The 60948-nt window shown below is 46.7% G+C and overlaps 2 protein-coding genes across 3 annotated transcripts; both read right to left on the reverse strand.

Moving 5' to 3' along the window:
• Positions 1-4790: 4790 nt before the first annotated feature.
• CDX2 (caudal type homeobox 2) lies at positions 4791-8039 on the reverse strand. The gene is made up of 3 exons (XM_063339987.1): positions 7532-8039; positions 5208-5353; positions 4791-4958 (listed from the first exon to the last, which is right to left on the reverse strand). The coding sequence occupies exons 1-3, from the start codon at positions 8037-8039 to the stop codon at positions 4791-4793; spliced, it is 822 nt and encodes a 273-aa protein (XP_063196057.1).
• Positions 8040-17185: 9146 nt separating this feature from the next.
• On the reverse strand, positions 17186-60476 carry FLT3 (fms related receptor tyrosine kinase 3). 2 transcript variants are annotated; one of them, XM_063340206.1, is made up of 24 exons: positions 60394-60476; positions 48053-48177; positions 46216-46418; positions 45286-45401; positions 42872-42989; positions 41949-42085; positions 41199-41338; positions 40964-41117; positions 36594-36759; positions 31884-31990; positions 30605-30716; positions 28838-29016; positions 27001-27107; positions 26769-26901; positions 26576-26680; positions 25146-25256; positions 22953-23106; positions 22485-22612; positions 22004-22128; positions 21517-21639; positions 20792-20903; positions 20609-20708; positions 19540-19645; positions 17186-18579 (listed from the first exon to the last, which is right to left on the reverse strand). In XM_063340206.1, the coding sequence occupies exons 1-24, from the start codon at positions 60446-60448 to the stop codon at positions 18445-18447; spliced, it is 3051 nt and encodes a 1016-aa protein (XP_063196276.1). In that variant the 5' UTR covers positions 60449-60476; the 3' UTR covers positions 17186-18444. The 2 variants fall into 2 exon arrangements, with proteins under 2 accessions (XP_063196276.1, XP_063196187.1); XM_063340117.1 differs by having other exon boundaries at positions 27001-27113.
• Positions 60477-60948: the final 472 nt, after the last annotated feature.

Genomic DNA, 60948 nt, shown 5'->3' on the forward strand with positions numbered 1-60948 from the left:
AAATAGATGATACTTCAATTTAGAAATACAGGGCTAGAAAGGGATTCCTGGGTCCCTGACTCCAGTTTCCTGGCAACAAAGTATTTATTTTAGTGAATAGCTCAAATTTTTCCTGTCCCTTTGCAAGCGAGTGTCTGTCCTCCTCTTTCAAGGGAGGTAAGTTTGGCTTCTGAAGATACCAAAACCTGAGAACGGAACTGGGGGCACTGCAGGAGTTAAGACATTAATTAGAAGAAACTGCCTGTGTTCACCTGAGTCACAGCGTGGCAGAACATGCAGGTGAGAAGGAAGCAGCCCCTCCTTGTCAACGAGGAGAGGGACAACATCCAGCTCCTCCGAGGAGCTCAGCTGGGCCAAAGCCCAAAGGGCTACTAAGGCTTCCAAGAGAGTTTGCCCCATCTGTCCCCAGAGGTTCGTGACACTTCTCTGCCACGGCTTTCCCCCAGTAACCGGAGCTGGTTTGCTAAGGACCTTCTTAACATGCACTTCCCTGGCACTTGTCCTCTGCTGCGTCAGGCCACCCATCCCATGCCATCTCACACCAAGGTGGCCTTGTTTTCTTGACAAGCTACCTGTGCACCTGGACATGCCTTCAGCAAACCCATGTCCTGCTGACTTTCCTTACCATTTACGAGCTGTTTGCTCCTGGAAGGCCTCCAACGCTGCTTCCCTGGCATCGACTCAACTTTTGCTTTCAGCTGTAACTGCTCTAAGCTTCGGCACATAGCTCCATTACCCGTGCGGGACCCAGGGAAAGTATTTGGTCATTAATTTTGGCTGTGAAGCATTGCATCCAGCAAAGCTGTGTCAACAGAATTGTAAACTCCGTGATTTCCTCTTCCACTCCAGACACTGACGGAGGGGCAAAGAGAAACCTATGGCCTCACACAGCCCTCTGGAGCCAGGATTTAAGTCAGCCATAGCAAAACCCCCCTTGGTTTCTGAAGGATGAGCTCTGCCCTCTGTTACGTGGCTGGGATGTGTGCTTCTAGCCACTGCTTCACCCACAGATGGAAACAGCCTGCCTCACCAGAGCCACTCATGTGGGCAAAAAGCCGGGGTGGGGTGGGATCTCTGCATTTGTTGCTTATTGCTGATATAAGGTATTGGGTTTTTTTACTTTTTAAAAAGCTAACTGTCTTCCTCCTGCAGACCCAGAGTGCTCAGCTATTAGGCTGAGGACACATAACGTGCCCCTAGAAGATACTCAAGAGCAGACAAAGCAGACATTTGCTTTAGATGACATCCAAGTCCTCTGTCTAAGGACCTTACTGTCCTCCCCATGGTAGGCTATGACATGTATGGACATTTCTTGCACAACACTCAGAGTATTCTTAAGAAACTCTTCTATTTGGCTAAGAGCTAAGCCAAAAGAAAGGATCCTAAGTGCTTTGTTATTGTACAGTGATAGGAGCAGGAAAATCCGGCAGGAGGGGGAGCACAGGGGACTGCCATCCTGCAATTTTAGGGCCAAACCTTCTGATTTCCTGGATTTTACCTAGCCTGGGCAGAGGCTCTCCAAGGACACCCACTCCAGCCCCTGCCAGGCAGGCAAGGTGCAGCATCTCTGACCCATTGTGCCCCATCGGTCTGGCTCAGCTCGCTGCTGCAGGACAGTGGGGAGCTCTGTGAGGGGCAAAAACACCCATGGGTTGGGCAGGGGTTCACCACAACCAGCTCACCTTTCCCAAACGGTGCTTCAGGTTCAACATGACAGTCTAGCCACCGGACTGGTTCAGGTACTTGCAAATATCCTCCCAAATAAACAAGATATCCAGTTTGTGCCTTTTTTACACTCCTTTATGGTGCACGGGGAATATAAAGGAAGCCGGAAGGCTGATGGTTTATTTGTTTGGGGATGGGAGGGGGAAATGTTTGAAATTGGGTGTGGATATAATTTGCTTGGTCGGTTCCTTTTCACACTGAGAAATTCAAGTTCTGGATTGCCATCATCAAGAGTTTGAGGAGACCTCAGAAAATGAATGTTCGCTAGCAAAGAGGGGAAGAGATCTGTAATGGGGCTGTTTAAAATGTGTCAGTCTTGTTCATCTCTCTCTAATGAAGTTTTTGGAAACCTTTGTGGACATCAAGCAGTTCACTTCAAGGGGGGTGACTCTCTTTCTTGAAAGTCCTACAGGCAAGAGATGGAAATCTTGATACTTTCAGCATTAAAGACAAGCAGGAGCACACTGCCGAAGGGTTACAGGAACTGTCCCAAAACTTGCCGTGCCCAGACTGGTGGCGAGGGCAGCTGCGTACCAGCATTGTGGTGGGGAGCCCTGGGCTCGGCCAGCCCCGTGCTACCCCAGCCACACGGGCATGGAGAAACGCCAGCAAAACCAACCCAAGCAGCACCTCTTACACCCCCAGATCCTTTGTGATTAATTTACTTATTGATGGCCTTTCATAACTGCGTGGTCATCTTTTTTCATGCTGCCATTAATTATTCCTAGAAGCAAATAGAAGGGCCCACCGATATCTCTCCCTCCCTCTTGCCACAGCCAGCTTTTCCTTAGGGAGAAAAAACTTGTGCTCGTTTGCAGTGGGACAATGCCGACTTTTGAACCTCTAACCACTAAACAAACAAACCTTGCGCTCTGCTCCACAATCCAAACAGGGTTTATTGACAGGCGTATCGCAGCAACGCGTAGCAACTCGGGCAGCAGCCGGGACGGGGATCAATGCTGCGGGGATGGCCCCGGGCGCCAGAGGGCATCCTCGAAGGGACAGCACCGCCCGGGGCTGCCTGCTGCTGGCATGGCCACTGCCCCTCGAGAGTCCTCGTGCCCCCTTGGTGAGAGCGCAGAGGAGAGAGTAGGTCATGGTGCCTGCAAAGCCCTTCTAGTCTGGCCATCCTTGGTGCGACTGCTCTCCTCTCTCTGGTGTAAGGCTGGTGCTGCACAGCCAAGCCTGGGTACTGCTCAGCTCTAGGTGTCCCCAGGGAAAGAGCTCCTCCAGAAGGAGCCAAGGACCATTTAGAGGCAAAGAAGGATGGCTCCTGCCTCCTTCTGGTCCAGAGCGAACCATGGACATTGGACCCAGCAGGATGTGGTGTGCGTCAAGCCCATAACCTCCTGGGTGCTGCACCCATGTCTCCTGGCCAGACGTGCTTCTGAGACTACATATGAGGCAGAAAATCAAGTAGGTTCCCTGTATTGGAGGTGCTGCCATGGTCTTCCCCCAGGTGCAGGAGCCCTGGAGCAGGTTTGCATGGCCATACATTCACTGTCAGCCTGCCAGCCAGCACCCAGCCCCTGGCCCAGAAAGCCATGAGCTACACATGGGCAAAACCCAGCATGGAGGCTTTGGGGCTGGTGCTCACCATTTCCCCAAGATCTCCCAGGCAGAGAGAGCTATGTTGTCTGTGGGGCCAGGCCCTGGCAAACCAATCTTCCCTGTGCAGTCCTGCAGATCCTGCTGGCACGTGGCTTTGGTTTCAGCAAAAAGACGAGAACAGGGTCAACAAGGAGAAAACTAAAGTGCCCCAAAGAAGGCAACTGGAATATCTTAAATAAATATGCTGAGAAAAATGTAAAAACGTGGGGCCAAATGCTGGAGAAGTCAGAAACCCACATAACGTATTTGGGGCTGGACAGTGCTCCCATCTCTGCTGGGGCCCAGCCCCACATGAGCTGGTCCCACACTCAGCCCAAGCCACAGGCTGTAATGTGGCCACCCCAGCCCAGCTGCATAGCCTTATTTCTCGGTGGGGTTTCTCCCGACACATGTCAATGTACACATGTCAAACAGTCGGGGTGATTTGGCCAAATCAGCTGGACTTTCCTTGTTTTCATCTCTGGCTAGGTGAGTCGTTCGGCATCTCTATCCTGGTCCCCGAGATCTAGCCACCATGTGGAAATGGGCCACAGCCTGGGTAAGGTGGGTTCTGGCACAGCAGTGCTCTTTCGAGGATTTCTGCTCCTGCTGGGGCTGCAATGAAACCTGCGTGAAGCTGGTAAAACCCAGGAGGCTTTGGAAAACTAACTGGAAAAAAACTCCAGAGAGGCCAAAATTTATAAGGAGGTGATAAGTAGCACATAATTGAAATGACGATGCCATTCCAAAATGGTGCCATTCCAAAATGGCACCAGACACTTTGCAGTTGTACTGTGCAGACACAAGCAAGGCTCCTCACTCCAGCATGACAGGACACCTTTTTCAGAGGAGACTTCAATCTTCTAATTTCTCTGCGCTGCGGCTAATAAATCTGGCTGGATGACTATCAGCACAGGATTTATGGGCTCTTTTACAAGTGTCTAACATTAAGCAATTCACTTCTGAACGTTTAAACAGTGCCTTATCTTGTCTGCTGTGGCCCTTAGGGCAGGATGAACGTTTTGCGTATTTACGATTACGAGAAAAAAAAAAATAAAATATAAAATAAAAAAAAAATGTGCTTTAATTATTTTTTTTTTCTGTTAAAATTCATCGTTAGCCCAACAACATTTCTAAGGTCTTTTGGACCAATCCCTGAGATTCACCGGGGGTTGACTGGCAGGCAGTGCCCCCCCTTTTTTCTAACAAGCTCCAGGGTAAAAAAAAAACAAAACCCACCCAAACATAATAATAATAATATTAATAAAGCGATGGCCACGCTTCCCCCGGACGACGAGACACATACACTGTACATCTGTACACACGGCCGGCCCCGCGGGGCGGTGTAGTGCATAGGCGGGGAGGGGGGGACCGCTCCCACCGTGTCCCCCCGGCCCCGGCCTGGCCCGGCCCGGCCCGGCCCCGCCGCGGCCGTCCCCTCCAGCAGTCCCTGCGCCGCGGTCCCCCGGCCGCTGTCACTGGGGGGCGGCGGGACCCAGCCCGGCGGCGGCCGCCCCCGCCGCGGGAGCCTGCAGCGGGGCGCCGGGGCTGAGCTGCTCCGCGCCGCCGGGCTGCGCCTGCTGCAGCTTCTTCTTGTTGATCTTCCTCTCCTTCGCCCGCCTGTTCTGGAACCAGATTTTCACCTGCCGGGGAGGAAAGAGGGGGGTGAGGAGGGTGGTTCCCCGCGGCCGTCTCCCTCCGGGAGGGGCCTCACCGGGAGCTCATCCTGGCCCCGAGCATCCTTACCCTGCGCAGCATTACCCTGCGCATCCCGGCCCCGCGCACCCCGGCTCCGTTCATCCCTGCCCCGCGCATCCCTGCCCCGCGCATCCCGGGCCCGCGCATCCCGGCCACAGGTGGCGGGCGTGGGGAGCGCTACGCGTGGGACAGACCTGCCTCTCCGACAGCCCCAGGTTGGAGGCCAGCTCCGCTTTCCTCCTGATGGTGATGTAGCGGCTGTAGTGAAACTCCTTCTCCAGCTCCAGCCGCTGGTGGTCGGTGTACACGACCCGGTACTTGTCTTTCGTCCTGGTTTTAACTGCGGAGAACAAAGCCGGGGTTGGGGAAGCCGAAAGGCCCGGGTGGAGCTTGGTTCTCCTCCCTGCCGGTGCAGGGCGAGCAGGATCAGGCCTCCCCGGCTTCCTGCTCGCCTCTCCCTGCGCGGGACACAGCGAACAGAGGGGAGAGGAGCAGTTCCACAGTTCCACTTGGGGACAAGGTGGAGAACCCCACGGCGTGCCGGCTGTAAGGGCAAGCCGAGCGCGGGCTCCCAGCCCCGGTTGCCAGCCCTACGCCCTCCTCACGGATTGCTCTTGGGACACCTTGATTGTGCACTTGTTGTTGGCTTTCGGTTTTGTTTTGCCTTCCCCACCGAGAACAAACTTTTTACAAAGAGAAGGGAAAAGGGGAAAGAAAGGAAAGCCCCGTTCAGGGCACGGCGGCTTCGTTTCCTAACGAGGAAACGGGGAGCGGCCGTCGGGGGTCCCTCAGGGCCCGGCCGGGCTCTGGCCTGGCTCTCCCCGCTGGCGTCGGGGCAGAGGCTAAAGCGACTTCTCGGTGACACTGGAAGCGCGACGTGAGACTTTAGCTCTCAAAAAAAAAAAAACCTCTTAAAAAACCGAAAACCAAAACCCAACGAAAACCGAAGGCGAATGCCAGCGAGCGGCCGGCGAGTGTGCATCGCCGCAGCCGCTCACCTCCTTTCTCCCGGGGGTTTCTTGTTTAACTGGTTGTGTCCCCGTCCCGCCCGTTCCCCAGGGAGCCGAGGCGGGGAGTCTCTGCCCCCAAGGTGCTTAATGGCTAGCAGGCTGACTTTGTTCAGGTAAACTCTCCGCAAACCACAACAAAAGCACCCTGTAAAGATACAAGCCTGATCAGAGAAAACTCCCCAGAGCCAGTGAATAGGGAACACAATCCCAAACAATGCAGGACAAGGAGATCTTATCAAAGAAAGCCCCTTCTCAAAGCCTTAATGACAGCCACATTCTGTTTGAATTACCACTACTGAACAAATGGCGGCAGGCGCTTTCATCCCCCCAGCCCTGCACATTAACATAAACACTGGCTCCAAAGGCAGAATTTGAATGGAGACAAGGGACCGGCCACCACCGCACAAGCCCAAACTGTGGGAACACCACGGGCTGCTGTGGGAAGCGCGACGGGCCTCGGAGAGCTCCGCGGCCATCGACACCCCGGGGCGTAGCTGGTGCCAGCGGCCGGTACCGGGGCACCGGGGCTTCCCCCGAGGCGCGGTGGCCGCGGGCGTGGCCGGGACCCGTAGCCCACGCCGCCCGGGGACCCCCGCCGGCCCTGCCGTCCGTCGCGCAAGGCAGAGGATGAGAGAGGAATGCCAGAAGTCGCTATTTGCTGCGAAAGTCGCCACCCTTTTCTTTTTTTTTTTTTTTTCGGCCACTATATATATATATATATATTAAAAAAAGACCAAAAATAAAAGAATAAAGGAAAAAGAGGAGGCAACGGTCGTGGAAGGGATGTATCAAAGCGGGGGGACACGCATCTCCCCTGGCAGAGGAAGGGAGGGGAATAAAATAGAGGGTCTGCGAGGGTATTAACATCACAAGGGAGCACGGCGCCGGCTACGGCCCGACCCGTCTTGCCCGCCGCAGCCGCGGCCGGCCTCCCGCCGCCGGGGCACCGGGGGAGTTGGGGGGGGCACGCCCTCGCACCTCCCGGCCCCACCGGGGGCACAGCCCGCAGGGGTCGGCGGGCAGCGGCAGACGCCGCTCGGGAGGCCCGGCCGCAGGGAGACCTTAATAAAGGGTAGGCGTCCAGTGACTCAGAAACAAATGCGGAGCGACACCGGCCGATGATTTATATGACTATAATTGGTTATAAAAATCTTCTAAGTGGCTATAAGCGGACGAGCAGAGCCGCGGGAGGAAGAGCGAGCGTTTCCTCGGGATCCCGGGCCATTCCGTCCTGCTCCCGCCGGAGCCCGCCCCGAGGCACCGACCCTCCGGGGCCGGCAGCGGCTGCTCCCCGGCGCAGAGCCGCTCCCTGCGGGCCCGCGGTCGAACGGCAGCCCCCGTTCTTCCGAGGACCGGCCCTCCGGCCGGTTTGTTTCGGGGTGTTTCCCCCCCCTCCCCGACGGCGCACGGTGACCCGGGGGCTGGGGGCCAGCCGGCGGCGCCCCGGGGGAGCGGTCGTCGGGGCAGCCCCCCGCCCTCCCGCCCGCCTCCCCCCGGTCGGCCCTTACCCTGGCTGCTGAGCGGGGGCTGCGCCGGTTTCCTCATCCACTCGCAGAGGCCGCGGCGCTGCCCGCCGGGGGAGAGCGGCTCGGGGGCGGCGGCGGCGGCGGCGGCGGCGTTGGCGGCGTTGAGGGGCTGCATGACCCCGGCGGAGCAGTGGGGCGCGGGGCCGGCGTGGTGGTGGGCGTGCGGGTGGTGGTGGTGGTGGTGGTAGTCGGCGGGGCTGTAGGCCATGGCGGCGGCGGGGGAGCCGCCGTTGAGGCCATGGACGGCGCCGGCGGCCGGCGGGGCCCCTTGTCCGTAGGCGCCCCAGTCGTCGCGGAGCGGGGCGGCGTAGGGCGAGGGCCAGGCCGGGCCGGGCGACTGGGCGCTGTCGAGGTTCACATGGTAGCCGCCGTAGTCCGCGTACTGCGGGGCGCCCACGAAGTTCTGCGCCGCCAGGTTGAGCCCCCCCGAGTGTCGCACCGGGCCGGGGTACATGGGCCCGTCCTTCTCCAAGAGGTAGCTCACGTACATGCTGGCGGGGCCCCGGCGGCGGCTCTCCGCATGCTGCTCGGGGCTCTGGCCGCGGCCCGCCTGCTGCCTGGGGACGGGCTGCCCGGGGCGGGGAGGGGGCAGGCGGAGGGGCCGCGGCCCCGCGCTGCGCTCCGCGCTCCGCGCTGCCGGCTCCCGGTCCGAATCCAATGGCCGGCAGCACTTACATGATTAACGATTGTTTACAAGGCTCTATTAGTAATGGCCCAGACACACCAAAGGCAGGTGACGTGGAGAGGCGCTGGGTATATAGCTACTACCCCTAAAAGACGATTTGCATTTAAAAAGATAAGGAGAGGGCAGCGACCTGATCACAGCTAAATATTCAAGCCTTTATTGTTTAAGAGCTTCCTCCTTCCATTGCAACCTGGTGCACTTTAACCTCCAATCACAGGTTCAAAGGATGAAATCAAGAGACTTGCAAAAGACAGAGAGGGAGATCTAAGGGCGAGGGTGGGAATATGGGAACCGTGTATCGCGCCCGATCTGTAGGCAGCACTTTAACCAGCTCTTCTCCGTGCTTGGGGCTGGGGGTGTGGGGGGGAAGGGGCGGAGGAGGAGGGAGTTTTGATTAAAAATCCACAAAGCCATTTTGTCGTGGTTGTTTTAAGCAACAAACCCCACCGCGACGGCCTACTGCTTTTCCTAACGCGCTTCCCACCCGCTCGCTTCTGCTCCCACTCGGTCACGGGCGATGAAGGAGAGGTAAGAGGAGAAATCCCCCCCTCCGAGGGCGCTGCCTCCTCCCCCCCGCGTGTGCCTGCAGAGCTTCGAGGCCAGGCGCTGCCCACCTTCCCCGTTCCAGCCCGGGCCCCGAGGGCTGGGGGTGCCTTCGCCTAAAACGCCCCCTGCCCTCGTAGTCTCCGCTGGAGAGAGGCCGAAGCATCCTTCCGACCGCAGGGACCTGGACGCGGGGGAACCCACGGGGGGACCCACCCTCCTCTGCCCGGAGGCCGCCACCCCGGGGGGCGATTCCCTCGCTGTAGCGCGGCCACGGGGAAACTGGCCACTTGCCCCTCGACGCACATAGGCTTTTCCCCACCCCGACGCCTTGGAAACCCGCTGGAAATGCCGGCCCGGGAAGGGTGGCTCCCGGGCGAGAGGCAGCCGGCTCCCGCGGGCCAGCCAGCCCCCTTTGAAGAGGCGACCCCCTCTCAGCTTCCCCCCGCCGCTTTTATGCTTTAACTTTTCACCCTGAGCGGGGACAATGCCCGACAACGTTTGCATATTCGCATCTTTTCCCATGACACAGCCAGGAAACCTTTCACCAGCGCAGAAAAAAAAAAAAAAAAAGGAGAAAAAACGGGAGCGTCCCCCCGTTTTCCCAGCACGGTTCGCCGGAGCAGCGCAGCACCAGCCGTCCCCGCTTGCTCTCCCGGGAGTTTGGGGCGGCTGCGGTTGGGTCCTGCCGGGGCTCCCCCACGGGCCGCGCGCTTTCCCCGCTCCGCGTGTCCCGGGTCTTTCGTGGGGGGATCCCGGTGGGCAGGTCCCAGGGGTATTTTTCCTTCCCCGGGAGTGGCTGTTCTGCAGACCGAGGAGGGTCCCTCCCCAGGTCACTGAGACGGGGCGTTTTGTGGCTGAGGGGGAATTTCAGCTCTGCAGGGGCAGATCTTCCTCTCCGCACTCCTGAAAATCTCGCTCCTTCCACCGGGCCCTTTGGTGCAGAGCGTGGGGCTGCCGCGGGCTATGCTTTAACACGAGTGGGACTAATTCAGCGACGACTCCCAAAGTATCCGTCAAGGTCCCGTGGCCTTGGGGGATCGGGGCGCTCAAGGGGAGGAGGACGGAGCATAGCTCCCGGGGAAAAGACCACGGGCAGTCCCCTCGGAACAGCCGTGGCGACCCCGGCTGCGAGGAACGGGTTACCCCCACCCTGCACACAGCCGGTAAAGCAGTGCCTGCGCCCACACTGTCACTTGTCGTTCGCAGACTGTCGCTGACGGCCGCCGTTGCGACCCTGTGATAACAGCAGCACAACAGCAGGGATGCGGGGATGCCTGTCAGCCGCCTTCTCCGGAGGGGATTTCTCTCCCTGTTGCCCGTTCCCACCATGGCACGCCTTTCCGCCGCCCCACTGGTGGGGGAACGGGGAAAGGGAGTGGGGCTTGCAGCCCCCCGTGCTCTCTGCCGCAGGAGACTGAAATGTGACTCTGGAAAAGAAATGCCGCGTCCCTTCGGTGTAATCGCTTCTCCCGATAAGCACCGACACAGCCGATCTATGCGGATGTGAATTTGATGATGCCATAAACGGAGGAAGGGGCCATTAAAATGACAAAACTCTGAACGTATTGTATGAAACCGCACCAAAACCCTAACAAACCCCGAACCAGCCCAGTTCGGTGTCTAAGGCTTCAATTCGTGAATCCCCGGCAGGCAGGTGGCAGCGCTTTGGGGGGAGACCCGACACCAGACCGAACTGGCGAGACTGGGGGCCTCCGGGACCGATGAGAGCCCCGGGGCTGCTGCGGAGGAGCTGGGCCAGGCTGCGAGGCGGCACCGCGCCCGCCCGGCCTCGCATGGAGCGCACCGCTCCGCTGTCCCCCTGCCCGGCTCTCCCTCTGCCCGTCGGACAGTGATCCCGGCTGCCCCCGAGCACGGGGCGGACTGGGGAGGCCGGATCCTGCTGGCTGTCCCCCACCCGGGGCGGACGGCGAGGTGGGGGACGAGACCCGATTCCCCCACGGCGGGATGCTGCGGAACATCCCCCGCCGCGCAGCCGCCCCCCGCTCCCGGCCCGCCGCAGCGACTGCCCGGCTGCTGGGGCGGGGGACGCTCTGCTCCCGGGACCCTCTTGTCTTAAAATACGAGGGACCCCGCGCCGCGCACACCCCGAGCCTGCGTCAGGGGCTGGCTGGGCTTCCTTTCCTTGCGACTGGGGCAGGATTTGTCCCCCCTTCTCGCCCTCCAGCGATCGGGGCTTCCAGAGGGGATTGGGGAGAGGGGGTGCCTCTCTCAGCTGGGTTTCCCCCCTTTTCTCCCTACGGGCCTGGAAGCGGCGACCAAGGCGGGAGGTTTCCCAAGCCGGCCCTGGCAGCTGCCATCTCCTTCCCAGCCTCCGCCTCGGGGCTTCCTGCCGACCCCCGCCCGGAGCCGCAGCACCGGGAGAGGAGCGGGAACTCCAGAACCGGACGCCGAGGCTGGAGTGCGGGCGAGTCCCTTATCTCTCCCTCTTTCTTTCCTTCGTTTTTGTTGTTGTTGTTGTTGTTGTTAGGTTTTGGTTTTTTTTTTTTTTCCTATTTCGTTAGATCCTGAGCGGGAAAAATGCGATCCAAAGCTTCTCAAGCTGACAAGTGCCTGATCGGGACTACCCTTTGCAGGGAAATATATTTTTTTTTTCATTTCTCCCCTCCATCCTGATTACTGTATTCTCACCGACGGCTGTTTTACCCTAGGTTCCGGCGCGGGCAGACGCCGGGCTCCCCACCTACAGCTCCAGCCTTACTTCTTGAGCTGAAATAATTATTTCCGAGGGAATCTGCCTGCCCCGGGGGGAGTCAAGTCAGCGGCACGATTGCGTGAGGAACGCCGGGGCAGAACGCCCCTTCCCACTGCCCGCTGCCGGCTCTGGAGCGGGCACCTCGCCTCGGAGCCGGCGCTCATCGTGGCCTCGGGTCCCGGGGCTGGGGAGGGATGCACAGCCAGGGGACCCCCGTCCCGGGCCAGAGAACTCCCCGTAAGCGCCGGGAAAGGCCGAGTGCCGCCCAGCCCCCGCGATCCTTCCTCCACCGACCGCTCCCCCCTGCCGGGACGCTTTCCGGAATGAGGATTCACCTTCTTCTTTATTTCTAATAGTTTTCGGTTTTAAAGAATTTATTTTTGTGTCACTTAGAAGAAGCTCTGGGTAGGGCGAAGGGGGGGGAATTTGTGGGATCCTCCCCTCTCCCCCCACCTTAACGACACGGAACCGGGAGCTTTGTTTGCAAGGTTAAAAAAAAAAAAAGAAAAGAAAAAAAAAGAAAGAAAAGCCTGCTTGAAAGCCCTTTGGTGGCCGAGGAGAGAGAAGGGAAGGAGGAATCGTGTGTTAGTTAGTCCGACCTGTGGAATTTATGACTCCCCCTAAGCACAGACATGATAAGGACTTAGAAAACATCTTGGATCTTTTCAAGCCGGCAGCCCCCGAGGCTTTGATGTAGATTACGTTGCAGAATACTTTTATCGTGGGGTTGATACTCGGCTTGTTTAAGCACATGCCTCTAGGAGCGGGTTGGATGCTAAACGCTCGCTCCCGAGCGGATTCGCGTTGCTGGGAAGGAAGCACAGACGGGGGAGGAGGGGGGGGGTTGGGGGGGGGTGGCACCTTGTGCCAGGCTGGAGCTCCGCCGCCCCCGCTGAGCCTCTTCGCACAGGTGCTGTCGGGCATGAGCTCGCATCGCCCCGGCCCCCCTCCGGGAAACAGGAACGTAAGGAGAGAAGGGGGGAGGGAAAAAAGCCAAATTATGCACCAGAGGCTTCGCGCAGCCAACAGGCCGGTGTCCGCAGCCGCTCGGGCCCGGTGGCCAGACCCTCCCGGGGAGACGCTCGGTGTGTCCGGCGGGGGACCAAAGGCTGATCCCCGTCGCGCTCCCTGCCCCTGTTTACACAGGCTGGGCGTTGCTTTGCTCCCTTAAGAAGTCGCTGGTGGATCGCCACCGGACCCCCCCCCCCGGGACACCTTCTGCTGGCCGGGGAAATCCCGCCATGGCCGGATTGTTCTTTTTTTTATTTAAATACCATTTTTAAATGGCAAGGGGAAGGAAAGCCGCACCAGCGCCCCAGGCCTCGGTGCACGCCCCGGCCGCCTTTCCCGCCTGTGCCCGGACCCTGCTGGCACGTCCCGCCTGGGAAGGCCGGGGCCTGATCCGGTGACGGGAGCCGTGAGTCAGCCGGCAGCGCGCACCCGCGGCGCGGCCCCGACGGCGCGGCCCTGGCGGACGGCGTGCGGTGGTTGCGGCGGCCCCGCTCCTGGGGAGGGAGCCCAGGGCTCGGCTGTTATCACCCCCTGCCCCCCGAGGACACCCCCCTCCCTCCCCGTACGGACGCTCCCCGGCGCACGCAGGGCCGCTGTTATCTTCCCCAGCTTGCAGCCCGGCCCCGGCGGCGCCCGGTGCGGGGTGGGGGAACGTGGTGGGAGCGCGGTGCTCTCCAGCCGCATGCTTTCGGCTTTGCAGCCGGGATGGGGGGAGCCCGCCCTCCGGTCCCCCAACCCTTGCCCAGAGCCATGCCACTCCCGGGGAAACTGTACGCCTCGGCCCAGGTGGTGGGACGGTGCCGGTGACACGCGTGTTGACTCCCCAAACATCAAATGCCAGCTGCAAAATGGTTTGCACGTGTTTGCCACCAGCAAATGTAACCTTGAAATGTAACCTTCAAGGGGAGGCGATGCACACCCCGTGCCCGTGTCCTCCCACGCGTCTCAGCAGCGCTACTGCTGCTGCTGTATCCCCCACCCCCATGGGCCTTCCATGGCAAGATGCTGAGGGGTGGCTGCCCCGCACCACCGTCTCCCTCAGCCTGTGTTGCACGGCAGGCCCAATCCGGCAAGCCTGTTCCGTCAGCAAAGGCAGCACGGGGTGGCCCAGGCCCACGTAGACGGTTTGTTGTTTGCGAGGTCGAAGGTTTCAAAGGCCATAACTGTACACATCCCGTGTGTGCAGGGCCACGGTGTTTGGTGGATAATATTTCGTGCTAGGCAATGTGGGACTCCAAGGCAGGGAGGTGCCAAGCGCTTCCTTGGCCTGGCAGGGAGCAGGCTGAGGCTCCCACATGGGACCTTTCTTTATTCTGAGTCTGTAAGGCAGCTGGAGAAGACTCTTCTTCCTCCATGGGCAAACCTGTTCCCTCCAAAACAAACCAACAAACCTCAGCCCTCTTAGCTCCAAGGAGAAACTGGTGGCTGACTGCTCTCCACCACCTCCCATTAGCTCCCAGCCGTCTTCTAGTTTTTTTGGGGGGAAGAGGAGTCTTACCTCAATTTTTTCTGGTCTGAAAAGAGGCCCCAAAAGAAGTGAAAGGTGGGGCCAGGCCCAGATCTCAAGGCCAGGCTCCTGGCTGTGGCCCACACTGCCATCCTCAGGCCACTTGCTTCGCGGCTTAGCTCCTGGGAACCAGCACCATCTCTGCCCGTGTTTAGCTCCACAGCTCTTCTGCACCCAGGACACCCCCATCCCGCTTCCCCTGCCACAGGAGGCTTTTCCAAAGGACTTCCCAGTCCACACCAGGCAGATAGTCACTTCTCCAGGAGAAATATGGTGGAAACTAGAGATGGGTGCTGCATTTTTTTAGGATCTGAAGGGATGGCGCTGGTGGGACTGCAGGGCTGTGATTAGAAGTGATGCCCAGGCTTTCTTCAGCTGGAAGACAGTGATGTCCCCATGATAGAGAGCATGGAGGGAGAGGAACCTTAGTGCATCTCTGGGCACATATGGGCAGCCACAGCTAAGTGCCAAAGCTTAGGTGCAGTGCAATGGATCATGAGTGGGTGTAGGTAGGACTTGGCAGGAGGAGTGGGTCACTGTCAGGATCTCCCATGGGTTTTTATCCTGACTAAGCAGTATCTAAACAAACTGAATCCCACTCCAGTCTGCATGTGCCTGTGTGGATGTGGCCACAGAAGCAACACCGCTTTTCCATGGTGACTACCTCTTACCAAAACACAGCTCTTCAAAAAACGTCCTCTGCTGAGATCTGATCCGTATCATACCCAAGGGCCCCTCACACTTCTGCCAGGAGTGTTGCTCTATCAATTTTCCAGCACAGCCATAAACCCCTACCTTTTAATGTGGCAGTAACCTGTAAGACAGGATCCCTGAACTGAGCAGCGCCGCCTGCTTTTTCTCATCCACGGAAAGCATGTTGGGAAGCGTGAATCCGGCTCAGGTCTTACACAACCCGGCTGGAAGGCACTGCTGCCCCACCTCACCACAGGCCAGCACTGGGCTGCTCACCAAGGGTGAGAAGGAGCTGGGCTCAGGTCCTGCATCTTTCTGAAGTGATTTGTAGCCTCCTCAACCAGAGGTCTGGGTTGGGCTTCTTTTTAAAGCTGTTTTACTTTGCGTGGCCTAATTAATTAGCTGTTGATGGGAAAGGGAAGGAGGCAGTGACTCACTAGTGCAGCGATGCATTTATCTGGGAAGAAGGAGCCCCGTGCCACTGGGTACTTCATCTAGTTCAGTGTCTGGGAGAAGAAGGCTGAGATAATAGAGTGCCCAGCTGCGTGGCAAATGTCTGTATCTTCAGCCTGCTTTGATTTCTGCACCCCCAAAATATTTCCCAGAGGAAGTGTGGACTCTTAAAAATGACATATCTGCAAAAGGCTCTGTAGCAAATACGACCTTGGATTTCTCCATCACCTTTCACATATCTCTGTGAACATGTGGACTGAAAGCCACTGCTAGCCTGCATGGCACTTCTACTCTCCTCTTCTGGTTCAACACACAATTAGTCCCATCTTCTCCCAGAGAGACATCAGAAAGCCCATTCCAGATATCCCAAACCTGACAGTGAGACTTGTGTTAGAGAAGCACATCCAGTTTCTCTTGAGCTGGACAGAGAAAGGCCCCCTCTTTTTTTAGTGTGTGCTGCCTGTAAGACACAGCCACTGTTGTTTGGGCAAATGCACAGAGGGGGGGACTGACTGGTTCGCACTGGTACGTGGCTCAACCCGTCAGTGCTACGAGGTTTTGGCTGTGGATTCCCTGTGAAGCTCGGCACCATCACCCCGGCCCTGCTCCCCCGGCTCTGGTCCAGACACCGCGGCTGGCCCAGGCCCTTCTGCTGAGCACCGGCCCAGCCCCTTGTCCCCTTCCCTCCACCCGCTCCCGCATTAGGCTGCCGCGGTCGCGGAGCTCCACCTAGTGCCGGCTCCGGCAGCTGGACGGGGACCGGAGCATCCCCCGGAGAGGTCTCGGGACCGGGCTGCAGGCTCCGCCGTGTGCTTTGGCAAGGAAAAGGGAAAGAAAATTACTGCCGATTCCTCAATTCGTCTTGTCTTGTCAAATATTTCTTTCTTGTTCTTTCTGTTGTTGCTAACAAGGAGAGCGCGGTGTCCTTTGCCATTCAGCACTTTTAACTGACCTCAACCCCTTCTGTTCCTCTTCTTCCCGATTTAATGATTCCTGAATCTTTGTCAGTCTCTTCCCGACTTAATGCATCTAACTTAGACTAATGGCATCTCTGCTGGAGGTCTTCAAACAAGCTTAACTCTCCCCATTCACTACAGGGGGAATTTAGCACTTTCTCCAGAGAACCTGCTCCTGGAGGCAGGATTAGGGATCTGGATCCTAACAAGAGAAAAGTGGGAATTTTCCTTCAATAATCATGAAACTGCTTCTTAAACAGTACTGGCTATGGCTTTGCACAAACCTCAGGAATGGACCAGCACTTTGCTAAGTTGTGTTGGAAGCATCCTGGAAAGGAAATGTGCTCCTGAAAGATATTATTTTTTTTCAATGAATCCCTCCTGTAGCTTTGTTGCATCTGTCTCTGCTCTGTGGAGAAGCAAATACACAACCCTCCACATGCCCAGCCCTTACAGGATGGTGTTTCTCCTCATTGTACTTCCTCCCAGGGTGCAGTGTTGCCTGAGCTGCTTTTCACGTGTGCATCACGAGGAGTTTGCTCCAAGGTTTTCTACTTGCCTTTAGATTCCTGAGTCTCAGCTCAGTGGCTATGATGGGGCCAGATGATTTCTGCCCACTCCATTTATAATCTTGGGGAAAAACATTTGACGCAACTCTGTGGCATGTTTTAAAGCACATGGGATTCCCATTTGCTTCTCTATGAGCCAAGTTCACATCTGCTTAGCTTCCAGGGCCAGCTAGACTTGGATGCAACCAGTTCAGAGTTAAGCTCCCCTAGCTCTGAAGGCTCTGAAAACTCCTGTCTGCACAAGACGCTCAAGTCTTGCTTTCCGTCTGGTGCAGGCTGTGCGTTAGCAGGGCTGAACAGTGACATCTTGTTGCTGAACACTTTGAAATTGTATATATGAGTATGTTAAAAGACATAAATATTTTCCAGAAAATGCAATGTTAAGGCTTTATTTCTATCTTTATATTTCCAAATTATTCTTCATCGGTTTATATCCGATTAAAAAAAACAATCAGTGATTCATTGATAAGTCACCAATGTTACCAAAAGTACACAATCCATAATTACTGTATTACAACACCATTATTTATTTTCAGACAACGTTAGTAAAGAGCACCTCAGTTTATGTGATAGCATATTCTATCCAAACAGTTATTCATTTATAACACTTGCCACTGGAAATCCTACCTGCAGTTAGCATTTCGTAAAATGTAAAAGAGAAGAAAACTATTAACCAATATATTCTTATCTTGATTCACTAGGATGTAGACAAATGTATGCTTATAAAAGCTGTATTTACAAATCCGCAAACGTAATCACAAAAATAAGTCTTTTTATGTATATTAAAAAACCATCAAGCCTCTGGTTATTGTCCTGGGAGTCTGGGAGAAGGCTGAAGAGATGTACTCTCATTTTATTGCAGTAAGCAATACACCCAGGCTGACTTCTTGGAATTGGGAGTGATGATATTACACTCCTAAATTGCTACAGAAGATAATTCCTTTAAAATCAGACATTTTTATTTGATATTAAAACATACAAAGCCCAAAGAGTGGAACTACTTATAACTCAGTGGAAGCAAGACTTCCAGTTGGAGAGGCCACCTGGATTTTCTAGACCAGGGAGGCAGAAGGTCATCTCTAAATATCACTCCCCCTGCTTGTTTTAATGCTTATTTTAGGTGGAAGAATTCACTCGCTGTAAATGCTTAGCTCTCATCAGTGGGTGCAGAATGTAGCCTGGATGACTAGAGACCACCCGAGCACCTAGGGCTTGATGAAATGAACTCACCTGAACTGGACAGCTATTGGGAACTTCACAGCAATTGAGATGCTCAGGACAAGACAGTCGTACATGCTCAGATTCCTTGTAAAAACAAGGCTGATTTTCCAACACTTGCTGATGTCTGGAGATGAAGATGTGAGTAGCACTTCTGGAAATCACACCTGTTAGCTTTAGATGCATAGTCCGTGCTTGTAAACATAGACTAAAAAACCATGGATTTTCTTGTATTTGCTTGCAATACGTCAAGAACAGTCTGAACTCAATGCATTGATTAGACACTGTCTAAAAAAAACAGGAAAAGAGATTATCCAGTTGTAGAGAGACCGCGAAAAGACGGTTTTTCTCCTGTGATAGATGTGGTTGCTGAATTCAAAGGAATGAATTGTGTCTTCTCCTCAAAGTAAGATAAATACAGACTATCCCATAAGAAATGTGAATAGAGCACCAGTAGGTAAAATTTTCTTTTCTTCATGGTGATATAAAGCATATATGCTACAAGGAGTTTATGAAAATACTGAGATCAAATCCAGAACCCAGATTATCTTTCAACCTGAGAGTCTTCATGCTGGAGCACAGTCGGGGACAGCAGAGATCCCTCATCCCTGCTTACACGTGGCCTAGTTTTGATGCTGGAATTGTGCGTAGAAACATTTTTCTTCATATTTTGGTAAACCTGGAATTGGGAAGAGGAAATAAAAGATATCTTCTGTTACTCTTTATTCTACTTGGTATAATCTGCTTTTCTCCCTGTGAAGCAGGCACTTGTAAGGTACAGCCCACCTCCTCTTGAGGGAGAATCACACTCATATCCACTCACTGACTCCAAAGGGAATCCAGACAACTGCCTAAATGAGATAGATCTTATCCAGCCAAAAAGAGCTGGGTTGAGGAAGGGCACTGGACCACAAAGGAGGATTTTTTTGTCTAGGTACAGTACTTTGAATTCTCTCATCAGTTCGCCTCTACATTCGGCAGCTTCTGCCAGGATAACAGCTTGCAGAGAGGCTCAAGGCTGCAAAGGCAAGAATCATTCTTAGCTCCCCACATCCCAAAAGGTTCGCGAGGACACTGTCCTGGGAAATAGTGTCTAGCCCAGAGTGGATACCCAGGTAGGAATCGGTAGTTTTGAAAGGAGTTGCTTATCCTCCCTGAGGAAGAGATCACAGTCCAGTAAGGATGGAAAATGACTTCCTCAGGTCCTGTTTATGATTTTGACCTTTGAGAATGATGTACGGCCCTACGTCTGTAAGGACTTGGCAGCACACACCTATTGTGGTCCCCTGTGAGATCCCTGGAAGGTGGCCTGGGCTCAGCTCCCCTCCCATGGCAGTTAATCAGCATCACCAAAGCCAACTGCACTGACTCCTGCACAAGGGAATCACGTTCCCGTAGCACAGGCTGAGAGATTTCAGCCTTCCAGAGTCCCAGTGGAGGCAGTGCGAGGAAAGAAATCCTCATCAGGAAGGTCAGGATTCCTTCTGATGGCAAAAAAATGTTCCCCAAACTCTTACATTGATCCCTGGGGAATAGCTCCATGACACAATGGCACACTTGAATAGAAACCAGAAGACTATTTCTCAGCTACAAAAAGAAATCCAAAACCCCCATTTTTCTTCTTTCTATGTTTACTTACTGCTCCTTCTGCCTCAGCCAGCTGACAGGCAAGAGAGGAAACCAGCCAAGAAAAAGAGGGTCTTTTTCTGGAGTCAAGGGCCCAACAGGACTGCATCACGCGATAGCTGCAAGAGCAAAGAGGTGACACAGAAAACATGTTGGCTGTCTGAGTCGCTGTAAGTGACCACATGGAAGTGCAAAATTTAGGTGGGAATCACTGGGCACCAGAATGATTATATAGGAAGAGTCCAGATTCAGCATGTTGCATCAGAGGTAACGATACAGAAATATGAGGAAAAGGGTGAAATGAAGAATATGGCTTTGCTGGAGCCCTTAGCAAAATCCTCTTCATAGGATTTGGGCCAGGATTTCACCCTTGCTGGCACATACTGGCATGCTAACCTTGTTTTCCAGCTGCCATAAAGAAAATGGTTGGAAGACAATTCCTGTCTGATTCTGGGGCTGAACCTGCTCCTTGTGGACTCTGTGCTCTTGAGGACAATTTTCCCAGTGAGTCTTTTTGTGGAATTTGACATCACAAAAATCTTTCTGAAGTTTGAACACCACCTTAGAGATTTTACAGTTTCATCAGTGACCAGTGCAGTGCCTAGCTGCTAAAATCCCTTGCAAACTTACCAGGTCAATATATTCCTTGGTATTTATAAGCCCCACAGCAATCTTTCTTGGGTGAATCTGTCAGATTCACCTGTACCATCAATGCCATCACAGTCTCTACAATGAGAGGATGAGAATGGTACGGCGCCATAGCAAGGCACTGAGTTCTTAGGTCATCTATGAAATTGTCTGCCAGAAGAGCTCAGACAACCTAAAGTCATTACCTTTCCTCCATGCTCCAGGTCTCATAGCTCCCCACCTGTCATGATCATTTCTGCTTTAGGACAAAACCTGCATGATCAAGCAGCCTGTTTCAGAGTTAGAGGAAGATCTCACCTTTTGCAACCTTTCTTTTTTCTTTTTTTTTTTTTTTTTTGAGCAAGGTACAGAGTACAATATCTAAAACATCATACAAACAGTGACCTAGTAAATAGAAATTCCCATACTGTGCATGACTCAGGAAATACACTTACACATCTTTTGTAGCATAATACGGTCGGTCCATTTTAAATCCACTTTGTATTAATTTGTAGAAGTTTGTGTCAACCTGAATACCAGGGTAGGGATTTACACCTGTGGAAAATATTGGAGAATACATGTTAATTCAGAAGCTGCCAAAACCAAGCAGTGCTCTGTTGTTGCATTACAGAACATACCCAGAGAAAATATTTCCCATAGTAATATTCCATAAGACCAGACGTCACTCTTTATTGTGTATGTCCTCTCAAATAAGCTTTCAGGAGCCATCCATTTAACTGGTAAACGAGCCTATACAGACAGGGGAAAAGGAGACCAAGTCATGCTGTGACACAGGCTTTCTACATGACTCACTGTAGTTCTCACTGCTTGAGTTAGGGTCAATTCATGTTTGTGATGTGAAAAGCTGGGCCTCTCTTAGCAGCCCCTTGAAATTTCTCTTATAGAGAGAAATAGGAACCTCTAAAGGAGCCAATTAATCTCATCCGTTTTAGATGACTATTTAAGGAGGAGATGAGCTCAGCCTTAGAAGAGCCTTCTTCCCTCCTCTGACTTCCAGAGCGAGTAGCTCAGATGGAGGTGTCCACCCTGTGCTTCTTCAGATAGCCGGGGGATCTGGTGTACCCCACACATACGTTATTGCCCCTGTTATTGTCCATAACAGTAAACAATTCCCAGCACTTCCGGCAATGGATTTCAGTGTGCGCTGTAGAATGTATCATCTCATTTACAGTGCTATCACTAGGTTGATTTGGTTAATTATAAGGGCAGGAAAAAGTGAGATTTATGCACTGTACAGATCTCTATAAAGCTAGTGATGAATTTGAAAACGCAAAGCTGCACTTTCTTGGTTGCTTATAATTCTTACAGTGGTATGAAACATAGAGAGCATTCAGGAACTTACATTGCCCCTGACGATGTAGTTGGAGTCATTCACTACATCTCTGGCAAGGCCAAAGTCACATATTTTCACCACTTTTCCATGGGTCACTAGTATATTCCGGGCAGCGAGGTCTCTGTGAATGCACTTAGAAGGAAAGGATGGGTTAACGCTCTGCAGCATTTGGGATCAGAAGGAGTTGATTCCCTTGTCTCACACAGAGCTCTCTGAATTGGTGCCTCCTTCCACTCAAACAGTTTGGAGAATGAGCAAACTGGGCAGTCCCTGGGTGCTCGTGGCAAAGGGACAGGGACAGAGCAGGCAGAAGTGTGCAGCCACTTCTTACTCAGGGTCATGCCTAACACTGCAATCCAGTCTTTGCTGTAAAGCCGGGGAAGGAGGTATAGTTCAAGCCTGCCACTGTGTGGCTCTGTTCATCTGTCTGCCTTTGGTAAATCGACCTATTTTTACTGTCTTTTCTACTGAAACGATTTGCTATCCTTTACCATACCGATTTGGACTCAAGAAACTCCATTCCTTTGGCAACTTGATAAGAGAAACAAAGAAGGTCTTCAAAAGTGAGGACATTAAAATCCTCTTCTTCATCCATCTGTCTGCTTGCACACATAATTTTATCTGTAAAAAAGAACCAAAAGTACAAGTTTTCCATGGGCTTCCTCACTCTATGATTAATTCTACTGACTGCTGTAAGGATTTTCATGTGCTCCTACCAAGAAAAAGACATCTTTTGCTTCCTTTGCTCAGACACAAAATAAAGAGTATATTAAGTATACTCATACTATGCATAGCATGACCAGGAACATAAACCTGAGGTCTTAAATGTTGTTGAATCCTTCTCCAGCAAAATTTCTGCCAGAGAAACAGAAAGGGGTTTCCCGTGTCACTGAGTCTAGTCTAGTTGCATCAATAATAGAAATAAATACAATAATAACAGTTAGAATTACTAGAGATAACAGCAATTAAGTTCTTACCTTCCTCAGAATGCAGAACAATCCCATTTGATCCAGATGCCACATTCGTGTTCTGACTTTGTGCGATTTCAAATTCATCCTCTCTGCATCGAGTTGTATTCACACCGTACTTCAGGTGAGTTCCCTTCCTGGAGTGGGTGACACATTTTCAAAGGTTACTCACTACACGTGAACTGTTTTGCAGTGGAAAAACACGATCAGTTATTGCTATTAAAAATCTGGGCACAGACATGTGTCTTTTCAAAACTGGAAAGAGAAACAAGAGATTGGTTGTCTTTTGCAGTCCAGTGCAAAGAACATCATAAGGAAAATCAAATCTCTGTTCCTCTCAAGGCATTGTTTATTAAAGTATGTGAAGGTACCTTTTCAAGAATTCAATAATTTCACCAGTGTACAGCGCAGCTGAGAATGCAGCTTAAAAAGAGACAGTATCTTTATAAAGTATTAAACTGTTGCTGAATGCCTTACCTGGAATTTTGGTCCAAATGGATATTGTGGTAAAAGCTGAAGTTGTGCTGTTTAAAAATATCCGTCAGTGTCCAGTGAAACTTTTCTCTCTTGCTCCTTAAGTAGTTCAGAAGGTCACCATAGCAACAGTATTCAAATATCAAGTAGATTGGTCCTGAAATAGTTGGAAATGTAAATGCCTTCTGCTATCTATAGCGCTCTCCCCATTAAAGCCCTAATGATGCCTCATCTTCTCCCGGGACTGATCTGTATTAAGCATCCCTTCCCAGGTACATAACCTGTACTGATGGGCACGTAATGTCTATTGACTCTAATTACTGACTGTAATATCCCTTCGGAAAATCTGTGTAGATGATTTTTCCCTGTAGTGCATCTCCTGGGGTGGACTGCAAATCCCTATGAAGGCACAAACATCCTTCCCCATACCATGGCACTGGGGAGGACAGTACAGGCTATAAAGATGCAACATATTGTCTGAACCATACGTGGTTCAAGCAAAAGATGACTGCTGCTAATGATTTTGATGGTGTGAATTGATGGCCTTTGACCTATACCCCTTCATTTATCTGTACTACTTTTGTGATCTAGAAATATCCTTTTTTTGTTTTTTCCATGAATGCCACCTGAACCCAAATGTGCTTTGCTGAGAGGATCTGTAGGAGGGAAAGACCTTGCAAGGGGATGTGTCTGAGTGGAGCACTGGTGAGGCCACTTTTTCAAGAGAGGAAAAATACCTCCAATTCCCAACCAGGCAGGCTCAGAGGAAAGCCACAACAAGCCAGCAGGAGCAGAGCAAATGGCCCAGGGAGAGCTCGGAGTGATCACACGTCAGCCCTGCAAAGTCTTACACTGGCATCATCACTTCTGGCTCCCAAAGACCAAATACGAATTTGTGGATGTTTCTGCCAGAGGCCCCCTGTCAAGCAAGGTGGGTCAGACCGCCAAAAGCCCGTAAAGTCTCTCAGAGGATGGATGTGAAGTCTTGAGAGCCATGTAAATGCTTCTGAACGCGGGACTTGGGTAAGGCTGGAACTATCCCTGCCCTACCCTGCCAGACTGAGCAGGTCTCCGTGCGGCTCTCCTGCCTGCACCATCACTTGCTGAGTTTTCCAGAAGGCAGCGGCAGCCTGTATAGTTTCAAATCAGCTAAAGCCACCAACAGCAATCTATTTCTCTGCTTTCCTCTTGCGCCTCAAATGTCTTTGTATGACAGTATTGCTGCTGATGCAAACTGGGGAAACAAGAGTTAACTGTTATCTTTGGTCTTTCTGACGGCATAAATCTCATTGGCAGAAAATCTGTCAAGTTTTTCATGCTATGGGCAAACACTGGGTAAACCCTGCCCTTTTCCGGAGGTGATCTGTTCTTCAGCCTCTCTCCATCCGCTTCTGTTCTCTGCTGGACTGGCTGGAGAGGGAGTTCTTGGGACAGGAACATCCACATATGTTGCCTCAACGATATCACAAGTCACACAATAATTAATTGGTGATAGTACCTTGTCACTTTCATCTTAGCCCATCTTTCCTCAGTTCTTTCTATCTTCAGTTTATTTTTACATTCAGTCCTGTAAAAAGTTCTCTTTTTTCGTTGTTCACTTCTATCCTCTTCTTTCTTTGTGTGTCCCCCCCACCCCTGCTCTTTTTTTAGTTTCTTTTATTTCCTGTCTAGCCTTTAGCCATCCTTGCCTTTCTTTCTACAACCTCACTGTTTGGTGAGCCACATGATTAAAATAAAGTAAAATAAAGAAAAATAAAATAAAATAAAATTTCTTACATGAACAGAATCACGTGGATACAAAGTACCTTACACCAGATAAGCTTTTCCTTTTCGCTTAATAAACTGGCTAGTATCAGTGCCATCACCACTGTAACAGGAAAAGCTCTTCTATAGAAGGGCTATTGTGTCACTTCATGCAAGTTTGATTAGAAGGGACCCATTTCGGTACACATGCATGGCCTTAACTTTGATTTCATTTCACCTTCATCTTATTTTGGGCTGGCGCAGAGCAGCAAAATTGGTTGGGCAAAGAAAGGATTGAGGGTGAAGAGGGGAACAGCAGCCTGAGGAACAGGTGATTAATTATGGCTTGGATGTTTTTAATACTGCTTTCAGTAATCAGTTTTTGATAATTCTTTTCTGTTCAGGAGTCCCTGCTAGTCTGAACATTTTAATGGAAACCTTTCCACAAGTTACCTGACACAGTACAAGCTCCTAGTAGGTTCACGATATTTTCATGGCTCCCAATGTGAGTCATCATTTTCAGCTCAGACATTAGAGCATCTTTTTCTGAAGCATCAGGTTTTTCTGTAAAAGTAACACAGACTTGGAAATCTCCAGCAAAGAATTAAAAATGTAAATGATTGTCATGCTTTGTCACATAGAAGTCTTAATTTCAAATTAATTGGACTGACAGTACCTTTGGGAACATCCTAAAATTTTTTGTACAGTATAAAAGGATTTATCTAAAGGTGGAAAATAAATGTGTGTGTGAGAGTGTATCATTTGAATGCTTGGGAAAGCAGTTATAAAACATTAATATTTGTCATTCTTAGGTCGGCAAAGAATGACAGCAGCATATTAAAGTGTTTCACAAGCACAGAAAAAATGGCACTCAACCTTGTTGGAGAAAAATTGTAAGAGAAAAAAACGTCTCAAGAGCCATATGGCACACAAAGAGTTATGATCCAATAGCCAAGAAGCCCACTCTGTGTTTCAATAATAGCTTTAAGCTTGTTTTTCAGCAAGCATTTGGTCCTCACAATCTCAGTGAGCTGGGGACATGAACAAAAATGATCAAGATGAACTTCCACAAAGACAACCGCAAAGGAGTGGACCAAGGGAGCGTAAAGCTGATGCACACGTGCGGGTGGGGGATGAAGAGCTGGACGGCAGAGCTGGCAGGGGGGGACTGTGTGGGCACGCAGGTGAGCAGGGTGCTGGTCCTGTTGCCAATGTGAAGCTCATTCCGTTATGTACCTGCAGGGTTGTGGTGCTTGGGAGCCCATGAGGCAGCTCTTCTCCTCTGCTTACTGCTGGGAAGGCTCACTTCTGGACACCGCTGGACACAGGGGCCAAGACAGTTTGGAGAGAGGCCAGAACGAAGCAGCAAGGAGGATCAGAGGTTTAAGAAGCCTGACCCATAAGTGGGGATGGAAAGAAATTGCTTGGTGTCACCCAGAAGACTACAGGAAGATGTGCTGGAAGTTTTGCAAACAAGCTAGCTCAGTGGCAGGAGCTGAAGGGAGTGCAACAGCTAGACAGCACTACAAGGAAAAGGGATTTCACTCCAAAGTCCACTGAGTCACCAATGTGACCAGCAGGCTAATCTGCATTATGAATTTGCATTTGTCCTTTTTAGAGCGAAGCAGCTCCACCCTTCCCCACACAACAGAGATTTGTGGTGCGTAGGACAAAAAGCCACATGCTGCAGGCAGAAGAGATTTCAGCAATACCTTTCCAAACTGAAACAGGATTTTGAAAACAATTTGAAGGGATTTTGAAACCAGCATTTGTGAGGTGTAACTGCTACAAGTCTCTATATAAAGGGATTTCCAACACAGCTTCTACTTTGGAGACGCTAGAATACATCACTGCTTGCGAAAGGCACCCAGAGTTTACCGTACCTTTTAGCATTTTGACTGCGACCTGGACTGAATCTCCTGCATTGCTAATTCCATAAGCTGTTGCATTCACCACTTTCCCAAAAGCCCCAGAACCGAGGACCTGTCCTACGAGAGACAATACGCCAATATTATTTGCAGCTGCTACACCACTCCTACTACCCCAGCATTGTGGGTTGGTCTGTGGACTGCTCACCAAATTCCAGGTTTTCCCTGGGAAATTCCCATTTGAGATCATATTCAATTTCTCGGAAGTCGATGTAGATGTACTCATTATCCGATGGGCCTATCATCTGAATCATTTGCAACTGGCTTTCATATCTAAATTGCTTTGGAAGACAAAAAAAACGTGGAATAAGTCTTAGAGAAGAAGAAACAGCCTGGTAGGAACAAAAGAAGTAGAGGCAGATATTTATGTTTGTTTTTACCTTTTTGTATTTATGAAAAATGAATACAAACAAAAAAGCGACGATTAGGAGGAAAAATCCAAGACAGACATAGAATGCAGCATTGTCCGGGGGGGAAGAAACAGCTCCTGCAACTTTAAGAGATACATATTACTACCACTGAATCGGAGCTCGTGTGTACAGCTAAAGGTGCAAGGAGAACCCACAGCGGCTTGGTCAGTTCTGCCAGTTCGAAGGCCTCTCACACCTGAGCCTCCTCTGCGTGGGGAATGAGATGGACCCTGGAGCAAAGCAAGGAGCTGGGCAGGAGGATTTAAGTGCTAGGTAATTCTGACATCTGTTTTCATTCCAAAAAAATCACAGAATCACAGAATGGTCGGGGTTGGAAGGGACCTCTGGAGATCATCTAGTCCAACCCCCCTGCCAGAGCAGGGTCACCCAGAGCAGGTTGCACAGGAACGCGTCCAGGTGGGTTTTGAATGTCTCCAGAGACGGAGACTCCACCACCTCTCTGGGCAGCCTGTTCCAGTGCTCTGCCACCCTCAGGGTAAAGAAGTTCCTCCTCATGTTTAGGTGGAACTTCCTATGATGGAGTTTGTGCCCGCTACCTCTTGTCCTGTCACTGGGCACCACTGAAAAGAGCCTGGCCCCATCACTAATTAATAAATCTAAGTGCATGGAGTTGTTGGTATGATCCATGGATTGTACATATTGAACATAAGCAGGAATAAACAATTCCTCTTCTCATCATGTCGCCCTTCTCTCCCTGTGCCTTCCCCGAAGGAATGTACGTCAGATACTGAACTACCAGTTATCAATGGATGGACTGTACATAACCTGATCGAAGCATGGCTTCGCTGCTCAGCCAGGAACTCTCTTAATGAGTCAAGACCATACCATAAGGCGCTGGTGGGTGTTACGTGAAGCCTGCCCTCATATTCTGGCAGTTTCTAAGAACATAAACGTTATGCTTGCTTTCCATTGTAATTTCAACATAAATGCTCAAACTCTTATCATTGGTCACAGCTTCTGCCAGCTGTAGCCAAAAGCAGCAAACGGCTTGTTCATCCATCCAGAGGAAATCTCTGTATTGCAAATATCTGGGTGCTTCAAAACACTCCTCAGGTGCCACAGCATGGTCCCTGTAACTGAAATATTTTGCCCCATGGAATGTATATGGTGTTACAAGTATAAAGTGCATGGGCAAATAATCATATTAACTTTCTCGTTCAACAAGGACAGAATCCCTCATACCCTCAACAAGAAGAGAGACTGCACAGCAGCTCCCAGACCAGGGCTTAGCCTTCTGCCACCTGCCTACAGCAGTTTAAGAAGGTCTCTCCCCTGGTACTTGCTCCTGTTTCCCAGACAGGGACTGTCCCTTGAGTGGGTCTGCTGGCTCAGTCATGCTCTTGCTCGGACATGCAATGACCTCCATGGGGTGAGAAGAGCTCCCATGGGCTTTTCTGGCAGCACCACAGAGACCTCCAGGAGAGGAACAGGAGCCAACACCTACCACCAGCTACCAAAGGGGCTTCAGCTCTTCCCAAAGCTGATGTCTTGAGGTTTCAGGTAGGGATTACTAAGATGAAATAAAAAAGCAGACCACAGCATTGCCATGGCTCCATCCTGCACTCCCTATTTGCGTGAAATTTCTGCTCATTTTAACGAGGGAAGCCCCTGCTTTGGGACCAGAGAAGAGTGGCGCGTCATTTCCCACGCTGTATACACACAGAGCTTGTGTTTTACCTGCAATGCCATTGCATGGTCAGTCATTTAGCCAGATAAAAAATACTGTAAGTTCTACTGCACCAGCTTTAATTGAGAAAACCTGTGCTAAAGCACTGGCTTATGGTACCTGACAGGTTAATGAAACTCTTTTCGCAGGCTGAACCAACGGAATTGTTTGCACAGCACTCAACAGAGAAGGTTGTTGCTGTCTCCTTTACATCTAAAGTACTGCTTGAAATCCATGACCCCAGGGATCTCCTCTCTGGCAAGAAGCTGTGAATCCCCTCAGTGATTTCTTCTGTACAGCTGAAAAAGCAAGCAGACCAGTTTTGATTTTTGGCTCACAGTAGCATTTTCCAAGGGAGGAGGTGGTATATTTCAAAACATATCTTACCTCTGTGTTGGAAGGGTGGGATGAAGGGGAGATGGGCTTGTTTTTTATTTGTCAGTGTTAGAGTGAGGCTTCAGAGCAGTTGCAAGTCTCATTTTTTGGTGATGGATGTGGCAGGTCCAGCAGAGGTAAGGAACTGGGCTCCTTACCTCCTACACTGGGCTCCTTACTTCCTACACTGGGCTCACTCTCCACCACTGTCCTGGCAGGGCATCTGCATCCCCTGACCTCTGGGACCTCCACCAATTTCACAGCTGACACAATCTCCCCTACTACGTTTATTCCCACTGGCTTCACCTTTACTTCAAACACTCAAACCACTGAGCAGCTCCAAATGAGCCGCTACTAAAACAATAAATACAAAATGAACCCAGAGTAAAAGTTCTAACTCACATACCCTGAAGGTGTGTGATTTCAACCACGAGGTTTCTCTCACTCAAGGTGGAGAGCATCCACCCTGTATTAATGATGTGTTTAAGACCTGATATGTAGAAAGAGGGAACATTATACTTGGGTGAAAGGAAGTCCACACAGACATAATTTTGACTTTTAGCTTTTCTATCATTCATCAACTTAGTGCCTAATTTACTGTCCACATAAATAAATGAGGAGGTAAGTAAATAAATAAAATTTATTCAGCTCTAACTGTGTGGCTTCTACATGTGGAAGTTCCCAAGAAAAGAAACGTCACAGCATTGTCTTTCCAGAAAGATGTTTTAAGGAGTATTTTAAACTCACTAGCTGGGTGTTTTCTTTCCTCTGGCATTCCTGCACGTATAGATTGATGTTAGGAAGCCTTTTCAGAGGTATGGATGAGAAAACGGTCTAGATATTTTTTTTATATGTAGCTAAAATACTTGGAGCTTTGTCCACAATCTTCCAAAAGATAATTTGACCCAGTACTCTTCTGCAGTGTGGGATTATTATTTTCTTGGCACATCTAAAATAAAAACTGCAGAGTTCATAAAACAGCTTAAAGCTGTTTCAGCATCTCTTGAAATTTTAGGGCCTGACTCATTGTCCTAAATAAATAGAGGAAATGGAAACACTCTTACTAACTTTACTGGAAACACTCTCACTGACTTTACTGGCTTTGGCTATGGGTCACCATAACAGCTGTATTAACCAAAGCTTAACCAATTAATGAAGCCCTTATTAACCAATGCATTCCCTGAATGCCCGCTAAGTTTGACAGGTCAAGAGAAAAACTTAGACTGGACTTTGTAACTACTGAACTGTTGATGTAAAGCCGGTGGGGTTCATTTCAGTGTAAAGAGCCTGAGAAACAGATATTTATAGACTTCATTTGATGCAAAAAAAAAAATTTGAAAACTTTGCCTAGGTTTGGTGATCTGTTTCCCCTGGAGTGGGCTACCACGTCCCCTTGTACAAATGGTCGAGGGTGCATTTTACTCTTAGTTTCTTACAGGCCCACCTTCATTTAATCAAGGACAGCTCAGATATGGTCTTTGCAATTAATCAAAAAGAGGGAAAGTGATTTACTTGGATGAGTTCAGTTCGGGACAGTTCCTCCAAACCCAGGATGAGGCAGGGTAACTGTCAGCGACGCACAAGATCTGCTTGAACAACAACCGCATCGTTATTTCAGGCTTTCCTGCGACAAGATAACACAAGACAATTTCTGTCACCACCTCCGTGACCAAAACCTTTATGTTTATGTGGCAATGCTACATCTGCCGAGACCAAGATTTGCTTCTGTGTTTTCAAAATAGCCCACCCGCATGCCACTGCAGGAGCTGGGTGCAGTCCTCAGTCCTCCTCCTTCCTCCAGCCCCATGCCTCGGTTCTGTGGGGTGGCAACACGGGCAAGGCAGGGGAGTAGCCACTTCTCTCTACGGGCACAGCCAAACCAAAGCAGTGTCAAGAGCTGAAATTAGAAGTCTTGACTTCCGCTTTTCTGTCTTGGAGCAAGCAGCTGGCCCTAGGACTCCCCCGACACCTCAGTTATGGGTGTCCAGCTTGTACAAAATGCGCGTAGAGAACTCCTGTATAAATAATATGTAATAAGTAATGATCCCTAACCTAGAGCAAGGGTAAGATGCTGCAGTCATGTGGCAGAACTGAGATAACTGAGCACCAGGCAAGACTCTGTGTGTGTGTGAGAACTGTGGGCAATTAACGCACAGTCCTGCCTGGTGCTCGGAGGCAATGAAGCCCCGACATATGTGACACACACCAAAGGGTCTTCATACAAACTACAGTAACTCACAAATGCTATTAGGAAAAAAATGACATAAACACGCCATAGAAAACTAACACCTAATGAGGATAAGTGTTTCCTGTCACTGTGTACCTCATGTGGTCTCTACAGCAGTCGCATATATTCCGGCTCTGTAGAGTCAGAATATGGTCACTGTATTCCACAGAGCTCCTAGGCTTTGTGGTTTTCTTAAGAAGTATTAATCTTCTCAGTATATGACTAATTTATCATATTCTGTCCTCTGTGTTTACAGCAGACTAAAAGGAAGAAAAAAAAATTAATAACTTCCTCCTCCTTCCTCTGTTCTCCATCCCCGACCCACACAAGACACATGACCCACAAGCAGCCGGCAACTTTCTCCGACCCAGTGCCTGGATTTCAGTAGTGTGGCGCCATGTAAAGAGAATCACATTTTTGCCTTGTGCTCCTCCATTTTAAACAATAAATCTATGTAAATGAAAAGGGGAATACCAAGGGAAAGGCAACATATTAGGCCAATTTATATCAGTGGCAAAAAGCCAGACTTTGCCAAATCTTCACAGGGATTGTTTTTTCACTTACTTCTTACGTACAGAGTGAATTTTTTTGTTATGACCGTATCTTCATTTTCAGCATAAAATACGTATATTCCAGACTGGTGCTGATGGTTGCAGAACTTTGATGAAATGCTGTGGACCAAAGAAAAGACAGGAAAAGGACAAAAGACCGACTTGAAAAAGGTTATAAATGTAGCCAAGGCTCATATCTACATCTGAAACAATTCAACACCTTCTAATGAGGAACCCAGACTACATTATTTTCCATTAGAGAATATGAACCCCAGAATGTAACTAGCTTGATTAGAGGGTATTTTTTTTCCTGCAGTATGGATTTCCTTCTGCAATTTTCCTCATAGTTCCTGGAGTGCATCTGGGCTGTCAGGCTGTGATCTTGTTACCGGTCCATTGCAAGACAAGGCAGGTAACACATCCTGGCACAGATGCTATGACCTGCAAAGGATCAAACTCTCTACACTCCAAAGGATTTTTCTGGGACTTTCTAACTAACAATTTTATGATTCTATATGATAAACAGTATTAGGAAATAACACTGACAGCTGGGATCATATGAGATAAACCTCGCCAAATGGAAAGATCTGACAGAAACTCAGAAATGAGATCATCGTCAGAAGTTCATTATCAATGAGACAAAGGACCAACCATCAAGATATTTCTGCAGGAGGAAGGCCAGCCTTCTGCTAACCCCTATGGCGATGGCAGCAAACCAAGACCCAAACCAGGCAGGAAATGGCTTGTGACAATGGGAATGGTGAGGGAGGGCTCTAACAAGTCCCTGGGCAGAAGCCAACAACGGAGAACTGCAAAGACACAAAGATTCCTGCATGACTGCCCTGTTGAATCACTGGTTTATGGGACATGGGATGAGGCAGGGAGAAAGTAATGTATCATCTTGCAGAGATGGCATCCTATTTCTGTCCTTTTCACCAGGTTATTGTTGTCAGGACGATTGTCATTTAAATAGCAGCTATTGCAACTCACCAATGTTAGAAGAGCACTTAAGAGAATCCCTTCTTATGTTTAGTTGCTGGCATTTTGGGGGCAGATGACTTAGCATACTGCTCAAGGAAAACTGGGTGGGAAGCCCCCAACTCAACTTTAGAGGTAAAGGCAAGCAGGCATATCAGAGAGTTTGAAGCAAACAGAAAATCGACAGCATATACCAGTAATTTGCAAAGTAAGAGAAAGTAGTAATGAGCTTGGAACAAGAAATCTAGATAACTAAAATCAGGGTGTTTCTCATTAAGCAAGACACATGCAAATGAAATAAGACACCAAGTATCATCTTGCAATTCTAAAGCAAGAAAACTCATGTTGAAACCACCGGCAATTTTGCCTTTTGACTAAAGCAACACCTCCATATAGTTATTGACTTTCGAATGTCTTAATCTGAAATGGCCTTAAAGATGTCCCTGAACTCAGGGACTTTTTAAAAGCAGATCCCTTTTAAGCTGCCTCAAAATGGATACTGAAGGCAGGAGAAACCACAAATCATCTGTTGCTTTTGAAATCCTAGGACTGAAGGATTACATTCTAATGAAATACTGAGAAAATAATTAAAAAAGAGTGCCTTTGATACCTGAAAATATAAGGGGATGTGAGATAAATATTATAAATTTAACAGAGGTCATTCTGTGTATGAAAACTCATTTGCTCTTCGGAGGGCAGTGAAAATCAACAGTGTGCTAAAAGAGAGAGACAGCAAAAGCAAATGGAAAATGGAAATTCTGAAGGAATCTCTGAAAACACGTAAGGGCACTTACAGGAGAAATGAATCCTTGGGACTTGAAATTAAAATCTAAAGAATGAGACAGAGTTAATTAATAAAATTTAATATGAACTATAATCAGGAGGAACAATTTGATAAGGAAATGGCAGAAATAAAAAAATACAGAAACAGGAAATGAAAAAGGATATGAAAGGAATAAAGTAGAAGTGTTGGGATATGGGATTACACAGAAGTCAACTAAAATATGCGAAGTTAGACTCACAATACGTTCAGGTATGTGATGACCTTTTCTGTTTTGTTTCGAGAAACCTTCTGCTTTAAAACCACATTGAAATCTGCAGTGCTACAGCTCGTAGGCAGAATCTCCTGGCCTCCCTAGCCCTTGCTGCTTCTGGGGACTTCAAACCAAATGAAATATCTTTTTCTTCAGGTGAGACTTGTCTATCCAATGCTAGTATTCAACCAAAACTAGATAGCTGTGGGGGATGTTTGTACAAAAGAATGTACTTGTCAGATGAAATAATCACCGAATTCATAGAATCATAGGGTTGGAAGGGACCTCTGGAGATCATCTAGTCCAACCCCCCTGCCAGAGCAGGGTCACCCAGAGCAGGTTGCACAGGAACGCGTCCAGGCGGGTTTTGAATGTCTCCAGAGACGGAGACTCCACCACCTCTCTGGGCAGCCTGTGCCAGCGCTCTGCCACCCTCAGGGTAAAGACGTTCCTTCTCATGTTTAAGTGGAACTTCCTATGCTCAAGTTTGTGCCCATTACCTCTTGTCCTGTCCCTGGGCACCACTGAAAAGAGCCTGGCTCCATCCTCCTGATGCCCACCCTTTAAGTATTTATAAGTGTTGATAAGATTCCCCCTCAGCCGTCTTTTTTCCAGACTGAAGAGACCCAAATCCCTCAGTCTTTCTTCATAAGAGAGGTGTTCCAGTCCCCTAATCATCTTGGTAGTCCTTTGCTGCACCCTTTCCAGCAGTTCCCTGTCCTTCTTGAACCGGGGAGCCCAGAACTGGACACAGTACTCCAGGTGCGGCCTCACCAAGGCAGAGTAGAGGGGGAGGATGACCTCCCTCCACCTGCTGGCCACACTCTTCTTGACGCACCCCAGGATGCCATTGGCCTTTTTGGCCACAAGGGCACATTGCTGGCTCATGGTCATCCTGTAATTCATATAATTCATGTATTTTTCCATGAAATAAATAGAATGATAAGTAAATGCAAAGTATAACTACCTAAAATGAATTTTTAAAAAAATAATAATTATTTAATCAACAGCATAGTCATATGAATGGTTATCTGTTTGAAGAAGCCTCCAGGTCAAGCTCCAGCGATGCTTGGGGCGGTGGGGCAGCCGTGGCCATGGCCACGGCCACGGCCGGTGCAGGGCTGGCTGCGGCTGAGCCAGCCCAGGATTTCAACTTTCCCCAATCCGGCAGGTGGTGATCAGCACTCAGCAACCACAACTTCTGGCTGCAAAGGCTATCTGAAGTGACTCATAAATCCCAGGCCACCAGCGGCTGCACCTAACCAATTAATGAGAGCTACCTAAACTATTCCAGGAGTTCTCAAAATTGTTATTGTTGGCACAGTCCATAACACCTTCTTCTTATCTGGATTGAATTTATACCAGCTGTCAATCATCCAAGCAAAACTGACTCCTACTCTTACAAGCAGTAAGAAGTGGTCCATACCAGCTGCAAAGCAAATCAGCTCGGCGTTATCAGTTGGAGGGAGGTACTATAGGACAAGGATGAGCAAATGCTCATGGGTGTCTCCTGGGACCTCATTTCCAAAATCAGTCTTGACCACAAAGAACAGATCTGCCTAGCCCATGTCAGGCATTGCAGATGAGTCACCAACACCCACCCAAGGCTGTCAACGTTTGCTGACAGCCCTCGCTTTATCAGCAGGGTCAGAATTCCTGTGGCCATTGCCAGGAGATGACAATTTACTAATCTGAACTGAGCTGTCTCTAAACCTCATGAAGGTCTGACTCCAGTACACCATCTGATGCAGATGAAAAGGCCAGTCTGTTGCAAGGATGACTTGACACGCTAGTGGATAAAATCGAGGGTACCAAAATACTGAGGAAAGAAATAATAAGTGTAATCAAGGCTGTGACACAGTTTTATGCAGATGCTGAGAGAGGTTTTAAGAATATGAGAAGAAATCAGTGCAACCACACTAACTCCTGCCTAGGTCCTGCTTGGTTTTAAAACTTTAAAAGAGCCCCTTGGCTTTATTTTCATTGAGGTGAATAAGAGCTGTTACCTTGAAAGCCATGGGACTACTCTGAAAGAAACTCTGAAGGAAATTAGATAATGTTATCAAGAAATTAGAAAGCCTAGGGAATGGAGAAAACATTAGCCTTAAACAGGACTCATGCCAGAACTTCATTGTAGGAAATAACAGAAAAGGTAGATAACTAACAGATTTATTCAAAACATGTTTTGCAGCAGCGGAAGAATACATGACCTGGGTAATGAGCAGAACGGTATGTTTCTGTGGCACAGGCAGAGCCGAACAGATCTATCGGCAGCCTGGGAAACTAGGGGGCCCTGGACTTGATTTGAGCAGTTTGAAAGATACTGGGAACATCATCAAGAACAGGATGACAAAAGGGGAACGCGTAGAACTTGTGATCCAGTATGAAAACTGCAACAGATCTGTAACAGAAATTATGTCAGAGAGAAAGGGAATGGCAAAATGCACGTAAACTTAAGGGTTGCTAGATGAATAACATACCAAAGGGTTTATTATAATGTGGAGAATAAAGTGATTCTGTAAGTTATCTACACTAACTGCTGTTAAAAGCCAAAATAATGTTTGAGTGCCTTTTGTTAACACGGCTTCATCATGTGACCCATCCACATTTTAAAAGCACGAAGAGGGCACAAAACATGGACAGTACGCAGTCCGAATGAGATATAAAGAAGAAACATTATTATATCAAATTATTCCAAAATACTTAAGTACCTGCGTCCATCCACACTGCAACTTTGTTTACATGGAAATGTTTTTTTGGAAAATAGCCACATGCATCTCACTGGTGGATATGCTGTAAAGTTAACTTCAAAGCAAAACTCTTCCTCACCAATTTCAAAATCTTCTTTAGAGTTGGTTATATTTATAAATCCTTTTTCTGGAGGAAAAAAAAAAAGATATTCTATTACAAAGGTTGGATTGCTTAATGAAGGAATCTTGACTTAAGTATGTTTTTCATTTGCATTATCAGAAGCAAAAAAAAGCACCATGTTACATCACAAAAGGCATCCTGTTAATCAAAATAAGATAATGCTCCAAAATAGCATTGAAATGATGTCACTGTGTTCAGCTGCAGACAAATGAGCTGCTGAAGTTGCACATTTGGCCAGAGCCCTTCCAAAATGGCCTGACATTTCTCCCCCATCTGCCCTACAGAGACACAGGGCCAACAATGCCATTATTTATTTGGTTCGGTTTAGGTGTGTGTTCCAGGTGTTAACAGTTGCATCTGCTGGCTTTCCTGTAGCAGGGAACAAAACCAGGTGGCACCACCAGAATAATCAGATGCTGATAGTAGCTGTTTCTCCTTTCCTGAAATGAGCTGAAGACTTTGCAAATGAGTCTTGTAGCTGCTCCCTTATTTCTCCATCTAAATTATTTGATGCAAGACAACAGCAACATGAAAAAGTGTTTTGAAGATGTGCATGAACCATGAGCTGCTGGTACTTGCCCTGATAGGGTGGGATTAGTTTCACCTGATGGAGCTGTCTGAAGTTCAGTGATCCATCTAAGCTACTTGTTTGGACCTCTGATAAACTCTATGGAATCATACAGGCATGTCCAGATGTATCCCATCCTAAAATAGAAGACAACAAAGATGCACTGGGCTGCTTCTGGGAATACCTGTTTCTTGACACTGACTGCTGAAGGAACCAAAGTCATTGCTGGGGCTAAATGTCTCATGAAGTGAAATGAATCCCAGCCAAGGAGACTGAACAGCAGACACCTGTGGGGGGAGACTCTCCTAAAGGCATCAGTGGGGCTAGAATCAGCTCTGTAAAAATCACCACAGAATCATGTACATTGGAAGAGATGTCTGGAGATATCTAGTCCAGCTCCTGCTCAGAGAAGATCCAACTAGATGAGGTTGCTTAGAGTCACATCCAGTTGAATTTGTGTATTTCTGAGGAAGCAGACTCTACAACATCTGTGAAACTTGTGCCAGTGTTTAATCAGACATATGGTAAAAAACTGCACTGTAGAAATATTGCTGGACTGTGTTTTTCCTTTTGAGTGTTTTTCTTCTGGTTGTAACCCTATCTTCTGCTTGGCATGTTCTATCTCTGTCTAGCTTACTTGTTTGAAAAATACTATCTGGAAACTCCCATATAAACCACAAAAATTTCAGTATTTTAAAACAAGAAGCAATTCCTTTCATGACTGTTCTCCTACTTTTTTTTATATTAAAGGCTTATTGGTTTTATGAATTGGACCTTCAATTTTTGAATGATCTTTTGGACCTCATCCTTCCAGGCAGAAGGTCACCTCTGCGTGTACTGCTAATAATGCAATCCATCAAGAGTATAGGCTTTCTTCAGAGTGTATACAAGGACCTTGGAGCAGGGTATGCTATTTCTCTGGAAAACAACTCAGAAAAAGTGTCTTTCTTGAAGGAGAAAGAAAATAGCACATTATTGCTTGACTCATCATTTTTTGGCAGGCTTAAGTGTATTTCTGCCAGAGAAACAGTGGTTATTTGGTAATGACAGGGAGGTGAGAAGAAATTCTTGAAACTGTAATCAAAGCTCTCAAGTCTCTGTATTTATCGCTTTTGTTTATTTGTTGCTTTAAACCTAACGTGTTGTAAAATAGCATCAAGACTGTTAAAAATTCTTTATTCCACGCTGGTAGAAATTGAGCATAAGAACTGCAGAAACAAAGAGCCTTGCAGCTGCAGTTGTTGGCACCATTTAAAGCAGTTGTGCTTTAAAGTGGCCCAACAACCCTGCCTGACCTGCCCAGCTACACAAGATGGGATAAGTTTGTGAAGTGTCAATTAGCAAAGAGCAAACCAGAGCTGTCTGGCTGCAGGGCGTTATTAGAGATTAGAAGACCACCCCTCAATGTAGTTATGCTAGCCAGGGTCCCCAGGCAATGCAGCATGTGCCAACCACAGCAGTTTTCTCTTGTTTAAGTTACATTATGACCATTGCCAGTGTAGCTATGGGTGCTGACTGAAGCACAGGGATGGTTTAAAGGTAGGACACTAATTATTTCAGACTGCTACCCTATGACATGGACAGCTGACTGAAATCTGTATCTATGTCACTGCTGAATCTGAACCTGGGGTGCTAGCACAAATTCACACCAACAAGGGTTGTCATTAAGATGTTAGGCTAAAGACTGGCATGGATCAGAAGCACAGGATGTCCCTGTATAACCTTGGAGAGAGAAGCACAGCTGTCAGCTCAGTATGACAATATCCCCCCACTTTAATCCACCATGTAAATAAACAAACAAATTTTTTTTCATCAGCAAAGCCCATGAGCCCTCATAAGTTTTGTTGGCATAATTGGTATTAAGGAGGGTACAGAAAATCATTATAGTTTGGCGTACCACAGTCAGAAATACAGCCTTCCAGGGACAGTGACCCAAATATCACCTGTTAATGTGACACATACACACACCTGATGATAGCTTATGGATCCACAAAGCCACTATTCCTGAACTGGACACCAGTACTGAGAAAGAAGAGGATCTTTCCCCACCTGACACTACGCCCTCACCCCTGCCTTCCTGTTTACTAAGAAGATATGTGTAGAAGAAAATGCCCAGGTATCGTCCTTGGTTATTGTAAATGACGACAGAACTTTCTGCTCAGCCGTAGGCAGAAGCTGAAAAGAGGATATTGCACTGGGAAAGTCATTTCTGAAGAGACTAGGGTAAGTATTCTCACTTCCTACTATCCCTAGCTTAGGTGGTGTAAACTCTGAGAGCAACTACATCTAAGGTCAAACGCGTGGTGAGTGCTTCGGAGAGCCTTGCTCTCAGGGCTACAGACTCCAACTCCAGGCACACCAGTCAGAAAACTACTCCCAGTGCCTGCTCCAGCAGCACAGTCCTAACTCCAGCTTTTCTTTTGATGCCTTATTTCCAGACTTATGCCTATTTGTGTATTATTTCTATCTGAGAAATAAGGTTTGCAGTTGAGGCTGTTCTGGACTAACTCCAACACTGCTGGCTTTTGCATCAACACGTTGCTTAAATAGAACGAGGTTTCCTTTGGTGTACTTTCACTTTTTTACTTTTTCAGGCCTTGTGTAGCTTGGTGTTAGGAGGATGGTTCCCTTCAGTGCCTGGAAAGCAGGAGACACAGCACAAACAATAACGCTGGAGCAGTTGTCTCTCTAGTTTCAGACTTTCCTTCAGATCCATCGCAGCTGCGGCACTTCTGCAGGGCAGTTGGCCAGCCCTGTCAGCACTCACTACTCGTCATCTCTCTGGGCTTACATTCTCTGCTAACACAAAAGTTTTTGTTTCTTTTCTGCTACCAGTTCCACAGCTTTCAGAGCTAAGATTCTTCCCCACATTTACTTTCCCATAAATATTTGGCAAACTCAAACTGCCACTCGTCAGTCACTCCCTCACCATAAGAGGAAATGGTTGTTTCTGTTTGTTCTGGGTTTGGAGTGAGAGAGCCCACCACCAAGAACCTTCCAACTGTTTGATTCCTTCCTGGCAGACCCAGGTCAGGCCTGGTACAGATTTTCTATCTGCTTTTTTCCATTTAACAGCAGCAAGCACCCAAAGGGACGACACAAAACAGCAGAGCAGAGGCCATGAGAACCTCTGTCTTACCTCCACGCCTCTGAAGGTGCAGCAAAGGTGGGATGGAGGTGCCGTATGTGACTGAGGAGAGATGGAGTGGGAGCAAGTGGTGAGGAGGAGGCTGAGGCTATGGCCACAGCTTTTGAAAACCAATACTGGAGTCACAGTGACATTTCTGTCTCACTTTAGTTGAAACCAGTCACTGGTCATTCCAGACCATGTAGACATGTAGTTCTGTAGACCTGACCTCTAAACAGTGTCATTTCATTTCGCTTCTGAAACCACTGTCTTTTAATGGGAATTATTTGAAAAGCAATATAAATAAAAGGTTGATTATCTTCTGGTACCGGAATGACTCACTTCAGATTAATCTCTTGGTTTTCCTGGACTGCCGGTAACTGCAGACAGACTTTTTCCTTAGAAAAGGAAGTATACACATATGTTGCATACATGCAAGCAAAAAACTGCCACATGGAAAACAACGCAAAACAACCAACCGAGGGACAAGATGAACCCCAGGGGGTTGGAATTACCTAAAACTGTAATCAAAGCAGTTTGATTCGGGTGAACTGTAGAAGAACAGGTATAATGTCCACTATCGCTTCTTCCTGCCGCTGAAGCAAAGGCATACTGGATCCGAATTGCCGAGTGATCTGTTTGATATTCTAATCCTTCAAATTGATGGTCCTAGTTTTCAACAGAGATTCCCGTTTAATCAGTTGATAGCGCCCAATATTACCTATTTTAAAATATGCCCTGTCTTCTTACCTGTTCAACTTCTCTGTTTTCAAAAGACAATTTTATTCCAAATTTGTAATTACGGTAAACAGCTCTGCATCTGATCAGCAGTGGTTCCCCAACTTTAAGAAGTAATTCAGGTAAAGGCGCTACTTGTCTTTCATTTAAATCTGCAAAATTAAAACATAGTCACTGAAACGACCATCACTTTCCCTGGAAAAATGCTCAATTCGATCAACATTTTTTCTGCAAATGCTGTATAGACGTCCATTATTACATTGTAATGATTATTAGAATTTGGGAAAAATATTCATTAATCATGAAATTTGATGGATTTAGATGTCTCAAACCAAATTTTGTGATAATTTACAAGGTATCTACAGGGCACAGTTCAGCACGGATCTCAGCTCAGCTCAGGTTTATTTAAAAAACAGACAAACAAACCTGAATTTATATATTAATTTATAATTATTTATAAATGTATATATTTAAGAACACTTTGAAGAGCATTTCACCGCAACACAGTCCTAAAAGCATGCAGGAAAAGATAATAGATGTTTAGAAAATGTAGAAGGGCAAGACTTTTTTTTACAGCGACCACAAATAGCTATTAGAATCTGGAGTTTAAACGTGAGACAGATCAATCATATCCACTGCTAGGTTTGTTCCAGTGATTACAAACAAGTAGCTTAGCCCAGAAAGCATACTCAGATGAGTAGCGCAACTAACTTAAGTGTCGGGATCCAGCTCACGTGTAAGAAAACCTTAGAGGGAAGTTACCTATTGTAAAGAGGCTGGTGCATTCTCTGCCCAGGTCGTTAACTGCACAGCACCATATATAACTTCGAAATAATTCACGTTGTACCTTCTGTATGGCATCTATTTCCCCAGTTTCTTCATGCATTTTATCAGGGCAACTGCAATCACAAGCACAATTATTCATTGACTCATTTGGTTAACCTCAAGCAAATAAATCTGATAAATCTCCAAGCCATGAGAATATGCAAACAATAGTGGGAAAACTGGATCTTACATAGCTGAATAAAAAGGAACTAGGAAAGGTGAAGATAAGAAAATAAAAATGTCACAGTCTAGGCAGAATTATGAGCTAAAATGACCTGAATATGCTCAAACTGGCTCATAGACAGGTAATGCTGTGACTAAAATCTGGACAAGAGTGAAATCATAGGGGCTGAGCTTTCACACCACATCTCTGAATTCCCGGTGGTGGGAGCTGCTGCCAATCCAGCGGCTGCTATGAGACCCAGATCCCAAGCTGCAGAGAAAGGCATTATTCCTGCATTTAACAGAATCAATTTTATATATTAATAGAACGGAAAAAAACCACCCCAAACATTTAGCTTTGAAAATTATGATCCCTTGTAACATCTTCCCAAAACGTGAAAACTAGAGGGAAAGGAGATACCTTTGATTTGCTCTGGTGACATCAAAATACTAAAATCAGCCAAGAGCTGAAAGTTTCCAAAAGACCACAACAGCCAAAATTTCTAAGAAAAATGTGTTGCAGACTCCAAAAGTGGATCATGCAGACACGGGTTTTTAACCAGGAGGTGGATGTGCAACCTGGCAGAGCCCAAAAATTCTGACACCAAAACTCTTCTTCAGTTATCTCCCCCTTCTTCTTCAGAAGATAGTAAACTTTCAGTCCAGAGATTGAACATGAATATAAACACACACCATACCTCTTTTCGGGTGTTTTGCAAAATATCCACTCCACAGAGGGCTGGGGGTAGCTCTCAGATATGCACTCGATAGCATCCGATTTTTCCCTTTTCCTGAAATAAGGTTTGCCTGGTTTCTCTGTTAAAAATCATGCACACCTTTAGGAACACCGAAATCATTTTGAAACAGCGTTTTCCTCATTTCACAGCACATGGAGGTACAGAGCTGTAATTCGTTTCAGGAGATTTCAGCACCGAGGGAACAGAGCACGATTCTGCCCTAGGGATATTGTGGGTTGGTCTCACAGAGTTTTTCAGCCTTGATTGCTAAACGCACAGCTTCCCTGTATCAAAGGCCCGCACCAGAGGGTTATCCTGAGACTGATACTGAAAGGTGCTAATTTGCTGTGGTTGCTGTTTCACTGGGCAGGAGCACGGACACCTTTTGAACTCACATCCCAAACCCATGGTCTTTGGTGGAGCATCTGTTTGAGACTACAAAGTCTCTACACAAAATGGGATCGTTGCATGCTACTCGGTCAGATCAGATACACGATGGAAAAACAATGGGTGATAATGACTTCTGATAACCAACAGACTTCTCTATCCTATATTTGTAACCCAGGGCGAAAAGTACCAGCCCCCTGAACCTGTCAGATGCAGACTTGGACTAAGCACAAAAATGTAACGTATTAAAACTGATAAAGATTTGACTCAAAATGAAAAGCACCGAGTCTGGTTTTAAGTTGTCTTACAATGGAATTAGAGCTTCCACACAGAAGAGTGACATTTTCTTTAGAGTCACACTTCCATTGCCTGCAAGGTGACATGGTAAGGTGAAACTAATACTTCTGGCTTTTTAATTTCTTTCTTCATTTATCTCTTATAAGCTGGCCTATAAGGTTTTTTTCACCTATCGAGATTGACATCTCAGTTGAAGGGTTCACATGTAGCCTGGAGGATTTTATGAGAGACATAATTATGATATTAGATTCACAGGAGCAAAGAGAATGCAATCTAAGCAATTGATATGGAAAAGGTCTTTATCGAGATTGTTTCGAACTACTCTTGCTTGCACTTGTAATAACATTTTTTACATCTACAGCCTAATTGATATAGTAGAGAAGGTAATTTTTAATTAAAGATTTAATGCCCTCTCCCCTCAATGAAGCTGTTAAAATTATAATTGAGATATGCAATAAGCCTTCAAATAAAACAAGGAGAGACTGGAGGTGACACTTCCCGCTCTGAGAGAGTAAAAAATCAAACAGAAAAAATACTTCAAAAACAAATGAAGAAGGAATATAAAATGTTGGTTAGTCTATAATTAGAATTATAAATTGTTGGTTTTTTTGAAAAAAATCACAGTTTTTAATAAACTGTGGCTAGTAACGATGCGTGTTATTAAACCTGTCTCTAGAAGGGTTTGGTCATAACTTTGCCAGTCTTAGCTGTTTAGACTGATGTTTTGCTTTCTTTTCTTTGAAAATTCTTTTACATTTTTAAATTTTATCTTTAAATTTGGCCCTTTCCAGACAAAACAATATGGTATTTCTCTTCTGTTAAAAAAAAAATCATGTCAACGTGCCTCTCTTTTTTTTTTTTTTTTTTTTTGAGATGTTCTTGGACATCCCTGCTTAGAAACCGAAGCTTGAACTTTGTTGCCTTTGCATCAGAGAAGTCTCTTGTGTGGTCCTTGAGAAAATTCAATCAAATCTGCATCCACCGTGAGCCTCCCAAAAAGTCTCACCTGGCTTTTAACATCACGAGCATTTAACAGCTGTTAAAATCTCAGCTTCTCAGGCACCCTTGTGCTGAGCAACTGCAGCGCTGATGCATTTTAACCTAAAACCCAATAAACATGCAAAGGCTGGCACTGAAAAGGGGACCTTGGTGTCTCTTGCTGCCCACAGAATTGCGAAAGAAAACGCTGTGAGAGAAATACAAAGAAACCCAGCAGCAGGCACAGGCAGAGAAGCGGCAGAGTGTGACAAGGCGTGACTTTGGAGCGCCAGAGTCCAGAATATAAAAGGGACATCCCGATCTGGTCCAGATAACAGCCCAGCCAGCAACACCGAGAATAAACAGGTTAAGATGTAAGCAAACAAGTCTAGCCCACCAGCTCTGAGAGCACACAAAAGCCACCCTCGATTTGTCCCTTTTGGCACAGAGGGGAATCTCTCACAGGGGAGAAGAGGACTGCCGCGCATTTACATCTTTATTTGCTCATTTGCATGGTTTATTGACTAGCGAAAGCCGACTCTCATGCAGTCTGTGGTTTTGACTTCAGTCTCTGAAGACAACCCCAAGTCCTATGCAAATCTAGGAAGATGCCCGAAACGCAGCACGTGGGAACTTCATTGCTTTAACTGAACTCGAGCCTCTCCCCTTGAATCTATTGACGGAGTGACCCCTTTCACCTGAGATGTACTTACTTCGGATGAGAATAGGCACAACTATCGTGTAATTGCCAGTTTTACTTATGACCGAGAGGGTGTATTTTCCAGCTTGTGTTTCTTTTATTTGGGAAAAAGCCAAAGACGCAACGTATCTATGAAACAGAAAGTAAAGCTGTATTTGTTATCTAGAAGGTAATATGCAGCAGACACAATAAAATGGTATCTCTTTATCTTTTCTTAAAGATAAAAAAATCTTTATCTCTTGCAAAACCCCTTCAGAGACACCAGTATTCATTAGTTACTTAGCACCCTTTAGAATGAAGTGTTTTCATCCTGTATTTTCCTACACAAGCAGCACGTAGGAACTTAAAACCACAGGTACCACAAGCTTAACGCCGAGCATTGGGAAGGATGGACTTCCTGAGCTTAGGACAGCTGGGGAAATCCACAGGGAAATGTTTTACCTACAATCCCATCCCATTCTGTTCTTCAGGAGGAGGCGACAATCCAGCCTCAGGTTCCAGCCCAGGTTTGGCTGTGAGAAAGAGGGTGCTGTTGCTGGTGCTCTTCCCGATCTGCAGTGCGACCCTAACAAATCACATAATTCTCCATGCCTCAGTTTCTTTGACTACAAAACCATGATATTTGCCTCACATGAGCACCGCAAAGCTCAAATTGATCAATGTCAGAAAGCCCCTGGAGAACCCCATGCATGATGCTACACAAATTAAAAGAATGAGCTTATTTCAAACTATTCTGACTTTAAGTTTTGCATGCATATATGTGTCTAAATGACAGTCAGCATCATGCTGCAGGGTGAAAACAGTTAAGAAAGATTAGAAGATTAAAAAAGATAATGCATAACATGAAATTAAATGCAAGCACAGTCACAGAAAATATTCCATTTGCATCCTAAAAGAAATGATCTCTTACAGGGTCTTTGATCCAGTACATCCCTTGACTTACCGGTTCTCCGAGTCCAATGAAGGTTTACAAGCTTTGCTCTCTTTAAAAAACCAAAGGCATGAAATGATCTCTGAAATGTTCATTAACACTCTTAATTCAATATCTTCAAACACATTGACTTCCACATTTTTAGTTGGTTCGTATATGTTGCCTGTTCCTTGAGAATTCAAATAACACCCAAGATCTTCCAAAATATCAGAAATCTACAATGCAAGAGGACAGATTGTTATGTATTTATTAGCAAGTAGATTAGTTTTCTGGTTTTTGCATTCAAATATTTTTAAAGGATGCTCTTCTGGAAAAGCTTTCATAAATTAATAATGCCTTGTAATGCCTGAATATCAATGCAAATTATACTGAAATAACACCTTCATCATACCATCATTTTGTTTATTTTTTTATTTTTTCATTTCTACTGTCGAATTTATTCATAAATATGTTGAATTCTACTGCACAAGGAAACACTATAGGATTCCTGTTGAATTAGTGAATTCTGTTCTCTAGACAGACAGCAGAGAACAATTTTAACCAGAAACATAATAATTTCCCTTAGTGATACCAGCTATTCTTTGCTCTCATTTTTGTTTCCTTTCATGTAGAACCATAGGAAGACACAGAACTACAATGCAACCTTTCTGTTTGTGACCTGAAGGCAAAGGCAGGACCAGAATGGGCTTTTTTTTTAGCATCTCACTGCTTGTCATCGCAGCATCTGCCTAGACTGCTCCTCAACAACTTGGGGGCTTTACTGGGTAGAGAACGTTAGGGCTGGGCGCCTTCACACCTTTCATTTCCTCACCATTGCATACAGCTAAAGGAGAATTGTGAACAGAAAGAAAATATTCCACAGTCATTCTGAAAGTCACCGATGGATAAATGAGTCTCTAATCTTAGCTGCAGCAAAAGGCGGTAAGTAAGTAGCTCCATCTGAAGAGCAGCCCCAAATGTCTCCCTTACTTCCGTAGGTGAAATTTATCTGGTGTAAGTTTATGAAAGGATAGAGCTCATTGCACCCTCTGCCCCATACTGTGCTTGGCCAGTTGGTTCTCTTTTCTTGCTCCTTCTTTTTCCTTCACTTGATCTGAGAAGTATCTAGAGAGAACAGCTGTATTCTGCCTTGTCAGACACAAGGACAGCACAGCTTTGACTGGTATACCTTCACTTGTTATCTGAATTATTGACTTATTTGCCCGGGAATGAAAAAGATTTTATAAGACTATCTTGAAAAAAGAATTCTCAGGAAATATGTCAATTGCGGGTCTCAGCTGCTTTATAATTTAGATGCACATGACCTCTTCTTGGCCCTCTGCCATTTCAAGTCAGAAGAAAAAAAATAATTGTATTTGATTCCCTATTCATCTTTGGTGTCTCAGTCAAGATTTAGACCAAGCAGGGATTTATGGGCTCTGGTGGTGGGAACAGAGGACGGTGCAGTTTCCCCATGAGTCCCAGCAGTCGTGGCACACACACACCGTGGCAGGCCACCGGTTTGCTCCATGGCCTCGGCAATCCTCTCTTAGGGCCACATAGTTTTTTACATTGATACATTTACAGTAATGTTCAGCAATATTCAGGTGTGCTGATGCGAGACAGCATCAAGGCAGTAATTAAAACATCGGTTTTACAGAAAACTGGTGCTTATCTATTTACAGTTTCAAAGTATGAATTGTGATATGCATTTCCATTTAACCTTCTGTAGTCACATTTGGCCTAACTCTCTTAATTTTGACAGTGACATCCCCCCAGCCTAAAGGTTTAGGATGTTGTAAGATTCTGGGAAGGTATTTCTGTAACAGACAGGAATATTTCATAAGCAACTTGTTCTCTGTTATATTACCTTAGGAGATACCGATGCCTCCGGTGTTCCTGAGCCTTCGTTCTTCTGACTGATAAACATACACATAATATCAGATGTATTTTGATTCATTGCAGAAGTGAAAGTAACTGCTGTCATAACAAGAACTGTAAAACAGAAATAGAAAACAAATGTAATCATGTCTACCTCTCTGGTCAGGGATAATAATTTTAATAAAAATAAAATACAACAAACCTGTAGAAAGAGTACATCTTTTGAAAAAAGAAGGCAAAAGGAATAAGCAGATATATCATGTGCATTTGCAAACTCTGCGTTTGTGTATTGGAAGTGAGTGCATGGACTATTCAGAGAAGCTTTCAAAAGCACACATACATCATAAATTATAAGTATGTTCCATAACATTGCAGAAAATGTCTAAAGACAAAAGCTTTTACGTGTTATGGAAGCTCCTTTAGAAACCACATTACAAAACACAGGCTCCCTCTCGCAGCTCACTCCTGCATCAGTGTCTCTGGAAGGGCCCTGCAGCACCAAAGACTGCAGCCGCAGGCCAGCGTCTGCCCATCGTGAGCTGGAGGATGATCTTGCACCATCCCTCCCATTGGCACTAAGCAGGTGCCCAGGTCAGAAACACTCCCCAGACACCCCTCACTCCTGCACAGAGCAATGGCAAAATAAAGTCCCCCACTTGCCTTTAGGGCCCATGCTCAGCTCACCCAAGGGCCCAAGATCTAGTCTTCCCTTTCCCTCCTCTCCAGGACAGGCTGTATTTGATCTGACATACTGGAGACTCTCCTGAGCCTCCCTCATGTGGATTCGTGCACCCCAGCAGCTTGCAAGTGAGGGCCAGGTTAGACGCTTCTTCCCTTGAGCTGCCACTCTCAGTCTTATGCTCTTTCCCCTCTGGGAAGCAAACAAAGCAGCAATTCCCACACTTTTGAGGAAAGCAGATGCAGAAAGCCAGTGGCTTTATTCTGCCCTTTCCCTCCTCCACACCTCCCTGTCTCTGTGGTGCCCCAGAAGTCCATACAGCCAGGGCAGCTCACTCTCCAGCTGCCAGCCCCGGCAGGAGGAGCAAATGTCATTCACCTTATGCATAAGGAAACAGTATGGAAAAGTTTATGTTGCCTCATCTCTCTGAAATGCTTCATATGAGGCTTTCTGCAGGGACAGTAGCTTGAAAAGTCACCTTTTAGCCTTCAAGGAGCTGTATAGTAGGCATGCCTCCACCACTGCACATAAACAAGAAAAAGAGAAGTAAGACTGCCCAACTGGCTGGGTGAAACGTGTCTGATTTCCATTAAGTCTCTAAAGCCAGTTCTCAACAGTACAAATAAGCACTGAATCATAAAATAACATCTCTCTCCTGGCGGCCTGGTGAATTTTTGCCCTCGATTCTTGGTTTTTTGCTTTCCTTTTTTTTTTGGTTCCCCCTCAGCTCCCAAGACAGTTGGACATAAACCAAGGTGCAGAGTTGAAAGGGGGAAAAAAGGTAAATACATCATGAAATGCTTGAAGGATGAAAGTAATGATACTATTTCTGCAGTTGTTGGAACGAGCAAAATTGGAAGAAGGAAGAAATGAGTAAGAGTTGCTGCCATCTCCTCTTTGACGTTTGTGCCTTCTGGAGCTGCCCGACCTCTAAGCTGGCAACACTTTGGCAACCTCTTCTCTGCCCTCTTGGCAAATATGGATTAAGGCTGAGTGCTTCTCATTCACGCATCTAACACACTCTTCATTTTGGGTGCCACCTTTCCACAGTATGAACAGGCAACGGTCTGCTTTTGCAGAGCTCTGAGGAAGATCCTGTCCGTCTGTCTGTGATCCCTAAGAAAGGCGAACAGGACTTCTTTGTGGAGACATGTGTCTCCTTCCATCGGCTATAAAAAAAATATTTGCACTTTTTGAGACAGTGAGTGCCAGAGGGCAGCTAAAAGGCAGGTATGCATTATGTATCTATACCAAGCATCCTGAATTCCTCCCCTTCGATGCAAGCCAGGTTTCCAGCCCTCTCACTAGCCTTTCACCAAATCCTTCACTGCTCAGCTTTCTCCACTTCTGTTTGTTTATTGCCCGCTTTACCTTTCACCCTTTTCAAACTGGAGCCATCCGATAGCCTCACAGCCAGGGGCTTAGTGGAAGGGCACCCACCTACATCCACTGATTTCCAAGACACACCAGAAAATACGACCTCAAAAGTTCAACTCGTTTGGCCTGTTGAGCATTCTGCCAATAGTTTTAGCTTCTGATTGTACAAGCTGAGCCAATTTATCCCTGGCTTTACTCCACTCACGTCGCCTTGTTAGCAGGATGCCTAATGCCGCAGTTGGAAAGGGAAAGACGTATTTAAACACCAACAGGGAAAAGATTTGCAGCTAAGAGTTAGGCAGAAGCAGACAGATGTAGCAACCAGACTGTGAGCGCAACATGCAAACAAGATGTCTGATGAACTGGAACTGCATCTGTTAAGGAACGGTATGTGGGAGTATATTCTGGAAGAGGCAGTAGAGCGCAGCCTGACACCCTCATGTACAGGATCCATTAACTGCTAGAGCTTGTCAGTGCTCTCCTCTGCCTTTATTCCTGTGAAATCCAGGCAGGTTTTTAGGGTAAGAACGGATATTTGGAACCTGAGATGATAGCAGATGCTTTGCAGTGAGAAAAAACAAGTGATGTGCTAGTCAGAAGTATTTACATGAGATGAGACCTAAACTTGTGTAGGTCTTTGAGAAATACATTACGTTGACAAAATAGAAAATGAGAGCATGAACAAACCTTTCAGCAGAAGCAGAATCAAGAAAAGAAATACTGGGAAAATGGCAATGCTCTGATTCACTATCTTGATCTTTCAGCTTCTAGCTGGTCTGTTCAGGGACTGCTGTTATGGTCTACAAGTCAGTCATCCTCCCGAAAGCCCAAAGTAACAACTGCACAGACTGAGAGCACTCGGCAAGGAACATCAAATACGTAACGTGCGTAATCATACTGTGTATTGCTGAAATGTAGTGACGCTGGAATGGAAATAAATCGCTGCCTCTGAACCATGTTTGTTTATGCCTGCTTTCCATCTTCATTATCTTTTTATAGGTTATACAAAAAATAAATGCAGTGGTAGAAATCCTGTTGTCACTGAAGTCAGACAAACCTCTAGTTGCCATAAACTGAGTCAGGATTTCATCAAGATGTGTAGGCACATGCATGGGAAAATGCTTGTAAAGTCCAAAAGCGGGCTTAGATGTAACAGTTCTGAGAAGAAAAGCTTGAATCTACCTGAGAGATATCAAACCAAGAAGCTGTGTTTAAGCAAGTTCAGCTACCAGATGGTTGATCTAATAGAAATGCTTATGAAATTTTATTTTCAAATGGAGGATGACTAAAGTAGCCTTTGGAAAACTGGGAAAGCCACTCCAAAATATGTTGAAAGTCTGAGTTTAGGAGAAAGAGAATAGCTAAGGAGCTGGAACACTGGGAAGGATGGAGAGAAAACCTTTCTCTTCACACCAAGGAACACATCTTGTGTTTGTGTTCAGCTCAGAGTGCTTAGTATTTTAAATAGCAGTCGGGCTTTTCTTAGGTATATTACAATCTTCCACTCCACTTTGCAGCTCAGGAGACTTACATAGAGCAAACTATGTTTTACTTCTTATTTAGCTTCTGACTGTTTTCTCTGGGTGAGACTCTCTGGATCAACTTTCCCAAATTGTCCTCATGATCAGGGAATGTAGAAGAACTCTTTTTTTTTTTTTTTTCCAGCAAAGCTCTAGTTCTCCCACAGTCATGTGCTACCAGAAATGTAAGGTTTCAAAAAATTACCAAAAATCTGTAAAAGTGGTGACATGGATGAGCCTAATACTCAGGCATTAACTCTGAAAAAAACATGCCTTTGTATGTGTCTGCTTTTTTCTCAACATCACCCCCAAAGTGGTAGATCCTAAAGTGAGAATTTTACCCAACATAAATATGGCAAAAATCAAAGGGATGCAGGCTATGCAGCAAGAACTGATCTTAAATGAATTCCTACCTTTTACTCATATCTTATTTCTCTCCCATTGAACTTTTCTCTTTCCTCATCTTTTAAGCATGCCTTCCTTCCTTCATGTCTTCACCCTTTCAGCTTAAATAACTCCCAGCTTCCAAAATCTGCAGCCCGTGAATTCATTCTCACATGATGATGGGGCCAGAGGTGTTGCTCCATATTGCAGAACAATAACCATGTTAGAACAAGGTTTAAAAAGCAAGGTGGGTGACAAGACGCCTCTGTCGCAGCTCGTGCTAATTGCGACTAGTTGTTGTAACACTAGCTGGGGTACATCTAGTTCAGGACCAGTCATTTATCTGGTCTTTCCAGTTAATTACAACAAACATCACGTGAACTGCTGTAATTATTTACAGTCATGTTCAAGCATGAACGAGATTTGAGATGAAAAAAAGAGCATGGAAGCTCTTCAGGAGGGTTTAGTGGAAAGGAACCCAGAATCTCTAGACTTGAATCACTGCGCAGGAAAGCAGTGAGAAGAGGGAAGTAGGGGAGGCCGTGCGGTTTCGGAAAGTGCTTAATTAGGCTCTGTGTACTGACCCAAAAACTAATAAAGAGAAACAACACTGACATTATACAGCGTCCTGGAATGCTAGTGTCACCGGTTTTGTTTGCCATTGTCTGCCACCCTCCACCTGGATCATTTTTCCTCCTGGATCCGCAATTCCTCCCCTCCATGTGTACCACCCAGAGCCGCTCAGGCCCTGCCGTTGCACCACGTTTCTTCCCGGGGCTCTGTTCTTCCCTGCGGACACCGACGCACCGGTGGGGAGCGGCGGCAGGAGGCGGCCGCCAGGGGGCGCTGCCGCCCCGCGCATCTCCGCGCAGCCCCGCGCAGCCCCGGCGCGCTCTGCTCCTCGGGAGCCGGCGTGAGAAGACACCGGTCCCTCCCGCCTGACGCGCAGGGTCACTGGTAACGAGCCCGACCAGCTCGGGTCCTGCTCGCTGGCGAAGGACCTGCCCTGCCGTTTTTTTATTCTTAGGGAATGAAACGTGAAACAAAAAAATCCCGCTAAATTCGTTCATACATTAATGAAATCATTGATGACGGATAACTGACTTCTTTTTTTTCTCTTTTTTTCTTTCACAGGCTCTCCAGCAAACACTTTCTGATTTTCTGTTAAAAGACAGAAAGCTTAGAAATACTGACTCTGGGGAGATCCCATGGCTATCCTTGCATGGCTCAGATAGGATTCGGACTCAGTTCTACAATTTTGAAAAAAAAGAAAAAAAAATTAAAAAAAAGGTATTTTTTGCACAAGAACAACTCATGCGTATACAGTTAAAAGTTACTACTCAGCAAAACTTCTTCAAGTAGGTTGTGTTTCTTCTGAAGAGATATTAAACCAGAACTTGTTGTCACGTTGAATAACCATTTCTATCTAATTCATCCAGTACAAGTGCCAGCAAAGGGCTCTGCTGTTTGATAACCTACTCACTTCACGTCAGCTTTTGTAGTAAAACTACATTGCCTCTGCCTAAGAAGTTAACTTCCAAATTTAATCTATGCCTGAATCTAAAAGTTCTCCTTTCAACATATGATAAAGAAAGAAGAGGTTTGCTCAATCTGCCTCAGGAACATCACCGCCAAGACCTGCCTACTCCAACAGAGTTTGCCATGTGCAGCAGGGAAGATTCTATCCATGAATTAATTTTCTATATTTTTCATTTTCCTCATCTTTTTCTCAACCTCCATTTTCAGGTCCCAGATGAAAACAGCTGCAAGGAATTTACTCTTTCACATTTTTTTTGTATATCTAATGACTTGGACATTATTTCCAAGAATTTGTTCTCTGTCTTGTTATGTCCACACATATTTTTGGCACAGATTTCAGCAAACTTCATCTTTTGGATACAATTACATCTTTCAATTGTAAGTAGTACCTTTCTTCTTAGAGGAGGAAAGTCATCAGCTCTGCCTGTGGCTCACTGCAGCCAGCTTATAAATTTCATAGAGATTTTTAAGGCAGAATAATTGAGATGGCTGAAGGTTTCAAATCAGGAATCACACTGGGGATATATTTTACACTACTCCTTTGACTTATTTATAAATTCCTATCATTTTTCAGACTTTCAAATCATATACCTGCCCTCCTGAGTACAGAAGACTTGCTGTTCCTCCGGGAATGAGTTGCTGTTAGTGAGGGATTGTGTAAATTTATGAGCAGCTCAACCCCTTTAGCTGTTGCAGGCTTCTTTGCTAAATACAAACTGGCCCTGGCACCCTGTCACTCCTTAATTTATAGATTTGCTTTGAAATCACCTTTTTGAGTTCTCAGTCTATGCCAATAACTCATGGTTTTTATCTGAAAAGAAAAACAAAATCATCTGCTTAGCACGAAGCAAATGCTGAAGGCTGAAGCAAGACATTTAGCTCCATTTTATCTCTCTGTCCTGCCTCTTCTGGTTTTGTTTACCCGGGTTTGGGTGAGGAAGGGCTGCAGGGTTGTATTCAAACCCTTATTTGCCTTTCATTTCACTAAGATAACTCTTCATCTACCTTCCCTGTGAGTCTGAGATAAAAGGCACAGCTCAAAACAGCCGATCTGTTATTTTGCTTGTTATTATTCATTTTGTCTGCTTTGCGTGAGACTTTGCGTGAATGAATGACAGCCCTTCCAAAGGTCCCCTGCACCATGATCCCATGGTGACTTTTCAGCTCAGGCTGGTGCTTGCAGGGAGCTCACTGAAATCCCTGCTGCCCTTGTGCCATTCCAGCCACCTGCGATCCAGTTTACAAAGAATAACTGGGACTGCTGAGGACACCTCTTTTGGGGAAGTGGCTGAAAAGTGGCTGAAAAGGCTACTTCCTCCCTTTCTGAGGAAGAGCCTATGTTGTGGCTGGTTCTTCTTCTGCTTGCCCACTTCTTTCATCCTCTCAAGGGAGCTGCTTCTTGGCTCCCACATCAGGCAGACATTTCCACTCCACTAAGTATGGTGAACAATGGTATCCTGGGTGTTTTGCCAGCAGGTAAAGGTCCTTCCCCTCTACTCAGCACTGGCAAGGACACACCTGGAGTCTTGTGTCCAGCTGTGGACTCCTCAGTATAAGAGAGACATGGACTTACTGGAGAAAGTCCAGCACAGGGCCACAAAGACGAGGAAGGGACTGGAGCATCTCTCCTATGACGAAAGGGAGAGAAAGCTGAGGCTGTTCAGCCTGCAGAAGCGAAGGCTCCGGGAGATCTCATCAATGTGTACAGATAGATACCTGAAGGGAGGATGCAAAGAGGATGGAGCCAGGCTCTTTTCAGTGGTGCCCAATGTCAGGACCAGAGGCAACAGGCACAAACTTTTTCACCATGTGGGTGACTGAACACTGCCACAGTTTGCCCAGAGGCAACGGGCAATGGTCTCCACCCTCAGAGATATTCAAAAGCTGCCTGGACAGGGTCCTGCACAGCTGGCTCTAGCTGGCCCTGCTTGAGCAGGGAGGTTGGACCAGGTGACATGTAGAGGTCTGTTCCCATCTCAAGCTTTTTGTGATTCTGTGAACAAAGGAACAATTCTATGGGCAAAGAAGTGCTGCTGTGATGCCACCACAGAGGTCCCCCATGATCAGAAAGTGGCATTGGTCTGTCCTTATTCTTGACTGTTCTCTAGAGGATGTTTGCTCATGGGGATGACACTTTTGTGCCATTAAAAAGCTAGATAGACAACCTTGAAGCAATGCAAGCAGATATGTCTCATCTAATGACATAAGCAAGCTCACTTTAACTCTTTTTTTTTTTTAAACTGCTCTGTGTTTAAGTACTCCAGCCTCATTACATGACACATTCTAGCACTTCTACTGACATTAGTGGAATTATTAACTTCTTGCAAGCAAGGGCTGCTTTATTTACGTATGTAAAGGTAAAGGCATGAGATTCCCGGCATCTCATCAACAAGGAGAAAAGGATCTGCCGGAAAGAGAAATGAAAACAAAAGATGGTAGATAATGAAATGATACTACTTGTCATCCTAGTATTGTAAAACTTCCCTTTTAAATGAAAACAACGGTTTCCACAACTGACTATAGTATATCGCCCCTCCTTTCCTGAAAAAGGGGGTGAGGAGGGAACACAGGACTGCATTGTCTATGGGGCAAGGATGGACAGAAAGAGGGAGAGTGGGAGAGAATGGTTTTGCTACAAAATATGAAAGGCTAAAAATGAATCCAAGGTATGTGATAAAAATGATAGTTGGTATCAAATTTGGTAATAATGAACAAAAAAACCTATTAGTTGTTCTTATTTGTATCATTATGAAGTCAGGGTTTAAAAATAATTGCAATTCCCAAGCAGTTGTACAAATGTAAAATCCAACATACTCCTTAAAGAGCATGTTATAACAATAAAGCACTTTTCAAACCAGCCCTTGTATCTCACCCATTAGACATCTTATCTACACAATTAAGCCTAGACTACAAAGAAAGGAGTAAATAATGTCTTACTTTTACAACAGTAACAGAGCCAAATATCCAGGTGATAAGCTATCTTTTCTGTCTGTTTACGCTGTTCAGTTGTTTCAGCAGTTTTTAAGGAAGCATCTTAGAAAAATTAGGGAGCCATTCCTTTGTTTGGATGGGAAATAGGCACACAATGTTTATCCAGCTATCTGTCTAGCTTTGTTGTTATTTTGTCTCTCATGAAATATAGAGGAGAAAAGAAGAGCCTATCCTTCAAACACACCAGTGACTTTTAGGGTATTATTTGTGTTTGAGGGGTTACAGATTCCTTAAGGAAGCATTTTGCAACAAGTTTCAGTTTAGAGTCCTATAGCATCTTCTTAAAAGTATTTTTATTAACAGCAATAAGGTTAAGCCATATGGGACATAAGGTCTTTCTGCCCATTTGAGAAATGCTGCTGTTTGTCGGCTCTGAACTGATTTTTTGATACCTCTTTTCCTTTTAAAAGTATGTGATCACTGGGATTAAACAGCCCTTGTCCTTTTCTAGTGTTACTATAAAAAACTGAAATTACTTTCTGCCTTCATCGGTCATCCATTCCTGCTCTTCCACCTTTTTGTTCCATAAATGTCTTAGTCTCCAATTTCATTTCCACTGCTGTTTGCTGGACTTTTTCATCCCTGCCTTTCACAGCAAACATCTCCGTGAAGATTTTCAGAAAACCTAACTCAACGCAATGACCCAAAACAGCTTCTCAGATAACAGAGCAGAATCTGAAACGTGGCTGAGTTTATGCCATGAAGGTTCAGGTCTTTTGAAAGTCACGTTTTCAGAAACCTGTGAAGAAGAGGTGTCCTGTGTGTATTATTTTGGTGTCATTATGGGACAGGCTCTCGAAGGGGATGCTGCAGAAGGACAGGATGCCCACAGCTCTGCTCCGCTGACAAACCTGCTGCCGCTGAGCACTCACAGCAGCGTGCACCCTGCACCGTGGGGCAGAGACGTGGGGTGGCCCTGGCAGTCGGGCTGCGCTTTGAGCATCTTCCAGATTCTCAGTAGCTTGAAATATGAGTAACCTGAGGAATTTTCTGGAGAAAAAGCGGGGAAGAGCAAATGGGGCCAAACCTCAAAAGAAATAAAACACTCATGGTCTTAAATTGTATTTACTTCCATTGGAAAATAACCCTTTTCCTGCACAATCCTTTCACCTTCAAGAATCTTCACATCAGAAGTGACACCTTATCTGATCCATGAAATACATGGTGATGGATGACCATGAAAATATGTTCTCCTAGGCACGACTGCTTCCCTGAGTAAGCAGACCGTGTACTGGTCTTATCCAGTATTCACAGCCAGTTTGCACCCAGGTTTTTGCATGTTTTGGGAAAGAGACTGTAGTCAGGATCAAACTCAATTCCCCCTGGGGTGCTCATTGATTTCACCTTCCTGCCAGTGGCAGGGCTCGGTGCCTGAACTTGCTCTGGAATGTTTGTCAGCTGGTTTGTCAGAGAGAAACCTGTGTGTTGCTGGGAGATGGACAGATGCTGCGGACAGCCAGGTCCCAAGCATTTCTGGGGTTCTTCTTGCAAAGCAAGAAGATGGCCCATCTCCTATTTTCCTGGGTCTCCGTCACAGGAATGTAATGGACACCTGTGTGTTCTATGAGGGTTTTTTCAACAGTATTGTCCTATAGTTTTGTGCAATCAGACACACCACAATCTAATCCAGATCTTGTCAGGGCCTGAGTTAACAATCCTTGCTCATATAAAATTTCCTCCCATTTGCCAGCCACACGGAGATCTCAGTCAGCATCTCACAGCTTCATTTCTCTCAGGTGCCCTGAAACTGCGTGTAATCCCATTAACAGCTCTTAGTAAGAGAGGGTGCAACAAAAATAAAGGGAGCAAGGGCAGTTGTTGATGGAAAACTTCCTCTGATGAGAAAGGTCACCGCAAGTCTCTGTTTGTCACAAAATTCTCCAATTTGTAAAACACGAAACTATACTACTGCCTCAGTTCCCAGGCCCCATCCACCCTCCCGCCCCATCCACTACAGCAAGATTAAGTGTATGCTAGATAATGTTCTCTTTAACCACAAGCTCTTGTTTAGGATGACCAGAAAAATCTCAGAACATGAGAAACTAGAATAGTGCTTTTAATGTATATAGCTGTATTTACATATATATTGTATATACTTTTTTCTAAAGTTCTTGGGATTACATTCCTTGCTGCTAGGGAGCATTTATTTCCAGCAAATAACACAGGCAAGACGCTTTTTCTTTCCTGCAACTTTTGCCTATAATTTAAAGACAGACCTGGTGCCTTAAGTCTACAGAAATTGTGGAGTCTCCTCTAGGTGTTATTACAGTTTAGCTTTTCTTTGCTGGTTAAGTGTTGCAGTTTCTGGTGATTCTGAATACCATCTGTGTGTCTGCACAACTTATTACTAGGTTTTATCTCTCAACAACAGATAGATTCTAAAAGGGAACACAAGCATTTTTAAGAAATTACATATAATTCACGAAATGCTTACTATTTTTTACATCAAAATTGCTTTTAAAGAGTGAGCTGCTAGAGAGAGATGTAAAAAGCTAGAAGTTCTCAGGATTTCTGTTGTCAGCTATGCATCTGACCCTTCAAATCCTAGCTGGTTTGTGCATCCAAAAGCATTTGGTTTTTTCCCCCTATATCAGCTGGCCTTGCAAGAAGTAATGCTTCCTCCCTATATACCTCGTCTTGACTAAATAATATCTCAACAGAAGGAACGCCAGTCCTCCTAGAGGATAATCACACCTTGCGCTCCCCTCCCTTTTGCTCTCTCTCTGCAGAACCGTCCCTTGGCTGTGCTGAAGTCTATCCCTCACAGGCACCTTTGGGCACCGTCAACAACCCAGATGCTAATAATTTTTATTTACTTTGTTACACAGTCCGCAAGACTAGCAAAGCTCAGTCAAGAAGAAAACACAGAAATCCCTCTTTGACAGGGTTTGCTTAGTAGTAGTATCAGCAGTCATGCAAAGCAGTAGATTGTAAAATACTCATTTTCATTTTTACTCCACCTTCTTTTCAAATAGCTCACGTAGACTTTCAACCATGAATGAATAATATCTAACAATTGCTCTTTGAAGTAAATATTATTATCCCTGTGTATGGAGCTGAAAACGGACCACAGATTCTTAAATAACTTTCCCAGGCATGCTTCAGAACAGCTTCAATCAGAAAAAAACAGACTCTCTTTCTGTTTCAGCCCTGGATTTGGAATCAGCAAGATCATGTTTGACAGGATGAGCCATTTATTTTAGAGCCAGAGAAAAACTGTTTCAGGCATTTGAGGTGGAAGAAAATGTTATTTCCTTTTCTCTTAACAGTTAAAACATTGGGATGATTTTCAGTGGAGGAAATCAAGCTTTAATATCCAAAACTCTTCACTCTAACAAAACAAAAGCACTTTCTAGATATCAATATAATGCCTTTTTCTATTTAGATCATTGAAGAACGACAACAAAACCTGCTAAGATACAGATGCATTGTTGTGTTTCACTCTACCAAGCTATCCAATTCACAGATTATTTACCTGGGAAATTGCGGATAGGTTGTTTAAAGTGATGAGGTCAAGCTAGCATTAACACCAGGAAACACATTTACATGAGGAAAAAGAAAACAAAAAATCAGTGTATTTAAATATTTTTTGCCTTGAGCATGAAATATATCAGGTGCAGTGAGAGCAAAGGGCAGGCTGGGCTGGGAGAGAGTAGGATGATGGGAGGGAGAAAAGCATCCCCAGAAGAGAGAAGAAAGGTGGGACAGAAAATAAAAGATATGGGAGAAAATTAATGGGTAAGAAATCAAAGGAGAAAGAAAGGAAAGATGTGAAGGGTGCAGTGACAGACTGTGAAATGGAGAGGAAAAGGTCTGAGGAGTGACAGGAGGAGACCTTACCTACTAGCTGAAACGGGCTTCCAGCGGGGCGGCTGTGGGGCCAGCTCGCTGCCATGGCTGGTGATGCCCTGCAGTCCCCCAGCCCCGGCAAGTGAAACCGAGCTGTGCAGGTGGTGCCTTAAGGGTGCGCGTCACTGCCCACAGTGAAACCACTTCTTCAAAAGCGAGGGCCCAAGACCTGAGCCTGAAGGAAATGGCTGTGGGACGGGGAGAAGAGGGGCCTCCCTGGGGGTCTTCCTTCTGTTGGAGGATGTCTCCGCCAAGCCGAGCAGCTGCCTCCGCTCCAGCTGCTCAGTCCTCGCCTGGTTCTTTAGCCCTTTGCTCACACTTCTACAAAAACATATTTTCTTGGGTAAATTTGGTGCAGCTGACTTTTTGCTGTCTCACCTCAATTCTTATTTTCGAAGCAGTTATAGTTTCTGCTTTCACGCGCTGGCAGTCTGCGTAATTTCTCTGGGTATTGATGAGGGGAAGAGCAAGCGGCGCTGCCAAGCTGAAGAGGCAGGCTCAAAAAAAAATCCAAACGAAGTTTGCGCGACGCCATGGGAATACCCT

Source organism: Chroicocephalus ridibundus, chromosome 1, assembly GCF_963924245.1.
Source record: "Chroicocephalus ridibundus chromosome 1, bChrRid1.1, whole genome shotgun sequence".
NCBI classification, from domain to species: Eukaryota; Metazoa; Chordata; class Aves; order Charadriiformes; family Laridae; genus Chroicocephalus; species Chroicocephalus ridibundus.

Bases quoted from the DNA above. Each gene is read 5' to 3' on its own strand.
- CDX2 (XM_063339987.1), bottom strand. From the start codon at position 8,039: ATGTACGTGAGCTACCTCTTGGAGAAGGACGGGCCCATGTACCCCGGC. The intron at 5,354-7,531 runs GTAAGGGCCGAC...TGTTCTCCGCAG, and splicing joins GCCCCCGCTCAGCAGCCAGG to TTAAAACCAGGACGAAAGAC. The intron at 4,959-5,207 runs GTCTGTCCCACG...CCTCCCCGGCAG, and splicing joins TGGGGCTGTCGGAGAGGCAG to GTGAAAATCTGGTTCCAGAA.
- FLT3 (XM_063340117.1), bottom strand. From the start codon at position 60,448: ATGGCAGCGAGCTGGCCCCACAGCCGCCCCGCTGGAAGCCCGTTTCAG. The intron at 27,114-28,837 runs GTACCATAAGCC...TATCTCTTAAAG, and splicing joins GAGTTTCATTAACCTGTCAG to TTGCAGGAGCTGTTTCTTCC. The intron at 23,107-25,145 runs GTAACTTGTGGA...CAACTATTTCAG, and splicing joins AGGAGCTTGTACTGTGTCAG to GACCAATCTACTTGATATTT.